Genomic DNA, 72089 nt, shown 5'->3' on the forward strand with positions numbered 1-72089 from the left:
AAGTCAGCTGTCCGATCAACAGTAAAGCTATTAACCAAAAAAATAATCACCATATTATGATTGATTTAAAGGAGTGGGAGTGCCCAAATATGATTAATTTTTGCCATATCCTACACAACTTTACCATAATGAAGAACAGACATCAAGATGTTTTGGAAAGATGGCCTTTGGCATGATCGTTGTCTACAAATAATTTCTTCAAATGGGGTGGTAGACTGTTTTTCCTTTCCTCTTATTCAATGGGTGTTAATCTCTAGTACCTGTTGTTTCAGGTTTGATCTTTAAACGGTAATCCCCAAACCTAAACATTAGCTACGAAGTCTCATCAATATTGGCCTCCACAAATGAAACAAAACTATTCACTTTTAGAAATGACAGCGTATATATTTTTCAATGTATTGAAAAAGAAAAATCTATTACAGTATATTCAACGTTCAATGTACTGGCCTTTACTTGTTTTTCTCCCTTTACACCTGTTAAATATTTGAGCTAATTTAAATAATACTTCCGTTGGTACAAAATATAACATTTTTAACAAACTGTAATGCTAGTTTTACTTTGGTTAACACCAGCACAAAAAACGTGTGACATATGTAATATATTCCATATTTCACAGAGCCATTCAGTATGTGTTGTACGTGGCTTCATTATTAAACACCCACACATATATTTTAGGCTAAAGGAGAGCAGGCTATGCTGATTTACTCCATCTTAGCAGTTTGATAGAGAGTAGATTTAGGCTAATTGATTCCCTGTTGGATAAGATTAACATGCAAATCTTCCTGAGTTATCATCACAGACTAGAGATGGAGTTCAATACAGATAGACACTAAGAAAGATGAATATCCCTCAGCATCTCAAATGCTGTAAAATGTCATTGTGGAAGGGTGGGGGAATTCACTGACACGGGAGACAGAAGATTTTATTTGGAAACACCGCTCAGGTGCCCAGATTTATTTATTTTTCTTATTAATTGTTTTATTTACTTTAGCCCGCAGAGGGCGCTGTTGTCCGTGGTCAGGATACTGCCGTCAGTAAACCAGGACCACGGGGTTACCAACACAGGTATCCAACTCCGTGCACCTTCAAGTGCTCAAAAGTTAGGGTTACCATATGGCTCCAGATTAACCGGGCGCTTTGAGACAGACCGGGATTTCAAAATTCCCCCTAAATTGAAAGTAATTCACTTATAAATGAGCTCCACCTTTGCTGAGATTAATCCTGCTGTGGTGGAATTGCTTGGGCGCAGCAAACAATTCACACTGATCAGCTGCTTCTGATCAGATCTTAATGAACGAATAGCTAATTTATCGATAGAGCAACGAGATGATGATGCGATTGTATTTGCAGAATAATATGGGCGATTGAATTTTAACAAACAGAAAAAAATAGCGACTGGCTGCAATTCATTCTTAGTATAATACAATTATTTGACGCGCATGCGGGTATTTAAGCACCATTCTTAATTGTAGCTAAGGATGGTTCATTTACACCTTCATTTATTTCAATTTAGGGGCAAGTTTGAAATCCCGTTCTGTCTCACAGCGTCCGGTTAATCTGGAGCCATATGGTAACCCTACAAAAGTAATAATTAAAACAGAAGGCGAAAGAAAAAGGGAAAATAAAACACAGTAATAAAACTACAAACAAAAGTGCTGCAGTGCTAATGCAGTCCCCCCCCCACTGCCGCTAAGCCGGTCAGCACGGGTCTCCGTCCTACACTCCGCTGTGCTTATACACTGGGGTTGGCCAGGGTTCCCCGTATAGCTATACACGTCCCCTCGGGTAGGTAATTATTTATTTTATTTTGAAAATTGTTTTTACGGAAGGCTGTCCCCTCAGTCGGGCTCGCCTGCTCCTTATTTCACGCCGGCCTCCTCTGCCAGCAACACTGTACCTCCCCCAACACGGCCACCCGAGCACATAACCAAGCCAGTTCTTATGGGCCGAGCAGTCTCCCAAGGCCCGCCCCTCAGCCACTCAGAGAGAGGGAAAGCACACACACCCTCTTCCCCACCTCTCCGTGTATATCCGTCTATTATTGTTCTGTGCAATTAAAAGATTCTTACATTGTAAGCGAATATATAGGGCATTCTACAGAATTAATGTGCTTTGAAATGTCTGATTAATACTTTAATTTACAAAGATTGTAGGCATCATTCAAGATGTTTAAGCAAATGTTTAAAGTTACAATTTATTTCAACAGTGTCAGCTTGCTCACAAATGAAAACAATGTTCATAATGTTCAAATAAAATATTTGTATTTTAGGACCTCAACACATTTGCTCTTATTTTGCAGTGATTGCTCTGTAGTTTTGATACTGTCTGAATGACTAACCAATATAAATCACTGTTTTCCAAGAAAAAGGAGAGTATAAAGAAAAATACTTTATAGAAAATGTCAGCAATCAAACCCTTTGGGAATTGTAATGACTGTGGGAAGCTAATTGAAGTATAATAACCAAAGCAGGTTTTGCTTGTTAGCAAACTGAAATAATCTGCTTTTCTGCTGCATTCCGACAACATCCAGAGGAATGGATTTGCAAGTTTCTTTCCTGTCTAAATTGGAAAGTGATCTCTCATAAGCATGATGTTAGAATTTGTTAGCTGTCCCAAAGGTCTATCAACCAGTTGACCAATCTCCGTGTGCTGGGCCCTGGCTGCTTTAATGGACAGTTGTTTATTTGCCCTCAGCAATCTTCAGTGTACCTTCACTTTAATTGGACTGCCTTGGAGCCTGAGCTAAGAACCCTATAAAAATGATATCAAACATGGAAAAAGAAAAGGCGGACACAGGGGACTGGGATGAGTCAAGGGCAATTTTACTGCCAGCAGCAAAGCTAGATTGCTGGGTTTTTTTTTTTAACCTTACTTCCATCCACATACAACACGCAATAAAACACTCACAAACACTCACAGCAAAGTTACAAACAGCAGGTGAAGATTTGAGATTATACTTCATGTACAATTTCCATATGTTACACATTTGTCACCTGTCAACACTGGTCTCTGCCAGTCTATTGTTCATGATTGCGAGGGCCCCTACTCCCCCTGAAAAGCCATTGTGTCGAGAGTTGGAGCCTGATTGCCTTGGATTACCATTGGCTGTCTCTGAAAGCTGCTTTTGCATGATGGCCAGGGACACCTTGTTAGCAGCCAAGAAGTCCTTCATTGAGATCATCTCACCAGACATCCTGCGGCCGTCTGTCTCGCTCTCGTGGATTATGTCTGTCTCAATGGAGTTATTCCGCCTGCTCCGGAAGTTACCAGGCATCACAACGTTCCTTCGAGACCTGAACACCTTTCGTCGGCACCGATGGCAGCAGCGGCAGTCTAGCTTCCTTAAAATCCAGTTCAGAATTTGCTTTATAACTATGGATATGACGTTAAATAAAGAGTAAATGCAACAGACCCCCATGAGAATGAAGACAAAATTACCCAACCTGTAGAGGCTTTGGTTCTCGTACCTCATGTGTTGGCTACTGACCAGATCCCCAAACCCAATTGTGCTAAAGGCCACAAAGCAGAAATAAAGTGAGTCAAAGTAGGTCCAGCCCTCAATGTCCGTGTACATGGCAGAGGCACAACAGGAGATGATAATGGCTGCCACACACAGGATGAGCATGACGTAATAAACAGAGGGCTTCCACCCAGCAAGGCTGTCTCCCTCTTCTGAGCTGCCGGAGTTCCTTCTGTTGTCCTGGGGCATCCCACCTTTCCACCGCCGCTGCCTCTCATAGCATAACTTGAGGATGTACGCCAAGACCGTGATCAGGCGTTCTAGGAACAGGTTAAAGAACAGAATGGTAGCTGCACATCCGATAAGGCCATAAAATATCAGGAAGCTTTTCCCTCCAATCGTTGCAGGCGTGGTCATTCCAAATCCTGAAAAGTGTAAAAGGATAAGAATGGTAAAAACTGTGTTGAAATTAACATCATTAAGACTTTTTCTCTGGTAAATAGCACAAGGATGATAAGAATGGTAAGAAGATACAATACTATACCTGAATAAGTCTTTCACAAACTTTGTTTTGTTTTATTTTATATTTATTGAAAATTCATAATACAGGTACTTAATACCATTACTGTTGGATGTAAATGAGCAGTAGTTTGTGGAGCAGATTCCCTTATAGACCTATTCATTGCCTGACAGAGACGACAAGGTATAACTCCCCATAATAAAATGGAACGAAATAAAGACTCACATAATAAAAGTCAATGTTCTCACTGTGGAACATACAAGGATGGAATAAGAAGTATTTTTTAACCTGTTTAGAAAAAGAAAAAAATAGGGAAAAAAGCTGCAGTGCTTCAGTCTCATTATATGTGGTGTCAGAAAGGAACATTAACAAGAAAGTGATGATCTGCCAAATTGATCTGGGCTCTGGGGCCCAAAAATCACCTCATGATTGCCATGCTGTTTACAATAATCACAAACCAGGATGGCTTTACATGTAATAATCCCTGGCTGGGAGACTCAATATCTGGTGTCAGTGCAGCAGTAGATTTATACATGCAGGCCCTTAATAATACCAACAGGGCACAGAACATTATTACTGGTACTTACTTTATGGAAGAAAAACAATAAAGGCACAGGTGTTTTCTGTAGGCCAAGGGTTTAAAATAGTTATGAAGAGAACATACAATAGTATAAAATTTCAATGTAGTAAAATTGAAATATGAAATATTTAATTTAGAGAAAGCAAAAATGAATACATACATACATACATAAATGTCATTCAATCCCCAGCCTCCTACACGGATAGACAAGACAATAGCATCAACAAAGGACAATGTCCATTGCAAATCTCTGGAAGCCTTGAGATACAAAACACCACCCCCTCCACCATGGTTTTTGCAGTGGCTGTAGCTAGTTTTCAACAGGGTTTCCTCGTTATTGGTAGAGGAATACATAAACTGGCCTAGAAGCACACTAGCATGATATGAATTGGCATGGGCTCCTATTCTAATTTGTTTTTATCCCCTGTTCCACCCTAGCAGGTAAATATAATACAGCCTGCAATGAATGAAGCAAACGGTCAGTACAGAATGAATGGCAATGGTTGTGAGCAAGGAAAAATCCCTTCTATGGTAACATTTGTTTTTCTTCTTCTACTTGACATATAGACTAATAAAACATAAAACCTCATTTGAAACCTGGTTTCAAGCATTACACCTTTACATTTTAAAGGAGACACCCACGCAAAAGAAACATCAAGCAGGCTCCTCTGAATAACAAAATGACACTTGAAGGAGTTGAAAGGAATATTTTCTATCCTCTGAATTTTCATAAATTACTGGTCATTCACACTCGCACTCTGATCAAGCTTGAGAAAGGTGGATTTTCTGTAATAAGGCCAGTATAAAAATGACCACTAGGTGTGCACTAGGGGTGTGCATCAGTACTTCCTTGCAAACTCATTGTCATAATTGAAATATTAGAACCGTGAGCATGCTATTTGTCTTTTTTTATACCAAAACATCTTAACATATTATTGATAATGTACATTAAGCCCAACCAAATGAATGTATTCCTTTCCATACTGATGCATGTCACGTGTCAGCAACCCTAATTCAGTCTGAAAGCACATACCAGTATCTAGTCTAAGATCCTTCTTTGAGAGTAAGAGAGTTAATTAGGCCACACAAGTTTCCATGAATGAAGGGAAATTTAATTAATGCTCTTCTATCTGATTTTATTGTACTGTACATGTTGTTGTTTCCAAGAAGCCCATCCAAAATCCTTGTGTAACTGGTTTGCATCAAAACCTGTTAATTGGAATCAATGACTCAGGCAGCTTTAATATTTCAGTCCCCTAGTTTTCTTTCTAATCTGACCATCTTCCAGTTGCAGGGCTGTTGTTATTCATTCTCTGTACTGTGTCTTTTTGAAGCTAATTACCATAAACATTATACAGCTCCACAATGTACATTGCCTACAGTGGCGCAAAACGCACAATGAATTCCCACTAGATCACTGCTGCTTTGAAGTTCCTTCTTTTCCCTTACAGATCGAGAGAACAGAAGCGGCCCCATGGGATAATCTTTTGCTGTTAAACAGCTATGCCATCCCTGAATAAATTAGATATCAATACAGTATATATAGGCAGTTATTAATAAAGTAACCAATGTATCATGCATAAGAGAGCTGGAACCTTAACTAAACTTTCCCATGGTCAATACAGCTACTTTTCCTGTGTTGAGTGTGTGGGCTGCTGTGTGTATTGACTGACTACTTTCAAACTTTACAATCCTCTGTAAGTGTCTTCTTCCCTTGTTTGCATCAACGTGTTCGCATCATCAATGCAATCTGTGACAGCGGGGAAATATCAAGCAATAGAAGAAAGCCTTTAACAACAACTCATGCTCTGTTAAGCAATAAATGCAGTGATGTTAGTAACGGAACAAAAGTGAATGCAAGCCTGGCTATGAGACCTACTGTATGAGGTACATTCAAATACAGTATGATGCATGTTGATTCGTAAAATGAAGGGATCCTTTAAATGTATTACTTTTAGGGATGGCACAGTAATCGATTACAGTGATTTTATTGATTTTTTTTGTATATCGATTATTTATTGTACTGAACATTTTTATCGATAATCACAGTTATCATTATTGTGTTTCTGTCATCTGAAACTAGCATACTCAATATAGCTGTTATTTTATGCATCTCTCTTCATGTATACAAAGCAAACCTTCCTGTGTCAGATTTGGTCATATATTTCAGCTACATGAACTGGTCAAGGGAAAATCAAAAACGTAGAGTTCATTGCAACACAAAAAACTCTTCTTAGAAATATGAGAGGTGCACAGTAGAATCTATGGTATAAGATTAATGTTAGATAGCACACAATAATCAGGCTGGAACAAAACTGATGCTAAGATTGCAGCACTGATAGAAAAGAAAAACAGGAAATTCCAGAGCAGTTCAGTGTGTATAGGAAACAAATACAAATAAAAATGAAGGAAGAATATGGAATACATTAGAACTGTCAAAGCTATTGTCCCTGTGCTGGAAAAATTAGCAAGGCATTTTCTACATTACATTGACTATTGATAGTTTACTGATTTGGTACCTAATTCTCTACTATATGGAAAGAACAAAAACAGAGACTGCATAGCTTTCAAAGCAGAGCCTTATCAATCTGCTAACCTGACCTGACCTGACCTGAGGCCCACAGCTGGTGCTCGCCTCAAACAGCGTCATCAATGTCCACTTCACACATTTACTTCCACTTTATTCTTTTAAAATAAATGGATTGCAATAAGAATAACAATAATCAGTGAACAATTTTTTTACTACCACCACTACTGAAAGCACCAGTCTTTGCAGGCAAACAAACACATGTCTGAGTGACCCTTTTGTAAGAAGTTACTGTAAACCGATCAATGCCTATGCTATATTGGAATTGGCATGTTGAAATGGAAAAGTAGGACTTGATATTTAATGTATTTGAAATCATAATCCAAAGTGAGCTGTGTGCTCAGACTTCCACAATTAAACACGTCAACCACTAAGTTAACTGGAATGCATTTAGGTGGCTGAGGTGTTTTCTTGGGGATGAATTTTCATTTCTTCAGGGTGCAAGCATGTCAAGATAAATCTGTATTCAAGCCTGCTTGCTTTGTATTCATTCCGGTTTGCTCAACACAGCAGCTTTATGGAGATGCGTTGATATCATATCATTATAAGCGATTAGAGTATTGGTGCATGAGATGAGAGGGTCTCAAGAATTGGTACAGGAAATAATGGAAAGGCTGTGAATTTTTAAGATGAAGGTCTTTTTTAAAGACACGGCTTCTGCATTTAATACAGTGCAGTGCATCCCCTTTTCTTATTCAAATTTAGCCGTGTGTTATGCAAGAACACATCATGTGGTGTAGCATTAATTCAATCTTTACATTTCTTTACCATAAAATGTAGTCGAGGACTTTATGAATTAGTCTAATCAAATCAAATAGGATAACGAACCAATAAAGTTGTAATTCATTTTGTTAGACTGATTTGTATGGTTTAATCTTGTACACATGTTAGTTTGCTTCTTCAGTGGTCAGTTGCTGATTAGTAGCCCTTACTCGTTTTACTGGTACATGTATTATTATTTCCTCTACAGCTTACCAACTTACCTATAGTTGAAACTACGGTCCCCGCAAAATAAAACGCTCCAGTAAAATCCCAGCGAGGTCGAATGTGATCCACACGGATCCCAGCAACGTTGGCTTCTTCATAATCCCGCAGGAAGTTCACTAGCTCAGCCCTTCTAAGATTGTACTTTTGCGTGAAATTGTCAAACTTTTGCGCCCACTTCTCTTTTGCCTGCTTTTCTTTCGGCTGCTCCAGAGCTGAAAAGACAGCGGCACCACAGAGGAGGTAGAGGATGATCAAGAGTGCCAGCAGAAAGAATCTCGCGTTATCCTCGTTTAATGGACCCAAACTGCAGCAGCAGCAACTTCGACTAGCCATTATACGGTTGCTTATTATGGTTCATGGATAGAGGCGCCTTCACGTTTAGCGCACAAACTGCACACAGAAACCTGTTATAATTATTTATTTTCAACCAGGGGAATAATATGCTTATGTTCTGGATTCTAAATAAAGTTAAAAACAAACAAACAAAAAAAAAAACTTGCTATTATTTATTTTCAGTTATTTCAGTTCTGAAAAAGCAAAACCAAAAACAAAACAAAATGTTATCCACTGAGATGACTACTGTCATTATGTTGCATCCTGGAAATCCCCTTTATTAAAAAAAAAATACAAATACTATCTATAGGATCTTTTTTTTTTGTTGATTTAATACCTCAATGTAGGTTTATACATCTTCCTTAATTCAGTATGATGAATTGGGTGACATCTGTACAGGAATTTCCATCCTTCTTGCTTATAACTTTCTTACATAATCATACAATCAATCCAAAACAGAATGGAGTTTAAAAACAGTTTCCAGGCAAGTTAAAAAATACACGCGCATATCCACCGATCGCTTCTCTCAAGGTTAGCCCTCGTAAACTCCACCGATCGCTTCTCTCAGGGTTAGCCCTGGTAAACTCCACCGATCGCTTCTGTCAGGGTTAGACCTGGTAAACTCCACAGATGGCTTCTCTCAGGGTTAGACCTGGTAAACTCCACCGATCGCTTCTCTCAGGGTTAGCCCTGGTAAACTCCACCGATCGCTTCTCTCAGGGTTAGCCCTGGTAAACTCCACCGATCGCTTCTCTCAGGGTTATCCCTGGTAAACTCCACCGATCGCTTCTCTCAGGGTTAGACCTGGTAAACTCCACCGATGGCTTCTCTCAGGGTTAGACCTGGTAAACTCCAACGATCGCTTCTCTCTGGGTTAGCCCTGGTAAACTCCACCGATCGCTTCTCTCAGGGTTAGACCTGGTAAACTCCAACGATCGCTTCTCTCAGGGTTAGCCCTGGTAAACTCCAACGATCGCTTCTCTCAGGGTTAGCCCTGGTAAACTCCTTATAGTTGTTGCGTAGTATGTTGCTTCATTTGCAGTGGATTTTGATTATTTTATTAATTATTCCTGAGGATAATGTTTGCTTTTTTGGTGACCTGCGCGTTTAGAATCTTTTTTACATCATTTGCGCAAATGCATTTGCAGTATTGTAATTCCGTTTATTTTTGTTTCCATATAGTGCAGTAAGTCCTTTCTTAACGATAGCCTCTTTTTATGTAGTTTTAGATTAATATGAAGCTACCAGTATAGATGAACTTCCTCTGTAGTTCCTCCGTTGTTTCGAGCGTAGTAATGTCTAACACGTCTGATTTCACCTGTCACTGGATCCACTAGGAGTGTGCTTGAGACACTCGCATTTATGGCTCTTGCTACTGTGTAAAAAGACAGCATGGAAGACCGTTGTAGGAGATGGGTGTATTCGCGTTTACAGGCAAACTGGTATTTTTTTAGTGTAAAATCAAAACATTGTTTTTTCCATATTTTAGAAAAGACATATATAGACACGAAGTACCTTGAGAAATACATTACGCTCGGGTTTGAAACCAGTAAAAACTAACATATGGCAATACAATACGATGGTACAAATGTGTTGCATTGTTCTTTTGAACTATTTTTGCCGATTAAGAATTTTGTTCTTCTTAAACTTAATTTGCATGGTTGTTTCCACTTCAGTATTTTATTGAATTGAATCCAATAGGCTATCTGTGGCTTAATAACATCGTATTTGTACAAAGACTGGATATCGGGTGTTCTACCATCATGGTTCACCAAGGCAGGACATAAGGTCGGGTTGAGATACATTTGAAAGGAAGCATTTATTAGAAGGGTCTCATTGCTGCAGTCCAGAGATTGGCTTCGGCATGTTGATAGTAACCTGCGGTTTACAAATAAAACGAGTATATCTATAAATAAACAGGCAACTTCATTGTGTGGGTATAATAGTTACACAATGTAAAATCCATTTTTATCGTATACTATATATAAATTATACTTTTTTTTATATTATACATGTTTCCCTGTCTTTAAATGTACTGCGACTAGCAGAGAAAGCATGCCTGGTATAAGCTGCCAATGGACCAAGAGGCAGGAATAAGCAATTTCCTCTCAATGTTCAGAACACTGGTGTGGCTGGTGATCAAAAAAGGGTATCAGGGTGTCATTGTATGCTAGTAAAACAAACATGAAACCGATTATAAAATGTGACAAGGAAGAAAAAAAAAAGTGAAGTGTTAATAAAGCAACCTTATTAAAAAGACTTTTATTGACACAAAAGCAAATGTGAAAGATTTAAGAAATAACTTCCATCGATTGATCTCAATGAAAGACATTATTTACAAACCACAAGAACATTAGAAAATGATTGCAAAATGACAATTTTACAAAATAACAATGTATGCTTTTTCTGTGCACGTTATTAAAAAAACAGCAACCAATAGTGAATTAGGATGTGCTGTATAGCAAGTGTATCATTACAGTATAACCCATATACCCAATATACAACATTGTGACAATTATTCATTCATTTTATTAATGTGTTTATTGATTTATTTATTTTTACAGCACCAGGAACGCAAATCACTTGAATGAACTGTTTGGTATCCCTGGATGGAAATACAAACTGTGTTGCATATGAAACAAGTGAATTATGAAGGAACCCAGATGTTTCCATGTGTATCTGGACCATAGGTGTAGGGGATATTCCAAATCCAGGGTTTATCTAAGGAGAGACAAATTAATTAAAACATTAACATCAAAACATACATCCTCATCAAAGGTAACATTACAATTTAAATTCATAAATTGCTGAAAACCCCCCCCAAAAACATACAATATAGTTATATACTGTACCCAGAAACTAGCTTTAGGTGCATTTGATATGCAGACTATGACACTTCTAATTTACTCGAATTTTGCTGAAGGTAAGATCACTGCAACACAGACAAGGGTCACACTAACCCCTGGAAGCCAGGGGACCTGTAGAATGGAACATCTAAAACTCAGAACTGTGCAGCTGCCAATTCCCAATCGCCTGCACCAAAAAGTCAACAACATTCAAGGAGCTTTAAAATCTTATTACTACTCTTTCAGGAACTGTACCAGGCAAGCTTTCATGTACTGGGAACAGAAACCCAGTGTCCATGGTAACTGGCGCTGCAAAACTCTATTAAAACAGAGAAGCAATTTGCTGAGTAGTTAAAAAAAGAGGCACAAACAAAGCAATCAGAGGAAGCTTCCAAGCAGCCTTCTCAGTAAAATAATGATTCACAATTCCAGGCTGGGAGGTGGAGGGGTATTTCTCTTTGTTTGTTTCTGTTGTTCAGGCTTTTCTATTTATTATGCCACAGAATAGTTCCTTTTTATTGGATGATCCTCATACTTAAACTGACCTAAAGTGTCCTAAACACATCTGTGTAATCAATGTCAAGCCAATGCATTTGGTCTTGGACACCAAAACGTCAGATGGCCACAATATGGCAGTCATATTAGGTCACAGGTCAAAGTAAAGAGTGCTGTTACATTTTTCCTCAAGGATTTTACATATCGCTGAAAATATGCAGTCTGCATCTCAAATGCTTTTCGTGATCAGTTAAAAACAGAGGCAGCAAGCCTACTAACTCATTTTTTGCTTAAATTGGTGGTCTGAGCTCATAGAAGTGTCTGCAATGAGCCAGCAAGTTGGAGAATACACTTTCTTTCTTTAATTTCCCAAATCCTTGTCTCACTTGACTGTTTCACGTGATAATGTAAATAGGAGGCTGAATTGGTTTTAATGAATCACATCTACAACTTAAAGACATGGCCAGATTGCATTATACTAGTTACTGAACTGAGCTTCATGCCTTGAATTGCAGAGCTTCTAGAAATAATATGTAACAAAATATCCTGAAATGATTAAAATACACAAGAATGCATGCAAAACAATACACATGCATGTAGTTGGCGTTGCTAGTGGGTAGCATTGAAATTCAGGATTAAATCTATCTAATGCATTCTTACATTATATCACAAAACAGATTTCATAAGCAAAGCAAAATAATGTCTACCTTGATGACCTGCAAATCAAGACGTTATTAATTTAATCAACAACAAAAAAACCCCAAAACAAAACAAAAATAAATACTGGAAGGTTCCGTTACACTGATATCATGTGATAAAAGTATCCAAGAGGGAAAGGGTTAATTTCTCCTCTTGAGTCTGGGACTTCGAAGTCAGTGTACTTCTACTCCAGAACCCATTTTACATAAAGTGGCATTGGAAGGCTGTCAGATTGAATTGATTCCAATCACATTCCCTGAAGAGGTGTTGAGAACTCAAGATGTCCAGGGAAGTACAGTGCATAATGTTTTCACATCACATTTCAGAAATGAATACTAATCCCAGTCACTCCCAGAAAATACCTAGGATACGGCTCTCAAATGTGCACATGGTAACTGAAGAAAAAAACGTGACAGTTATAAAACTGCTGAAAGAAATAAGCTTATTATGGGCATAAAACCCTCCTATAAGGAAATGGAAAGCATCAAATATAAATGCGATTTGAAGTACTACATGAGCCCTACATGACTATCAATGCAAACAGGCTTTGAAGTGCTATTGTGATGTCACTCTTTGAGTGGGGTTTTGCATTCTTGGTGCAGCACATCTTAATTTTAAAACAATTTGCATTATAACATTGAGGCAAAACTATAACTAGTCAAATTAGGGTTATTATTGTATTTGAATCGTATTTTTTGAATAGGGGGGTGGGGTGTCACAGCAGAACTGCTGCAAGGCCTGGCTTAAACATGGCTATACAAATTCAATACATGTGGCAGTGTTCACATCTAAAAAACATCAAGGTCTGGATAAGCAAGGGAACTATTTTTAGTCTCTACTTCATGCTGCTGTGGCTAAGGTAGCGAATGGTCGTTCAACAAAAGCCCTTTCAGATATTTTGTGACTACTATGATTTTGTAAGTCCTTTCCCCTTCCCCATACAGTCTGTCTTTCATGATCAGATCATTCCCTGGCTTTCAGAAACACACATGTTGAAATTACGAGGATTACCTTTGCCACTGTAGCGCTCAGGTGGCACATCAAACGGAACAGGAAAAGACATGGCTGAGTTCTTGCTGCCTGAAAATTGAGTTTTCTGAACTGTGAAGGTTTTCATATTCTGTGGAAAAACATGGTTTTAATCATTTGAGGGGCTGCACTTTAATATAAAGAAATAGAAAGGAACTAAGTGCCTAGCTTATCTCTAGTATATCATCTTTAATTTTAGCGACAAAAAAAATATCTTTAGCACTTCAAAAAGCACATTCAAGTCAGAATTTCCTTAGGCTTTTAAGTGGTTGCAGGGTAATTGAAGTCTATCTCTGGTTAATTTACTGTATAGGTTTAGTTTATTTGCAGGACAAACAGACACATTCACAGACCCTTGCAGTACGTTTGGAAGGAGCCTCCATATCTAAGATGTACCATTTAAATATCTTGCATACCTGCACGATAATGTAGTCATTCTGGTTGCCCATGACATGGAGGTGATTCACATTTTTTTGTCCAACTCTAGTATAACGTACCATTATCTCATTCCTTTTTCACTCAGCTCATTTTAGAATTCTACAAACACTCAGATTTTCATGAAGAAAAAAAAAAAAAGTTTTTAGCATTAGCAAGGTGAGCCTCTTGCTCTCCATAGATCACAGCAGAGTATGTTTTCCCACAATGCCTCACCAAACATGCCTCATCCACTTGCACATCTCTAGGTCAGACATGATGAGCCCATCATGTCTGGCCTAGAGACTGCTAGAAAAGAATCAGTTAGTGCCACTCATTGTAGTTCTCAATGTGAACACGTTTCCAATAAGAATCAAGATGAGGGCGTATAGAGAGGAAATTACTTTGAACCAACTTGTGTTGGATTTAACCAGATATGGCCAAATGTTGTTTTCAGACATATTTTTGTTTCCTCATTTATACTCTTATCTAGAACGACTTGCTTTCAGAGCAACAACCAGCTTTGAAATATCAGATAGACTTTACAATAAAAAAGGAACATAATGCAAGAAGTATTTTATACTTATTGCTTATCAACTCCTAAAATTTTGAGAAAAAGCAGGAGCCCTGGTATAGAAAATACTCATCATTATTTTGCAAAAACAGTTAGGGAGCCAATCTGGAGAGTTTGACTGGAGATCTGAAAGTATACAGTATTTCTGAGTGACACAATAAGATTGGGTTGGAAAAAATGTTTAACTGCAGTTCCTTAAATGTATAACCACATGGTCAATATAAACATCATGTACAATTAATTAAATATAAATCTGTCCTACCTAAAAATAAATAAATAAGAGGTATGGAATGGAATCTATACAAAGTTATATTGAGCCAGAGCCAATGTGACACTCCATCCAGACCCCAGTGACGTCCAGTTACTTGGCACAGCCAGGACACGAACCTGTGCTCCCCTGTCTGTATGACTCACCCTGCATATAAAAGTGTACTTTATATATATGACAATACAATACTGACCAACCCAATACACATTTTAACACAACTGGAATGAGTGCATGATAAAAGGAAAACTACATCAAAAAATGATCGAAGAGTGTTATTCTCAAACACCCACTACACACAATTATGCTGTGGAGTTTCTTTGATGTACAGCCTTTTTTTAAAAATCTGATATATAGAAAGCAAATGCCTTTTACTCTGCCAAAGGATATACTGTACTGTCTCATTCAGAAAACAAAACAAAACAGGGTCTACATTGTTTTGTAAGTGTGGGAGACTGTTTATCATTTTTAATAAACATCTAGCTTTTTTTATAAATGGATAATGAGGTGCTGTGGTCCATTCCCTCTGCTGTGACATGGATTATTCTTGTTTGGTTACATGCAGCACAATTATAAAATACTCGCAACATAACTCATATACAAGACAGTAATTGCCAAAATACAATTTTGCTTCAGAAAGAAAATTACATATGAAAATGAAGGTCAAAGAGCCTTTCGGGAAATTGTTTAGGGAAACTGTTATAAAAAAAAAAAAAAAAAAAATCACAATGTCCACCTCCAACAAGGTTGCTCACTTCACTGAGATTCCAAGACCTTATATAAAGTGTCAAGGAAAACATGCTGGCCCACCCCACATGAGGCGCATATAATGCACTGTACCACACCAGCTGTTGCTGATCTGCATATTACCGATGGTAGTTATAAAAGGCAGTTTGATGCCACGTCTCGAAGAGAGAGCTATCTGACTTCAAATGAGGTGTGATCGTCGGAGGCCATTGTATTAGTGGGATACAACACAGAGAACAGTGAGCTAACTAGTCATCCAAAATAACAATGTGGAATGTTATTATCAATGAAGGATAACCGGGAAAACATCTGTTGCTGCCAGACTAGGCCTACCTATGAAAATCCTTATCAGAGGGAGGCGAATACTAAACTGGATAGTCAAGCACAAATTCCGCTCTAGACATTCTGCATCATAAAGGGACTACCCTTTGGTTTTCCAGTGTTATCCACAAAATACTTAATGTGTATGGCTGGTAGCAGTCCAAAACACTGTATATAATATTACAAATGATAACATTTAACAGCAATATATATATATATATATATATATATATATATATATATATATATATATATATATATATCTTTGCAAATTAATAAGGTTTATAAAAAATTTAAATGCAAATTATAAAACATCACTTAATTGAAAAAGAAAAAACAAACAAAATTAAATGCACGTTGCAACAAAAATATAGAATAGCCCAAGCTCGTGGTACTGTTGATAGATAACTAGACCGAGGAATATGCACAGTGGACTGACTACACAGTTACTCAATACCAGAATTTCTTGAACTTAAAAGCTCCTATCATTTTTGTTTTTAATTTGCCACAGATGGTGGATACTTTTTAGTAAATCTTTACAATGCGTTATATTTTCTAAAATCTGACAAGTTCATGGAAAGATGGAAATGTTTCATATTAAAAGACAATACAGTGCTCCCCCTTTATAAGGCGGCCCTTTATAAGGAGGTTATAAGGCGGTACGGTCATGGCTCCCATTTGCCCCATAATGCCATTACACTAACACTAGTATTCTCGTTATAAGGCGGAACACAAATAGCACAGTCTCTTAACTATGGCTCCCGACTACAGCGTTATAAAGGGGGAGCACTGTATATTGTGGTTGATTTCTCCAGTTTACCTTGCCACTAATCATTTCATCAGAATATGAGTAGGCAAAAATCATTTTAAACTTCCCATACATTTCCCATACATTTCTGTAATCCCTTTTTGGAGTTGGCTCTCCCTTTCATTCAAATGGGTTGACAGGAGAATGAAGTGGTTGCTTAGCAACTTTTCAAATGGTTCTGAAACCCGCTCTGATACAAGAGGCCTAATTACAGAGTGATAGCAAGGTGTGACGTAATTTGCAACAACTGCAGTGGATCTCCCCACTTCTACAAAGTGAAATGTACAGTTTTATCTGAATTAAGAAAGAAACAAGTATCAACAGATTTGCACCAAGGCACCAGCCAGCCTAGTGCCTGTGATAAGCAGGCAAGTATAAAACAAAACAAGGAAAGTGCATCAGCAATAAATGAGTATATCTGTAGTCTGTAAAATTCACAGCAAATCCCCTGCTGGCACAGAAGATACTTACAAACGCAGAAGGCAGGAAGAGAACACCCAGTTCATATGAACGAATCATTAGCTGGGTGTTGTTTTTCTCCATAGAACCCCAGGCAGCCTTCGACAGATTTGCACTGAAAAATAAGAGTTGATACCTAGGTTTTAGTATTGGTAGGTAAAAGTTAAGTAGCATCTACCATGGGTACCTACAGACAAAAAAGTAATCTTTGTACCCCCAAAATGTATTAAAATTAGCAAAGTTGGGAATTTGTTTATTATTGCTACCTTTACCCCACCACGTTCATAGTGTTTTTTTCCCCCTAACCAATTCTGAACACTACTGTTGCCCTGCAGTATAACTGAAATAAATACCATTGTTGGTCCAGCTCTATACAGAATAGTAGAGATGTGCAGATGAATTATACCAGACCATGAGCACCCAAAGTCTGTAAAGAGATAAGAACTTGACAATCTTAGGGCTCTGACAACTTTTGAATGACCTTGTGTTTATTCACCAAAAGTAAACCATGCTCAATGAGATTATCTGTTTGGAAACATACTGTACCCCCACCTCATTAGCATGCTCTAACCAAGTACAGAACATTATCATTATTTAATATGCAAGTGGAGAGGTTGTTTAAGAACTGCTGTAAAAATAATTGCTTGGTTTCTAATGCATTAAATAAGAACCTGTCCACCCACTTCTTATTATTACTCCATTACTAAGAATACTGCCTCCACACTACTGACCTTCAGACCTGTATTTTGCAAAAGTGAAACACACCCATTTAATAATAATTCAGTTTAAAATATGAACTCAAGCATGCAATATATTAAAACTAGTATATCAGATTGTCAGCCCCAGGGAAAGTATTCTGGTGTGAATTTATCCAATCCCTAGAACTTGAAACACTGCACCCAAATTCTGCCTTCCCCTGACATGCACAAGCTTACCTCATTAGAAAAGACAGCAGCCTCAATGGCAAGCACAATTATAGCAATGCAGAGTGTGGTGGCCTGTTGCTTTGATTCCTACCAGGACCCAGAGAACTTTTTCTGATGCCTAGCTATGAATGGTAATCAGACAGATTCTGACGAAAACTACTGTACCTGTTTGGTTTTCAGTGGTTTTTGCAAGACAGTAGTGTGGAACATCAAAAACACAGCAGTATCTCAAACAGTAAAGTTCAAAAGTCACAGTGTTAGATTGAAGCAAAATAAGGTGATGTTTCCAAAAGCTGGAGTTCAGAGTTGTCCTGAGTGATTCTTACAGTACAAAGAAAAACTATAACCAAAACTAAAGCACAATGTGTGGCAATGTACATCTGACAGCTGAGCACAGCTACACTTCTGCGTCCACTGATGTTACTGCAAGATAAGTTGCTTAAGGGTAACACATTACAAGTCAAAGGAAAGGAATAGGCAAATAATATTGTCCTAAGCTTTGTGTGCACTCTATTAAATGCATGCTGACTCATTCCCTTAAACAGAGACCTAGATCATTTTATTGTTAATTTTATACACACACATTTCATGGCAAGAAGGAATTAAAAGTGTTTTTTTGCAATTTGTTTAGGATTGTTTTATTCTTGCATGTGCTGATGTGTTCTTTTATATACACTGAATACACAGCAAAGATGCTACAACAACACTATCAAAGTATAACAAAAAACTAGAGAGAAAGCAGTTAAATATACAATTCAAAACAGAACAAAGCCCACATCTCTCTTTTTGCAAATGTCCTCTTGAGAACGGAGCAGAATAGTCTTTTTGATTGCTGTATATTCTGAAACAATTGCCTATTACTCCCAGACAGAGACAAGATAGTCATCTTGTTAATGAATTTTCTGCACCTCAAGTTGGCGTTTCTAAGCAACCACTGTGGCCAAGTACTTTTTTCTTCCTGATACCTTGCTGTCAAATCACATGATTCTAGTGGATGCAGTGCATCTAATTTCCATGATTATTATTAATCTTTTTGTGTTCGGCTTGGGGTTGTCTTGCGAATGACCCCATCGCGATGCAGAAAATGAACTTTACCCGAGGCCACTCTCTGTTTATGATGTCACATAACCCCTCAATTAAATATTATGCGTAATGCACTGGAGCCCACCACTCAAAGGGATCACCATTACATCACAACACCATTTGAAGTTCAAATGCTGCCATAAATTAGTCCACCAGAGTTATGCATAGATACTTTGCTAACACTTGGTTACTTACAAGTGAACTAACTTAAGAAACTTAATACAATAATTGTTTATTAAAAATGAAATACTGTTTGCATGACTGGGTTATCAGCAAGGCAAGCTCAAAAGCTTAATGCTGGCATCAGGGTTTTTGCCTTTAAAACCCGTGCTGAAATTACCACATTTGGTGGCAGGGTGTGCCAAGTTAAAGAAAAAAAAAAACATCACAGCATGTCACCATGGAGAACGCGAAACACCTCGCGTAGTTGGTGATATAGGTCTTAAACACCCATAGAGGTAAATGTGCTACAGTAAATCCTTATCATTAACTAAAATAGGAATCCATCAACATCAGTCAATTAAAAGATATTTACCTAGTTACAACAAACCAAGCGAGTTCTTTAAAGTGTGGAGAGATCCTGGCGTAGGTCTTTATATGTGGCATGGCATGGGTTCTTCCTGTGACATCAGCTGACCATTTACTAGAAAACATAAGAGTTATACAACAAGGTAAACTGGTTACATACATCACCCAGCACAAAGACAATGGAATAGCATATGATAACAAATGTCCTTGCACAGTTTAATAAAAACCTAATCTTAAGACGTGTCAGTTGTGTTATATATAAAACTGCAAACAACTGCAAAATAGAAACGCAGCCCTTTAGGATGCGTCATAAACTGATAAATAAAGAAAGAAAGAAAGAATCACTACCAAATTAAATACGTGGCTTCACTTTTGTAATAAAGAAAAAATATATATTTTATAAAAATGCTCAGGCAATTACTGTTCTTATTTTTCACTGTACTTGAAAACCTCTACTCAGTGAGAAGGAACAGATTCGTTTAAGCAGTTCAGTTTCTAATCTTGTAATCCTGGTTAAAGACACCAGATGCATTTAAATAATCATGGTGCATCTGAAATCAAAGCCTGAATATAAAATAACAATGACATGCATATTCAATAATGGACATGGACACTAATGTGATTTAAATCAGCCTTGCAGATAACACTTACACAATTACTGATTTCTTGTGCAGATTTGAAGTGCTGTACTTTTCTCTTTTCATGTAAATAAAAGGTTTTCCAATTAATTTTAGACACATTTTCTTTACCGAAACAGGAGAAAAAGCTAGTACTTTGCAAATGCAAGACATGTGTCTCACAAATCATAAAGATAACACTATGGATGATGTTCGCAAAAGATAAATATCCCTTAGGGCCATACGGATGTAGAGGAGGCAGATGTACAGGATGTTCATAGGTCACAACTACTCCTTCAATTGTATTGAAAGGACCTTCTTTAGCAAAAGTCAATGAGTGCATCCCAATCTGGGGATGTTTGGAGTCGGGCTATTTGTCTTTCTGTCTGTCTGTATGTCACAGTTACATTTGTACATATCTGTAGAAGCGCTTATTTAATTGTGATGGAACTTGTGGTCTGAACATTCTTTAGCACAGTTATTGGCAGTATCAGAGTCATTTTGCATTTAAAGGTGTGGAAGGGGATGAATGCCCCATAATAGTAATATACAGTGGCATAATTTCATGTCAGACACTTACGCTGAGTTTCAATATCAGCAGTTGTATATATTACAGTTTCAATGTACAGCGAAACAGTTAAATCCCAAAAACACATTTGAAAAAAAAAAAATGTAATATTAATATAATGAGTGTCAGTAATGCCTTTTCTGAAGTGCTTTGCTTGCAAGCTATGCAGTTGAGACTCTTTGTAACAGACTGTTAATGCTTTGAAGAGAAGTTGCACCAAGATATAAAAAGCTTTGCATTTTGAAAGCTACATATAACTACTCTGGGCTGGCAGTTCTCATTAAGACTTCTATGCAGAGATGTTATTTGCAACCCTGTTAATAAAGCATGTCTACTGAAATGGGGCATCAGTCTGACATAGAAGAATAACAAACACACTGTTTTTTCAGTGCAAGAAAACTATGAAATGTGTCTTTTGAGGAATTATCAGCATTCTTATTTTCCAGTCCCCACTAAACCAAAAAAATAACATTACACTTCAGTTACTTAAAAATCCAAATGAAATAAAAGAAAGTTTGACAAATGGATTGTTCTTTGAAATGTAGCTGCAAATGTTATGTGTTATAACTAGTTAGCATATTTTCTCATATTTTGATAATAATGACAATATTGTGGAATATACATAACTGACACTTAATAAAGAAAACACGTCTAATAACTTCATAATAAAAATAAAAAGTGTTGATGCTACCATGTTAATTCATACATGCCTGGTTTCTTCTGGGAGTCTTTCTAGACTCGGTAACACTAAGTTACCAAGGATATGTAAAGGAAAAATAAAAAATGCAATAAAACACCTTTTTTCTGTGATTTTATTTAAGGAACATGAAGCCAAACTCAAGCAGCCGGTGCCGCTGTAGCTTGTCACAAACTTCCATCCTAACTAGTAGCTAAAAAATAAATAAATAAATAAAAAAACAGATCCCAATCAACCACTTTGTGTAATATTACATCATCAGAACAAAATAATGCCGATCAAGGACTTGCTGTTATTTGTTGTCACCTATTTTTTTTTTGTTTTACATCAAATAATCTGTTACAATATAGCATACATTTGTCTTGTTTGTTTTTTTAAACTGTATTAAATGTATAATGGTCCATTCCCCCAAAAAATCAAAGACCTTACTTACTGGAAGTATGAATGAAGCCAGAGTTGTTTCTGTGCGGTCTGTATACTGTACGGTAATGAGCCACCAGCTGTGGAGCAGTAGAAATAACATCAAATTTTAAAACAAAAAGCTTTCTCCAGACTTTTTAAAGCCATATACACCCTCTTCACAAGTATTTTAATTGATAGAAAAAATCTCTGTAACCTTGGAGTTTTGCAACTCCAAATGTACACTACAGTATATATAATACAGGGTCATTCCAACTCAAGTGGACCAAATTCTGTGGAGGTGTTTCATCCGTTTTTGGTTGATGATGCATAAACCACAAGTGAACGAAAAAATACTGCCGGGCACGTGTGCAAACCAAATAAGTGCTGTGTAACTGATGGTGAGAAAGAGTCTGAAGCACCTGCGCCCTTCTTTCTGCATGTCAGGTAATAACATTCCTCTCACTTGAAAGGTTGTTTCAAGGGCTTTCCAACACAAAGTAATGAACTAATGTAAGGCATTGACCTAAGGTTGAGTCATTTCCGTTCGTCCAACTCAGCTGGTATGAGCATATAGCTATAAATACATTTTTAATTGAACTTTTATTGCAAATATGGAAAACCAATGTATTACATGAAATATTTTATTAAATAATAATGAACACAGACATGTACATTTAATTAGGTTACCTGGATAACCTTCCAAACTTGTTCTGACATTCTCCACCGTTGGATATATCTATGTAAAATGAAAAAGCAAAAAAAACAGTAAGGTTATTTAATCCAGGGACGGAAAGATCCCGAAAGCATAGCAGTTTCACTCATACTTGGTTTTATTGCAAGTTGGATTAGCTAGGTAACAAGGTTAGGTGTGCCTTAATTTTTTTTTTCATGTGTTAAAAAAAATATTAACATTTAAGTATCAGAAAAAAAAAAACATTCCTAGCTCAATTCAAAATGTTAGATACAACAGGAAATTAGTTAGTACCCTGTTCTATAGTGGAGGCAGGTATACAAAACTCTAATTTTTGTAAGCCATACCTTTAAAAACTTGTGCCACCATCAAATTAGATGAGGGACTCTCAAGGTAGTTTGAAGTGTAAGCGTTATATTCGTATGTGCTTTCACTATATTCCTGTAGCTGGGACAATTCATCCCCAGAAGGATAACACCACCTAAGGGAGTAACTGGGTTCTTTTTTGTTGAATTGCTAATCATTTTTCAAGAATTTGCCTCTACTTAAAAGTTCATTCGGAAGGGATAAAAGCATTTAAATGTTGCACTACAGTATTTAAGACTTCAAAATACAATTTGAACTGTGCAGATGCAATAGCTCTGAATGGACATGGAATAGCATATGATAACAAAAGCCCTAAACAGTTGACAGCTATCTTAAAACCAGCTATCTTAAAATCCATTGGCAAAAAGGGCTCTTTTTTGTTTTTTATTTCTGAGCAACATCCATCAAGACAGGATGTTCATTATTCTCAAGTAAATAAAAATGTAGCACCCAGCCCATGACCCCACTGAAGCTACAAGAAAACTAATTTAGACTCAGGCTTGTTTTGACACTTCCTAGAATTACTTGAAAGAAGTGTGAAAGCAAGAAGACAGACACATGTGTCAAGGCTCAATTAATAATTTATGAAATAGCTTATGTCTTTTGTTTCTCACACAAAAAGAAGCGGTTCATATTCACAGTATTAGTAAGCCACACAGAAGGAAGACTATGAATTTGCATAAAGAAAGTTCATCAACACCTCTAAGCTTACATCCTCTGTTCAACTACTCACCAAGTGAAGTGGGATCTCGTGTTTGGGTAGAAATGTAACACCTTTTTGAAGAGTCGTGAGAGTCTGTTGAAATTCAGAAGTTAGCCACTTGGTTTTATCTGCCCCCAGTGATCCGATACTCGAATACTGACCAATAACTGGCCAGGTCTCCTCACCGGAATCTGATGATGCATGTTCGCTTAATAGCTTTTAGGAACATAAACAAATGTACAAATCTGGTTCATTGCCATTCTCATTTTATCAGACGTAAAGCATTATATACATCATATTAGTTCATTATTTATTGTCATTTAACATGTTCATTGTTCCCTCATGAAAGTGACTATGTTACAGCACTGTCGCAACAGCCAAGGCAGATGCTGAAATGATTGGAGATTTCAATTGGCTACTGAGAGGCACCTTCTAAACTTCAGCTTTTCTACAGCCTGCACTTACAGTTGTAGTGAAGTAGAGTTTTAACCTCATCCAAGGTAGTATCGAAATGTGAACAAACCAGCACTTATGTAGTAGATGTACTCCACTTAGTCCTTTAGCATCCTATGTGTTATCTAGTATGTAAGCATCAGTAGTAATATAGCTCATGTCCTACTACCTCATTTCTCCAGCAGGGGTCAGCAATATCAGCAACACAACCCGTTCTATCACCATGCCTGAACTTTCCAATAAAAGGTTGTGTTTAAAAAACGGTTTGCAAATAACAGTAAATCCAAAAAGATTAAAGAAATTGTGAATATCTGTTATAACCATTTTTTTGATAGATCATAACACTACATGATACCCACACCAGACCTTTAAACAGTTATACCTTCCTGAGTTTGAGGTGTCCCCACTTCTCTTTCTGAGCGCCTTGGTATCGCCCTGGACTTGACCCAATAAGGTAAACCCTGAAGGAAGTTAAACAGCGATGAGCCAATGTGTTAAACATCCTTTAACATATGCACTGGATATATGTGTATATAAGCCTCAGTAAAAAAACTAACAACCAATCATTTGAAGAGCAAGAAGTGCTGCAGTATGTTTTCGTTTTCAGAGTTTACCTGTGCACACCCTGCAATGGTCATTTTTATATGACCCTCATTACAGAAATTCCATCTTGTTCAGGCTTATTCTGAAAATGCGCAAAGGTAAAACATACTGACTTAAACATTCCAAATATCCATGTGTGCAAAAACAGTAAAAAACAAATAACATGCTAATCCAGAGAGTACAAAGCATTCCTTTAATAGGCCCTGTAGTAAGATTAGCGTAAATCAGGGTCTGTGAAACCAGGAACACTGTGATGACAAACACTAGTCCTCTGCAATAGGGAGTGTTACTAACATAATTATTTCTATATGAGATCTGATCATTACCTAGTTTCAGATAAATCATACTCCTTAATATGGTTTATCCACTCATTGAGGGTAGGAGAGCGATACGATACAAGGTACTCAATCAGGTCGTGTTTGAAGTTTGTACAGGATTCCCCAGCTGTGTCAGAGCTTCCTTCTGGTAACTTGGGATACAGTGGACTCAGCCATATCCTAACGAAAGAAATCAGTTTAATATATACCATTCCAGTTTTAAAGTGAATTTATCTGGGTTTAGTCCAAAGACTGGTTTAAACACCACTTCAGTCTTTTCATGACTTTTCATCTGTTAGCTGAAACGTGTTCACCTTCCTAGTTTCTGATTTAAAAAAAAAAAAAAAAAAAGATTTTATTGACAACTCCTTGTCTTTCTCTGGTATTCATCCCTGAAATGTGTCAGTTCATCAGTCGATCAGGAACTCTTTTGCATACTCATGGAACCAGACAAGGGTCTACAGCAAAACAAATAAGCGTAGAAAATCTAAATTGTACGAAATGGACAAAACAAGTAATTGCAGTGATAATAAAATTAGTACTATTGAGTGTTTAATAGTTATAGATGAAGCTCTACATGCAACTCATCAAACATAATGGTATGATTAGCATTCTCTGAATCTGTTTACGGTGCTCTGCATGAGCAACATGTTGATGTTGAATCCACCTACAGTATAATCTGCATAAGGATTTGCATGGGAAGCATGAGCCTCTCTGATCTGACCCAGACAGTAACCCTGACATGTTCCGTTTTGGTTTCAGAAAATACTTTACAATGGGGAATAGAGCTTACAGACTTTCAAAAGGTATTATATTAGAGGCAAGTCATGCTTTCCCGCTGGAGACATTCAAATCAGCTCATTCTGTAAGCTAACAGAGTTCATTCTCTCCAATCCAAAAAAACTACAAACATCTTTAAACGACTGGACGTAGCCCTGCAACACATACCGGTATAAAGTCATGCAACAATCCTGAACAGCTGTGATAGCATACACTTTGTTTTTGTTCAACAGTCTTGATGGAAAGTTTCTGATTTTATAACAAAATCTTATGCCATTTACTGCAGCAACCTGGCATCTATGACTTCTGATTTTTTCATGAGGCATTGTTTCAAAATAGAGTAGCTTATGTCAGTTATAAGCTCCATCTACAAACCTGGAGTTGTTTTAATAAAGATCACCAGCACACATAAATTTCACCGACACTACAGTTGTCCTCTCCTGCCCCCTAATGCTTCTGTATTCTTGCCTTGTATTATTTAGGCAGCAAGGGTACTTCCTCCAAAAAACCCACCGAGATTGCAGAACCTGCATTAGGATTACACTATTTATAGATATACTGTATATTTAATGGAATTACTCACCCTTGTGTTTTCTGATACCAGTCATCGTGGATGAGGTTTGATGTATGAATTACAACTCGAAAACCTTCTTCATATAATAGCAACATCATCTTCCTGCAAGACATGACAGAACAATTAGAGACAAACTACTGTACACTTCATTCTATGAAAATGTTCTAGTTTGACAAAAATTTTAATCCAATAACATGTTGATGCCTAAACTGTGTACAAGTGAATTACAAATTCTTCCAAATAAATGAAATAGAGAAGTTTCAAACATGAAAGAACGGACAGCTTCAAGTCTCACAATAGAAAGTACAGCATATACATTGAACAAATTTAATTTCTTAATTATACTGCCAATCTAACAATAGGGATTTCCATACCATTTAAATACCAGAATAAGCCATACGGATTGTTAAATCAGTATTTCTGAATCCTGACCTGTGCTGGTAACTGGTACACCAATATTCTGAATGTGCGTAACACTGTATGGTACTTTGCAGTGTAAAGAAAAAAAAAACGACACCCCCACTCCACTTCATTACTTTCTGTTAATGTTACTGTCATTGCTGCACATTACAAATACACCAAGCAACCATTAATAATCAACCGAGTAAGCATTTCTGCATCAATAAAGTTACTACTACACAGCTTTTCACATTACTTTATTAAACATATTAGTACACTGCTTTAAAAGACATTCTATATACACCTATTTATTTTGTCTTACAAAGCAATTTATAACATCTGGGGGGGGGGGGGGGGGGGACTTAGCATTAAAAACAATTAAGGTGAGTGAGTTTTTATTCTGAAGGGTCATTATGGCCTAAGTCAGTCATAGTTCAGATTTTTACTTTGACCTCCAACTGCTGCAGCTTGCAATACAGGTCTGCAGGGAGGAGCTGAAATTAACTTTATAAATATTTAAGCAAGGATATAAGTTTATTTCCATTTACTGGCTACCAATATATCATGTTGAATGACTGCTGAGTTAAACACATTCATATGTTATACTGTATTGAAAAATCAATCCACTGGTTTTATGTTTTATTGCTCACGACACTGCCGTAAGAAACAGTGCTTCAATCCTGTAATTAAACTATCTTTAGATTTTAGAAAAATCTGAGAATCCAATCAAGTTTGACAGTGTTTATAGAGAAAATTAATATGCAGGTCATGAAATTATCCTCTGGGGTATTACTGAAATACTTTATCATACAATTGTGTAAATTGTATTGTGACCCTACAAGCAAATAAGGGTAGAGAAATCTGAACTCGCTACCAATTGATAATCACTCATTTATAATGTTTGCTGGTATTCATTTTTTGATGATATAATAAAATAAATTTGGGTCTTTACTCATTAAACAACAAAAATATGAATCTGTTTTTTGCACAATTTGCTGGGACTCTTGTCATTTCTGGAACTAGATCAAGCAGATTATTATCAAGACAAAATACTTACGTATGATGAGTCCCAAATGCTATATCTAACTTTGCCTGTAAAAACAAAACAAGAAACGGCTGGTTGAGAAGTTCTAGGTGAAGTAGAGTGACATATGATACCTATCTCAGCGGTTGATTACAACACTGGAAAAGACCATGTCAACTAGATGGTGATTCAATACCACCCCCTGGTGGAGAAACAGTATGTATACAAGCACTAAAATAACGAACCCTGTGCAATTCAGCGGTAGAGTAGAAAGGTACACAAAGGAGCCACTGCCAACAGAGATAAATCTCTTCAAAGCAATTCATTCAGTAGAAAAACTAAACATAACACATAATACATGAATATATTTATTTATTAAATGTACTGTTTAGTTCTTTGAAAAGTGAACTCTATCAGACGCAGGTATAAAAGCAGTCTTACCTGACAGAGACGCACGTTTTCATAAGGATGAGCTTCCTCATGCAGTCGAACTTTTGACTCTCGTTTCTCCCCATGGACAATCAACAGAGGTTTTGACCTTAAATAGAAAAAAAAAAAAAACATTTAGTTGGAACAAATATATCTGAAACTCAGTTTAAGTAATTTCAAATCTTAGCTGTTGTTTTTTAATAACATGTCTTAAGATATACTCTAATAGAATTTTTTACTGGGATGCGACTAACTAACTTTTTGGATCCACTGAGCCAGTGATGTAAGCACAAATAAAAACATGTTTAATTAAATGTGAAACAAGAGTCCGGGGCCCTAGTTTTGAAATCTTTATAACAAAACGCATACTGTAACAACGGAAGACTTACCTGAACTCAGGTGGGTACTGTTTTACCAGCCATTTCACATCAAAGCAGTAATTAAACTAAAACAAAATAAAGTACAATTAACAAACTGTAAGCAATAATAAAGACCACAGAACTATTGTAACATTACCAGCATCTGCTTTTCCAAGAAGAATTTGCTAACTTTTCATACCTGAACAGATGCTTTGAGCGTCCCAAAGAGAGGCGATAGAATGTCTGTTTAAAACAAATTAAAAATTAATATATATATATATATATATATATATATATATATATATATAATTTATCATTGATAAAAATAAAATAAAAAAAATCCAAAAACTATTCAAGCCAACACATTTTTATTAGTTATTACCTTTAATATTCAGAGCCCCAGCGTTGTACCTGTTTGATATGCCAGTGACTTTATTCAGATAAAATCGGAAAGGTTCCCCTCTTTCCAGTAAATCCCAGGAATTTAAAGATTCATTCAGCTGCTGGGAGTCCCCCGGGCTTGGTGAACGCTTCTCCGCTTCGGATTTCCTTTTCTTGGGACTTGGACTCCGCCTCCCAGTGGCTCTTTCACCTGTATGTTCAGAGTCAGTCTCCTCATCACTGCTGGAGAGACACCAGCCAGAGTTTTCGATCTCTTTCTTTCTTTTGACAGCGGGAGTGGTCGTTCCAGAATCACTAGATGTCATAAATGGAAGACGTTTTTGTTCATTGGAAGGTGCGTTCTTTCTTTCCTCAGATCCGGAACCTAAAAACTTATTAGAAGTCTTTCCAGAAACCGATGGCTTATGATGTCCACTTTCCATGTAGGACTTGTTTTTATCCGACTTTGGAGAGTGTTCAGGTTCCTGCTTCACATTAAACAATGTTGTCTGTTTCCCATGACTTATAGCTCTGTCTTTGTCAGGGTGCTCCTCTTTTTTCACAGGCTGTAGACTCAGAGGAGCAGGGTCCTCCTCGTCACTACTTGAGACAGTCCATTTCCCATGCAGACTCTCTTGAGACATAGCTGATCTGAAAGCACAAGGGGAAATGTTGTGTACATCATGGGAGAAATTGATTTGTGGAGGTGCGTCAGGAAAGACATAGTTAGTTTTAACTTCAACTATTAACTAAAATTTAAAAAAAAAATGAAAACATATGTCAGTGATATGCACTAAGAAAAATGAGTACCAACTGTATAGACAACACCTCAAAGTGTTTGGCCTGCAGTGTTATATTGTCAGATGTTAAAGCCATGTGGCAGCGATGGATCGATGTGACCTATTACTAGGGTAAGGGTGCAGCGAAGGTGAAATCGGTTAGTTTCTTAACGTCATGGCAATATTTGCACGCACAAAAAAACACAATGTGAAAGCGCACAACTCTAGTAGAAAGGTCAAGAACATCAAAGGGTCGTGCAACCTTTTGAGACAAACAACAGAACTGCAGCGCTATAAGATTATACTTTGCGTCGGTGTAGCATGGCAGGGGATGCACTATCACATGCTACACGGGAATCTGTCATCAGGGCCATGCGATAGCTAAGGCACGTTCCATTTTTGTCTAGTCAGTATACATCTCATTTTGACTTGAGTGTAACAATGTCATATGTGCACAATATGTACAGTCAAAGCAACACTAGTATACCTGCTGTAGCGCAAAACAATCGTGTTTGATACATATGACTGAAGAGATATGTATGTTTTTACACAGTGTATTCATCATTTAGCTTGCAATCATTTGAACAGAAATAGTGTACAGTCTCTGTAAAAATTAAACTGCGAGTCTGTATCGTTTTTATATAGATAATATGCCTAACTTAAGTGCAACATTTCTTTCAACTTACCACGGTGTTCACAGCAAAAATAAATTAAAAAATCCTAGAATTAAATGACAATGAGCTCACGAGAAAATGATTCTAATAAAATTGGTTGCTACTAGTTCATAGTTCATTTGCCTAACATTGTAACGTTTACCAAACAAAAATCCTTTAAATTGTAAACAATGGAGATAAATAAAGACCAGAATCTGAAAACATGCATGCGTGAGTTGAGTGCACCAATGTTTTACTTCCCCCCGGAAAACAAATAACAGAAAAATAATATAAGACTGAAGAGATTGTCAGAGAGCAGTTCGGCGTTCTCGGTGAAACCTGAGAATTTAAAAGCAATAATGATTATAATTTTGTGTAAGTTACTTAACCGGCTGTTTGGACCAAGTAGTCGTTCTAGTAATATTTAGCGAAAAAATGACATTGGGAGAACTGACAGTAGCGCATGTATCAACTAGTTCCTCCTTATGATTGCTGAGCCTATATATCGATCTAATGTATATGCTTTGTTACATTGCAAAATACAAATACAAGACCGTTTTTAGTCATTTGTGGCACTAGCCACATTCATGTATGTGATTTATGTATTTGTCTCTTTAAAACCCCCTTTAAGACGTGATGGGTCTGTCTGACCAACCAGAGTCAACTGACGCTAAATCAACCAACCAGTAGAGTTTATAGTTTCTAGGCGACTCTTCAAAACTTTCGGTTGCATTAGTTCTTGTTTGTAAGCTGTTTTTGTAGGCCCTATTTTGTTTTTTATTTTAAAATGTATTCCTACAACAAAGATTTTAATAGGCATGATACAAAAATAACCGATGTTGTCAAAAAAAAAATCGCTATGGTGAGTACCTAAATCATTGTTTACCGTACACTTACAACAAACAAACCAAGAATTCATTTTATATTTGGGTGTTGTGTAATAAATAATACATCGTTATTTCTCAAACTAAATACAGTAAATGTATTATATTACGTGATTGTATATATTTACATCAAAATCAACACGTAAACATGTAAAATAGCATTCTTTGGAGAGGAAAAAACAATTCCACGGTCACAAGCTTTTTAATGACTTAAATATTTTTAATAAATATTGGTTTAATTAGTCTTTTCGTCAGGAATCTAAAAGGTATTTTTCTTAAAAAAATGTAAGGTATTCCAACATTGTGATGAAGATAAAAAAGGATACCTAAGCAGAGAAGACGTTAAGGTTGCTGTTGTCATGCTGTTTGGATATAAGCCTTCTAAGGTACAGTAACCATTTTATATAGTACAGATATGGAGGGATGGTTATTTTTTTCCTAACCAGACGGCCTATGGTTGTATCAAAAATGTTTATTACTGTGGTTTTTTTTTTCATCGCAGTTCCCCGGTCATCGGGTGAGACGTTGTTGTAAGTGACTCTTAAGCTGATGCATAGTTCACATATTTATTAATATTATTATTATTATTATTTTTTAAAGATTCCATTATTATGATGCTTGTTAAACTTTGCATGATTGTAGATTTTACTTTGCTTCAGGGTTCCTGTATCGCAGTTCCTGTAAGGCGACTTACAGAGACTAGGGTGTGTGAACTGCGCATCAGCTGCAGATGCACTTACAATTACATCTCACCCGAAAGACGGACCACAAGGAGGTTAAAAAACTTACGCAGGGTCACACAATGAGTCAGTGGCTAGGTGGGATTTGAACCGGGGACCTTCTGGTTACAAGCACTTTTCTTTAACCACTGGACCACACAGCCTAAGTAGAACGATATGTGGGGTCAGGTGGAGGCTTATAACACCAAAGTTGAATAGGGAGAAAAAACTAAGTACTGTATATATACCCTTTTGTGACCCCAGGGCCTGATGAAATGACAATGAGACTTTTTATACAAATGAAAGCCTTGGTTTTATACACCTTTTTAAATGTTACCATGCTCATAATTATTACATCACAACACTAATACTTACTGCCTTGAATAACCTTATCACTGATATCCTCCTATCGTTAATCTGTTCTGCAGTCATATACATTATTATTATTATTATTATTATTATTTAATGATAATAATTCCTTGTTGGAATAACATAATTACCTCTTATTAGCTTAATCTTATCACTGGTCCTGCTGAACATATTTTCTAGCACAACTGGCAGATCTAAATATCACTCTCTTGTATTTCTATTTCCCATATTCAGCCTCTTTTGTGGTTTTCCTTAGGGGAGATTAAGTAACCCTTTTGGACTAGAGTTCACATTTCCATTCTCTATTAACAAGGAAAGCAAGCACACCCGATGCAGTTACAACCTGCCTACACAGGATACGCTGTCATCGGTATTTAAAAAAAGTATTAAAAAGATATAGCACACCATAGCAAAATATGGGCACGGTTTCAAAACCAATAGTCAAACTGAACTTGAAAAATGACCTTTGTAAAATTTACAGTGGAAAATACAAAACACTTGAGGGATATCCATCACTATGACTTCTTTTTTTCATTGTAATCCAGTTGAAACTCTGTTCTAAAACTATGGAGACAAAATAATCCATGACAAAGTCAACACTACAGACATTTCCTAGTACTGAAACTTTCATAGTATTGCAACTAAATTGCAAAGAAATTGCTTGCGATGCTTATTCCTTATGCTTTCTGGTGGTATATTCAACCCACTATGCAAATACTTATTTTGCACATTCAGTTCTGTAAAGAGAAATGAGAAATATCAGCATATCCCAAATTAAACAAAGCAAAGAACCAAAAAGATCTTGAACAAAAACAACTCATCTTATACAGCATAATGAAAAACAAGAGAAACAGTCTACTATTGTCTGCATGGTTATACAGTACTAATTTATAACATAGAGACTATTGAAATGTGTCAGCCTCTACAAAACAGATATACTTATTGTATTTATCCACTGGGTGGCGCCAAGAGACCAAGACTATTTTGATTCAAAGGCGTGCAACAATAGTTTACCACCCTATTATACAGGTACTGCAGATACTCTCACACAAACCTGGAGATTATATCTCTTTTCTGTTGCAGACAGAGACAGATGTAATGATGGCTTCAATTATACAAGCAAACATACCTGGTAAGATTCCTACAAAAGACAAAATATAAGATTCATTTAATTATAAAACTTTACCTTCCAGTAAACGGTACAAAAGCACACCACTTATTTAGGGTTCTGTATTGTTTGTAGAATAACGGGTGTGTTTTTACTGAAACTAAATGGAATATATTGTATTTTGTTATGATAGTATTATAAGCAGATGATCACATTAAAACATTCATTATGAATATAATAAATAAAAATAAAAAAATTCAAGCAAAGGGTGAATTAACAAAATCTTTAGGATATTAAGTGTGGTTATAATGAGATATGTTGGGATTATTTATATCCATTACAGGTGATTTGACAAGCAAGACCTCAGTAAATAAACCCAAGTATAAAGGTATGGACAGGTATTTTAAAGAAGGATATTAAGTTGTTGAAGGTCTAGATTAGTCAGTAATTGTATCTTATTTTAAGTCATGAGAAAATTGCCTTTATGGCAACAGTGAGTGAATATACTTGGATAAATGTATCTCTCTCCATGGATGCTGGCATTTTGTTGTTGATATTAACTTGGTATTAATATTCCTTAGTTATTAAGAGAAGACTGAATCTTGGTCATGGCCTCTGACTAGTAAAACTGTTGAAGGCTATATATTGGAAGTGTACATACATGTACCTATCTCAAAATAGGGCATCAGCATAGCTTTATCAAAATCAAGTTGTAAGATGCTATTCTAAATGCTTGCAGGTCTTGATGCTGGTATTAAGCATCCCTGTAAGGAGAGTTTGTTGATCCACTGCACCTTCTACTGATAATATCTCATAAACCATTTAAGATTTAAGATGGCAAGTTCACATTTTCAGTGTTGTGGAAACTGCAGGCAAAATATAACGACATCCTTCACTTTGACCTGTGACCTAAGATGACAGCCATATTAGGGTCATTGTTTCTAACCTGGATATATCGGTGATACAGCCATTTTACTTTGTTTACAAACCATTTGAACCCATAGATTATGGTAGCACACATGCATTGTTTAGTTTTTCATAGTACTGAAGCCTGTGTCATTTGCTGTGTTTATCTTTTAACCTGTTCTCTCACTGGACTCCACCATGACTATTTTTTGCCATGTGTCAGAGCATGAGTATGATTACGTGTGCAGACAATTTTGGAATAAGTATTCCCAACATTCTCAGTATGGTTCCCAACACAGACAGAATGGAGCCGGTTTAAAAAAAAAAAAATGATATAAAATTCCTATTCCATATATAAACTGAATTTAGCCTGCATGAAAATGTAGACGGTGAACTGTGTACAATTCTAAAATAACGCCAATCCCCCCCCTTTTTTTCCCCCAAAGGTATGCCTTTGGATCACTTTGTAAGTCTCATGGGAAGAAAACTGGCAGCACAAGATAACTACGAAAAGACGAGACAGATCTTCACAGGATTTGATATCCATTGTATGTTGAGTTCACTTAAAAAAAAAAAAAATACAAATGTACATTCCAAATCAATTTCAAGGTGGTGGTATTTAATTAACAGCTTATTACTAACAGGGAATCGGATGTTCTTGTTATGTGCTTCAGCGGTATTTAATTCTATTCCTTTACTTAGCTAGCCCATTTCCTTAAGATTTGCTGTGACATTTGTTATTAATTCACATAGGCTTTGGCAAAGAGAGTTGATAGCTCTTTTAATTCCTCATTGAATGCTTCTGTATCTCTGCATACTTTATCTAAATTCTAATGATTCTGTAGATGTAAGCCTTTCTGTTACGCCATCTCCTTAGTTTATATGTACAACAAGTCTGGTTTGGTCAATATGGGCTTACTGCTTGAGCTATTTTGCATTTACAGTTTCAATCATGTATTGTGTGTGAAGAGATTTAGTCTGCATATCTGTCAACACCAAATTTGAACTGCCTTGCCTCAGTGTTCCTTGCAATATGACTAAAAAATGTCAGTTTCAGTTAAGACTATACATTCCCTTAAGCATTACATATGTGGTAAAACCAGTATTTGGTTACAAGAAATATGCCTTTTGGCATTTTTATGAAAAATAAAATAGTACAAATTCCCCTGAGAGAGCCAAGTCTTGGCAGTCCTTTTTCTAAAACAAAGGAGACTGCTGTCTACCACCTTGGAGTCAGATTTTGTCAGCTGTCGCAAAAAGGTTGAGCCTGGTCATTACTTAGTTTGGTGAATTCCAATAAAAACCCGGTGCTGCAAGATATGTTTTTTGTGGGTCAGTGATCCAGTAGGAGCTGTTGGTACCGTACTTTGGGTAAGACTCCTGTCTTCTCTGTGGATATTCAAGATCCTGTATCACTCTTTCAAAGAATAGCAGGGGTTGGCTTGTCTAAATCACGATGTACACTATAATGTATAATAAATAATAGTAATCCTCAAACAAGGGATAGAGAGATGTTAGGAGTGAAGTGCCACTGAACCCATAGGGCATTGGTTTTTGTGTACATACAAGAATTTAATTGTTTTTTACATTGACAATTTCTCTCAGCTGGTGTTTTACATGGCTACTAGGGTTTGTTTGACCGTGAGATTTATTTAAAGAATTATGATGGGTGATGCTTTGTTTTTCCAACGTTAATCAAGTTTCAGTTGCCAAAATATGACACTAAATCTTGCATTGTCTTTCTACAATATATATATTTATCATATCGGCAGCTTATATGCCTTTGTTCATGCGCCAAGATAGCTCAAACTAATGTCTCTACCTTTTTTTTTTTTTTCATTTTAATCATATTGACAGAGTGCCAAACCGCTTTTCACTGGCTCTATGGAAGATGCCATTGGCATGGGCAAAAGTTGACTATTGCTTCACATTCTTTTTAAAATAATGTAAAATTTAAATTCTCAATCCTCTCCCCCCCCGTACAAAAAATATATGTATAATTATACTGTATATGGTATTCACATCAACTGTTAAACCAAATACACCTTGGTATCTCCAGCTAGAGGTGGTTAAGAGTGTAGTGCTTCACCTTTTCTTTAGTACCAAAGCCATTATTTCTACTCAGTTGGATACTGGATTATATCTAAGGACACTAGTGAAATCCACATACCAGTACATTATCTATTGAAGTCCATGCCTTCTGGTGAATCCAGAGGAAATGGGGTGTGTCATATCAGATTGAAGGAAAGATTATATCTTCTTATAATCTTAAATTACAGTTAAGGTTCTCTGTCACTGCAATCTCTAAAATCCTGAATTGTGACTTCTTTTCTTATTGCTTTATAGAGGGTATGCTGATCGCTCAAGGTCAATCACATTACACCTGTAACCTGGGTCTAAAACCTAACTGAATCCTGAATGCACAGCAGTAAGTTATTGTTTCAATGGGGATTTATTCACAGCTTCAAAATGAATCAAATCGATTTTGTTTATTTTTAAGGTCATGGATTTTTGACTGTGGAAGACTTCAAAAAGGCATTTGCCTCTGTTGCATCCCATTTACCCGAGCGGACAGTACAGGAAGCTTTCAGGTTGGTTAAATGTTAATTACTGTATTTTACACTTAATTTCCTTTTTTATGAACAAAGGCATATTCTCTGAAAGAAAGAAAACAAAGTTACAACATATTGCAGTTGCAATTTGCCTTTCACTTCCTCTTTAAAGTAGAACCCATCATATTTACTTCAGGCTGTGGGTCAAACTTTGGAGAAATGTGCCTTACCTATTAATCCTTACATTTGTCTGACTGAGATCCTCAGTGTGACCTTTGTCATTAGTAGGCACTGATATAGCTGACTCTCTTTCCCACAACTGTTTCATGTCCTAAGTTTTTATTAATATACATTACGGTCCATGCTGTGTATCACACACACACACGTGTTAGTAAAATAATGCTTTCTGCCATACAGGTATGCAAACCACAAGCATGCTTTAGTGTTAGGTTCACAAAGACCTTCCTGTGATTAAGTCAGGTTGCTGTTATGTGCTGAACTAGTCCACCTCTGAGCTGTGTCATCTTTGATTTATTTTGAATTAATATCAAAGTACCACTGATGTCAGATTCCCAGAACTAGCTGACTGATTAGTTCTTGGCAAGAATTATAGAAAATCTAACAAATGAGTTCACTGTGTACACATTACAAGTTAACACTTGTCTTGCACCCTGCTAAAAGCCTTTCCTATACGGTAAACCGTGTCTGATGAGTTAATGTTCTCAGAATGCCAACAGTAAATATTATGCATGGAACATTTTACAAAGCAAAAATGCATGTTTTTAGAATGCTTATTTTGTTTTTGTTTTTTACCAAAGGGATCCGTTGTGGTTTTCTGAATTTCTTAGAAAAGCAAAGCAGGTTTAGTATTTCATTTAACTGCAAGCCTTTACAGAATTTCCCATAAAGGATAATCAAAAGTATAAGAAATCTGAATTTCATCAAGTGCTGTTCCTGCTGGAACAGTTAAAACACAACGGTCACATTGTGGATGCACCAGAAAAGTGGTTTGGGTGAACGGAGATGGTTACCGGTGGATGATCAGTAGAAATACTTCAATTTGAAAAAAATATTCAGACAGCAAAGTTGCATATTGGATAACATAAATGGTTCCCATAGATTTGTCCATATTTCACTGCCTATAAACTGCCTGTGTTTAGGATAGATTAATAATAAAGTGAAAAATAATCAGGATTCCTCCTGGTGGCTCAGAGGATGAATCTTGTGGTTCAAGAGTGTCCAGCTCTCTCCATGTAACCTGAAAGAATGAAGCTTGTGTGTCCTGTATTTTTTTATTTATTTATTTTTTCAAATCCTTTCTAAAAACGACACCCAAGTCCTGTCCTTTTTGTCATTATAGGGAAACAATGGACTGCCTTTTGGCTTGGTGTAATTAACAGAAAGCTGGTGTCTTTTTATTTTGTGTGTTTTAGATTTATAGACATGTGCTAAATGAATGTAGTTCATTTATCTTCCTGTTGCTATGGTTACATGGTATACAGTGCTGGTATCCTCACACCATTGTGGGCCATGCAGTAGTTTGTTCTTTTGTAATTCATGTTTCCTAAGCAACTATCTGTCATCAAATTTCCATAAATACCTGAAATATAGAATCTCATAGTCTGTGAAGCATTATAATCAAGCTCAATTGTGTTGTTCCAATTGTTAGGTTTCTTTTCAAAAGCCATTATTTAGCAATTTCTTATATGATAAATGTTATATAAAACAATATTTTTTTTTCCATGTACTGTATATCCACACGTTTTCAAGTGACCATGTATATTACCAGAAACTGACAATTCTTGCTGCACAAGATATCAGAAATGGATGATAAAGGCTCCCCAGGAGTGTGAATCCCAGTCATGCAGAGTTTTACTGGCGTGGGGCATTGCATTGTCCTTTGTGCTCCTACAGGCTAGGGAAGGACAATCTGCTGGGATTGGTTCACCTCACAAAGCCACGTCGACCCTACTGGTCAGGCACAAACCAGTCTTCCAGGGTTTAGTTGCTTGGCAACATGTGCTGCTTAGGCTCACCTGGTGTCTGGCAAGACAGCGGGAGGATGTCTGTTGATCTTCAGTCCTCCTGGGCTGGTGTGTGGTTTACAGCTGTGAGGGGACATTCAACTGGCAAATTTTGGGGAAAAGGGTGTATTTGTATTTTATTTCTTTTACTGTAACGTTGCTGCTTATTGTTGTCCATAATTACCTTTTCCGTGATTTATTGGACCTGAGCTACAGCGTCGGACGACAACGCAGCTTCCAGGCAAGCCCTCATGCACCCGGCCAGACCACAGGGGTCACTGGTGCACGGTGAGCCGAGGACACCCTGGCTGACCTAAGCCCCCCCCCATCCCCCGTGCGGTGCTCTGCCAATTGTGCGCTGCCCCCTGGGAACTCCCGTCCACGGTTGGCAATGGAATAGCCTGGACTCAAACCGGCGACGTCCAGGCTATAGTGCATATCCTGCACTCCACGCAAAGTGCCTTTACCGGATGCGCCACTCAGGAGCCCAGTGTGTGTGTTGTATATGTGTGTGTTACTTTTTTTTTTTTTTTTTTTAAGTGCATGGGGGGGAACAGAAAAATGGAGCAATTGTAGTATTTTTATATAGTCATATTGAATCTCGACACATGAAAAAACACCTTAAAGCTCACAGGTGTTGAAGGTGATGAAATTAGTCTCACTAATTAATTTCTAACCTTTAGTCTCATACTGATGCAAAAAGCACTCATGGGATATTGAACCCTTCCCATTCTACCTAAAAATATAACATTAAGTGCTGTACTCTCAGACATGGATGGATACTAAATTGGTTCAATTTACGGATGCCAGATTCTGTTTAAACCTTTAAACATTAGGATTAAACATGTTTAAACTTCACATTGGACATTTTTGTAACCAAAAGCCATCATGAGAAGCCCTCCATTGGATTGATTAATGTCACACTACATGTGTATCAACTGTGTATGTGGAAAATACTGAATGAATAAACCTTGCACTGTACACATCCTAATGTATAAACACTACAGGTGACCTCTACTGTATATTTCACGTACATATCTTTTGAAAACATTTTAATGATTCAACTCCAAATGATTGAAATCCCTAGTTAAATTAAAATAGTTACAACTTGCTAGGCTGACTTTGCAATTCCCTGCCCCCCCCCCCTCCCCACACACGCGCCATTTATGTGATTTAAATTGACCCAAGTGAGTGAAGCATGGATTAACCCAACCTGCAGCTGCCATTCACCCAATAGTTTCTCACAATTTCATAAAATAATCTGTTTCCCCGTAATCTTCCATGGAAGTTTCTTTTTTTATTAATATCAGTGCACTGGTGTTGAGTCTATGATCTAAAACTTTAACATAGCAGCTAAAGAGGGGGGATATTATCAAAGTCCCATAACCACTGTAGCCAACAATACTCTATAATTGGCTGACACTTCTCCACAAGGGAACGTTGAGTTTCGGAAATCCTCTGAAAGATCAGTAGCAAATTGCCCTTGCTAGTGCCCAGCATGAGCACATTTATTGCATATTCAAAGTTTGCCCTTTTCTTTTGCCACAATATCAAGGTAATTAAATCTCTTTTGTACTATTGTGAAAGGAAGTATCACCACCCCTGCAATTTAACTTCTTGCCTGTGGATGCTGTGAGTTCATAAATTCTGTAAAGTACTTTTTTCTTTTTTTTTTTTACCGTTGACACAATGAGCTTAATGAAAGCACAATAAAAGGAGTCCTATCTGCAATACGTCGCCCATTGAAAAGACCACTAATGGATCATTGATGTGTGGCTTTTAATACCCAAGTAACTGATGAGTGAGCCTCAACCTATCTTCATTTTTTTATGTAATAAATTGTGTAATATTTGACAGTTGTTGAAAAATGTACAAGGGTACCTTTCCATCTCTAATGAAAGTCAAAAATGGGTTCTATTTTAGATTGTAGCTGAGAATGATTTTGCTTAAAGCTTTACTTCAGCATTTAAATATACCACGGTGGTTTAGGGAATTGCCATTCAATTACAAAACTGTCACAACCATAAAGCCTTTCACTTTTTAATAGAGAGTGCATTTGTGTATTTACAGTCTTCGTGCATGACATATACTGCATTTAACTTTCTAGCTGAGAGACTTGTTCTGTCTAAATAAATTTAGATTTTGTTTGTAATAAAATATGACAAATACCAGGTGATTTGTCCTACACTCTGTCCTACCTTCCCATAGATATCGGTCAGAGGGGTCTATTTTACTGTGACAGATCTTTATATCTACCTCAAAATATATAAACTGATTTTCCAAAAGCTGTAGCCAGATTTTAAGCATTGCACATGCATTTCTTCTGTTCCATTCTGTCCATTTTAGGAAGAATCGCCTTTAATTAATGTTTTCACTATGCATTCACAATGTATTTTAGTGGGTAGAAAGCAGAACAAATCTAAAACCTTTAGATTAGCTCGCATAAATGAATATGGGGGATCTACAGTACCATATTCTTCTTGTATACTTTAATGATAAAAAAATACATTCACTATAAATCTTATTTTCTTGGGAAACTTATGTTTCTAATGAAATTATCGGTGTAAGTGAGGCAGATACCTACTTGCAGAAGGTGGAGGGTGAGGTTTACTCTAATAGAGAGATTACAAAATAGTACTTTAGGTGGTCTTTTGGATTTGGGTGAAGTACACTGTTTGCTAAGAAATCAAAAATACCAAAAAAAAAGTGTACATTTTAATTATCATTTTTTATGACGGAGCATTGACGGGTGTTGTTTCTATGAGGCACATGATCATTTTTATCCATCTCTTATGAGAGAGCGTCCCCAAACATTTTTACAAGGAACCAGCTTATAGAAAATGTAATGCACATAACTGTTTGTAAAATGATATAGTATTTCTGAGATTTTCCTTAATTTCTTGGTTTTAGTTGGGTACAAGATTTGTTTTTATTTTTTCTTAATGTAAAAAGTGTGTGCAGTTTATCACATACTGTAAAATCCTGTTTATAGTACTTAAGTGTCATTTGTTTTTCTTTTTTGGAACTCCCTGAAGTGACCATGGTCCCAATTGTTTACTGTTCTGTAATGTTAAGCAGTGACTAATTTATTACACTCAAAAAGTGATTCTCTAACTTTCTGTATCTATACCGGTTTCATTTGAATACTAGTTTTTCAAATCGCAAGTCCCTTAACCTGGGATTTAATTAACTTAAATGAAGGGGCACACACCCCAATAAGAGAATGCAAGAACTTTGAAGAAATGGTACCATCTGTCTCTCCTGATCTCTTAAAGCTTATATATACTGTACAGTAGCTCCAATATGTTCTTCCATAACATAAACTATAAACCTTATGGGGAGAGGTCTCAAAGGTGCAAACACATGAGAAACATGCCAAATAAATAATACTTGATGTGCGAACCCCCCCAGCCAAAACCACACCCTTGGCATTCAGTAAGATGTATATTACTGCATATGACAATAATCCCATCAGATGGCTGTTCCATGACCAGCTCCATATTCCCTTCTTGCATATCATAACATTGACACATGTGTTTTATGACAAGCTCTATATCGAAGCTTACTGAAATGTTTGTTTTTAGACATAAGTTCAAAACATGATTTTAATAAAAATAGAGAACTGTGCTGTAAGGACTTTGATAGAATAAACAGACTTGACAGGTGTATTCTTATGACCAAGCTAAAAATATAAAATCTGCATTAAGCGTTCTTATAAATACTGAAACCTATCTGTTCTGTGTTATGTTGTGTTGTGTTACACATTTCTCTAAATTGGCCAGGCAAGCAGTTATTTCTATATTGGGAGTTAGCAGTAAAACAGTCCATTACCATTACATTCAAACTTGCAAAGGTCATTGTCGCCTTTATTAGAGCCGTGTGCAGTGAAAAGGAATACATTTGTGGCTATATGAATTGGAGTTCCACACTGAGAATCGTATTCAGGAATTCACTGCAGGCCTTCACAAATGTAACAGTGAGATGGTTTTACATTTTTGGCATTATTATTTTTCGTCTGTCTTCACTGTCAACAGAATTTTGGATACAAACAGAAAACCTAATTGGTTCCGGAGATTATAAGGAAGCAAGTATATATCATTGCTATTACGATAGGGATAAAGCTTTTTCTTGTTTGTGAAGGAAAGTAACAGAGTACATTCATTTAAAATGTTGCCAGGCTTGTAAATGAATCATTTCTCCTGCACGTTAACTGTTTACTGTAGTTGTCATGGAAATGGACCATTCATTTAATTAAAATTGTAATTTATTACCTTTTGGGTTTCAATGTATATTAACATATATCCATCTCTCCCTATTAAAGTACATAGATTGAAAGAGCTGTTTAGATGAGTAGGTAGAGAGGCATAGATTCAATATTTGCATTTCAAAATTATGTATTCTCCTCTTTGCTGGTTTATGAGTTAATAAATTAGTGTTTGCTAGTCAGTTATATGGATAAACAAGTATTATTATGCCAAACAAAATAAATGTGTTGGTGGAGGGGGGTCCCAATAGAATTAATTAGTCTTAAAAAATAGCACTGTTCATACTTTTACTTTGAAGTTTTTACATAATTATTGCCAGATTTATTCTAAAACATATTTTGATAATGAAAGAAAAAAAAAAAATCTAGTAACTAATATGGCTTCTTTGAAGAAATCAATAAATGTATGATCTTTCTTTTTTAAAATAGAAAAAAGTCAAAGAGGAAGTATCTTACAGACAGGAAAACAGGCCCATTGCATATTTTAGTTATTTTAAAAGCCCAGGCTGTATGTTTGTTTTTTCTGTATGCACCTGGACCTAAAGGGTAAGTTAATTGTGCACGGTTAGATAGTGTACCATAGAAGTGGAGGCGGTCCTATGTACAGTTTGTACGTCACTCTTCATATTTGTCCAGCTATCTGGAGAACAGCATAGCGAATTGTCATGAGACTTGGTATTAACATTATTTAACAACAGTTATTGTTGACCTGTTTACTTTAAACCTGATGTTTTCTTTTGTTCCTTTAAATGCTGTTAACTTTAAAGAAGGATACACCTTTGCCAATCAATAATATTGTTTCTGATTCATGTTTTTTTTCTGTTAAATTAATTGAGAAGCAAGAAGTTTTTCCATGTGCCTGAAAGATAGAATAATTGACACACTTTTTTGTTTCAATGTTTTTCAACAGTCCTGTTTGAATCCAGTGACCACTGGTTTATATGCACAATATTTAGAAATTTAATGTAAAAGAAAAACAAAACATAAAATATTAATTAAACTTTTTTCTCATTGTATACTGTGGGAAGAGGGATATGATTTTTTGTTTCTATCCTAGCATGTGCTGACCGTGATTTACACTTGCAGTCGCTTTCACATATGCTTCCATTCTTACCTGCTTGTGCCGGGTCTGGGGTTTCGTGTCTAGTAATTGTTGGTAGCTGCATACAGATCTTTGCCTAGCCATGTTATATAATCTTCAGTTTTGAACAATACCAGTAAAAACGTTTTACATTGTAAGAAGAGAAGACAGTTAAAATAGTAAATGTGAATTTATTGATAAGAAACGTAAGTTACAAATTACAGGTGGAACCCTAGTTAGACAAGCTAATAAAGATGTGATACTGTATCACTTATTTAATTTCAAAAGTCATAAACTATGTTCGTTGTTGTTTTGGGGGAAATCCTCACAAATGTTAGCGTAAAACTGAAGGACCAACAGCACTATGGAATACAGCCTGTTGTTTTGAGAATAGTATTGAAACTTGTTTTCAGTACTGTATTCAGTTTATAGTTAAGTTTTATAGTTTTTCCTTTTTTTAACGTTTTAAAAAATTGTGAAAGCAATGAACTGATATGTATGTGCATACGAATAAAAACAGTGCTTCACGTGTTTGAATCAGTTTTACATTTAATATACTTGTATATAATGCTTCAGTACCGCTGTCAGATATGCTTTGCAGAGTGACATTGCATACAGTGTAAAACTCAGGTTTGGGTCTATCAGAAAAAAATACTTATTTTTAAATAAACCTTGAGAATGCTATATATGTATGTATATTGATGTTTCTGTAAACATCTGAACACTCATTAATATGAACCATTGCTGTTCCCCAGCTGTTCGGATGAACAGGCTTCTACTGTATGTTACTCTTAGTTAATTTTGAACTGCTGTTGAAATACAGTGCATTCTGGCACATTTTGTAGTGGGACTTGAGCACTGGTACCAATACATATACACCAACGTTAGTACACCACACACAACATAAACATAAAATACACACAAGGGCGGGTCACACTGCCACATGGAAATGTTATGATCTTTTTTTAAATGGCTTCAACAGTTCAAATGTGAACATGAATCATCTGTTCCAGGTTGTAGGTTGCTTCCCTATAAGGACAGGCAAGGCTGTGATTTGCCTGTTGGCTCGGTAACAATCACAACATACTGTAACAGAGAAAAGGATGCAGGCTGCAGTAGGTGTTTTAAGAATTTGTTAACAAGCCCAGCAGACAGTCTGGAGTCTAATGGGTTAAACATAATATCCTGTATGTTTAGGTTCAATGATATGCAAAAACATAAATTTAGATTGCAAAAAAGTAACGACTCCTGGAGATTGTAGAGTGCATGAAGGTAAGCTCAGCATTTGTGCAACCTACATACAGATGTTCCTATTTCCTGTAAATGTAAAATTTCAAACCTTTCACTAAGACTTACATAAAGCGAATAATGTTTTTATGTAGAAACAGTCTTGTGGTTTGTTTTTTCACTTTTGGATGACTAGCAACTGCCCATTTGTTGCTAAGCAAGTAACTAAAATTTCTATGTGTAAAAATGAGTTCCTCATCAAAATAAATTAGAAGGTTGCTAAAAAAATTGCAAAGTTTTCTGAATTGATTGGCTAGAAGAGAATTGTTCAAGAAGACAGACAGTTGTCCAGTCCACAAGAACAACTAGTTGAAGAGATTGATTTTTAAGGGAAAGGCTCTAAAGAATATGTTTGGTGGACTAGAGGGACCCTATGATAAATGAGAGCCTGCAAAACAGACATAGACAACCATTAGTGACAGAAATCCTACAGGATGACCAACATGGGTAGAACATACAGTATGTCAGTGATGGATGACGAGCTAAGACACCTGAACATAGCTATTTGGAAAGTAAACAAGCAAACAAAATGTACCAGTGGTAAAATAGAGGAATTCAGCATCTGTCATGGTGGCACTGACTATGCTTATGCACATTGTCAAAAAATGACCTCACCCCTGTTAATATCAAATTATAACAATCTCTAAAATGGAACAATTCCCAGGCCCGTTACTAAACATGAAAATAATGGTGCACTTTTTTAAATACATTTTTTTATTTATATACTACTTATCTATCGTAAAACTCTTTTGCTTCTATAATTAGGAAAACAACGCATTAAACCCCATAATGAATCAATTTAGGAAAGCCATGGAAAGTGTAAGCTGCTCTGCAGTGATAACAAGCATCCCAACAGAGATATCCTCAGCTTGCAGAGCACTTGTTTTGTGGTGAACAGGCCATGTGAGTGCTTGTTGTTTATTTGATTTATGTAAGAAATATTTTTTTTTGAGAAATATCACTAGAAGTGTGTATACTCTTCACATCCTGGCTATGGCGCTGTATAAACTGTATAAAATACATCTGTATTGATTTAAATAAGCTTGTGGCTATAGTTTACTAATTGTCACTTGCTTCAATGTTCACATGTGGTGGCCTAACTAGTTGAATCCTTTTCCGTGTTTTCCAAGTCTACATAAAATAATAAAAAAACAATCTCTTTGATCAATTGATTAATGACTCAGTAACTGTGAAACATAGTTGCTGTGTATCTAGATTGTTTGTCCAATTATGTGTCACAAATGCATGAAGGGACCCATGGGATATTAAAAGGTACTATATCTATGTTGTTGTTGCAGTGATTAATATTATTTTCCTATTAAGGCTGTCCCCATTTGACTGCTTGTACCTCCCCAAACATGCCTAGAACACCTACAGGTTTTCCTGGAATAAGTGCCAGTAAGCTGTGCAATTGGCACACACCCTTGGACTACCATGTGCAGGTTCCCCAAAGGAGACCACTGAATTAGCATTGAGAAGAGTGATTTATTCTGTCATTTGGAAATTGCAGTCCAGACCACTTATATTTATCTAAACTATTGGATTTAAACATGTATGCCAAGATCAGTAACGGGGGGTAATAAAGATACAGTAATGCCCCTATATCTAAACTCCAAATGAAAATTAAAGGCAGTCCTAACAGAAATATAGGCGAGCCAGGAGAGTAAGGTTTCTGTGTAAGCAATCCCCAGACTAACCTTCTTCAGCAAGGTAAACATACGCAAGATTGTAGTTTTGCAACTGGAGTGTTTTTTTGGGCACCTGTTTTAAGCGTGTTTAATCTTGCAGGACATTGCTACATTTCAATGACAAGCTTATTGTTCACGATTCATACAAAACGAGGTGCAACACCATAATAATGGATCATAGATCAAATTGCCATTCTTTATTATTTAAAAAAGTTAAAAACAGAGCAACGTTTCAGCCTTCATCAAGCTGTGACAAGCTTATGGAAACTTACATTTCTACAGTGTAAGGGATGGCTTTCATTTGTTGTTTTTCCTTCTTTATTATGTCTCCATTTTATTGTAATTTCGCTGATTTTGCCAAGACTTAAATTCTCATAGCTGTAAGGGTCAATGCACATCACTCTGTTGCATTAAGTAATCATGCAGAGTGACAGACTGATAGGTATGTCTTTGAGCATTAGAATCTGCTTGCACTTTAGATGCCAACTCTTTTCAGTTAGCAAATGTCTTTCATTTCTATTTACTTAATGTGTATCATGAGAACTCGACTAGCTGGATCATATCCCCATAATTAAGCGCTAACCTTAAGTATGTTGGCTTATGATCATTAATGTTCTAAAAAGATAAATGTCTTTATAAAAGAAATTGCTCAAATCGCACATGCTTCTGCTATAGATGAAATTCCCACTGTCCCATCTGTCTTGCTGACACAACATTGGTTGCCGTCATTGTTTTTTACAGCTTTCTGCTCCCCCTCCTGTGTCATTTTATACTTAAGCAGATGGACGCACAGTATAATGGGTTCCCATTCTCTGTCCTGTCGATGAGAATGAATGACATAGCTCTCCATGAAGAGATTTGGCAGATGAATTCTCAAAGGACCTGTTGTCTGTTACAGTGCCCAGCACAGTGACCTGCAACCCTTCCTAAATTCTCTTATATTTTGAAAGTGGTTTAGGATTGTTTATGGAAAGACGGTATTACATTTCATAAAAAGAACCAACTGTTGTTTTTTTCAAGCTAAAATGTTTGCTGAATACCGACAATTGGAATTCTATAACTGGAAACATTAAGTGCTTGAGAAATCAAAAGCTCTTCTAGGTTCTTAGAGGATTAAATGATTACCATCTCTCATTGCTTCTGATCTTATAATCAAGTTCAAAACGGCACACGATGCATCTACTGAAGTGATTATGTGTTTGTCACTGATGCAGCGTAGTGTAATCTGAACTTGGGCTTTGCAAAATGTAGAAGCAACTTTTACATCTGCTTTAATAAATAACAAGAACACTTTGCACTTCAACATCTAATGAAATTTCAGTTACTGTATTTCTGGCTATTTGTTTTATATAAATTATGCAGACTTCCTCTGGATTGAAGCAGTGGTGCTTCAAAGGGTTAGAACCATGTGGACTCGCACTAAAACAATCATCCTAAACTGGAGCTGTGCTGTTAAATATTTTTATTTCATCAATTTTTTGGGGGTGAGAAAAGCTCATTATGCTTTACTGATCGTCACACAATCATGTTTAAGAACAGTAGCTAACATCCTTACTTGGCATATTAAAGCTAGATATTCAGTAAGTGGGGGAAAAAAAGCAGAAAAAGCTGTTTGCTTTGCATCATTTTAGTTTCTTACCATGTAAATTTGCCATATGCATAAAACACACTGATTTATACAGATTTATTATAATTAATTTAGCTGCAGCGCATACCTAAAAGTGATTCAAAGACATGCATATTCTTATGACATGCGTTCTGATAGGCAGTTGCAAGTCATATGTTGCTCTGTCCACTGGAGCACAGGAAATCTGTTGTTTTTGCAACGATGTGTTTCCCATCTTTGTCATACAGGAAATAAGTGTGAAGTCTGCAATGGCTGAAAATGCTTCAGATCCTTTCACTTCCTATTCGGAGTACCTCCCAACTGCACAGCGTGTAATAACGCTTAGCGGAAGCCAGCCTTCTGAAGTCTCCATTCACATACAACCTTTTAAAAATGTAATATAAATATAACTTATACATGTATTCTATTCATCTATAACTTAAAACAATGAGGTAAAACTATAGTAAGTCAAGCAATGTGGCTGACTGGTAGTTTACAAGTTTGAATTTTTACCTCAAAATATGTAATCTCAACCTTTTAAACTTTGAAGCTGTACTATATATATGGACATGGTACCGTATTTTGAACTGTGAACTAAAATGGGTTATTTATTTATTTTGGCTGTCTCATATTTTGGAAGAAATATATAATATTGACTAGTACATATAGGAATTTAAGTAAGACCATGACAAATTGTATATTTCTAGATTAATGTTTTATTGTTTAATTGAAATATTTCTGTCTTTACTGAAACGGTTTGTTCCACTTCAGCCTCCCTCTTGCCTGCAAGGCATTCTGGGGCGATTTCACTCTGTGAATCTGTCCAATTAGCATCCTAATGAATGACTTCCTGAAGTTGGTTTGTCTGTGCCTGTAGACAGACAAGAGTAAACATCAAGATGTTCTGTGTTACAATCCACGAAGTTTGATAAATACAATGTAATTAAAAATGACAGTGCTCATTCAGTTTTGTATGTCAAAATAATGGCATCTGTTTTTCTGATCATTTGAAAATACACACATTTTAAAATGAATCTTTTGCAATTGTTCTAGATACATAGATCTCTCACCATACACACTCCTCATGATATGTTAGATTGCCATTATTGTCAGTTTACAGGTTTTGAATGCACAGATTGCATTACCTAGAACAAAAAATCATTGTAATTGGCGACGCTATAAAGAAATATGCAAATGCTTTAATCAGTTGAGAGAGGATTATCAGGGTTTATCATGTGTTAAGCTGTGTAGACATTACAATGGCATTAATACACTAGTATGAAAACAAGACTAGGTGATTGAAAAGAGGGCAGCATTTAAAAGGACCACAAAGAGCTGTACAGCTCAAGGAAGATGATTGCAGTAAAAACACTGTCCAAATGTGACTGGTCAAAACTGTTTTATTTGGAATAGTATTCTCTGGGATTTTTTTATGGCATTTTTAGCTTCTCCAATATAATGTCAGATACCATTACACATTGAGCTATGTTCTCTTCGATTTAAAGTAATGGAGCTGAACAACAGACTAGCTTGTAGTGTGGCAGCCTTTCACAAATGCTGTGTATTTTCTAGTTGTTTGTTGACACCTAATAATACTAGCTGTGAGACTAATCTTTTAACATGTTATGTAGTTCAATTACATGGGCATGGTTATACCTCCTTCCACAGAGTTTGTGTCTGGGTATCAGATTTCTGTCTTCAGCCTCCCTCCACTCAGTCTCCTTCTCCACTCAGTCATTGGGGCTAGTATTGTATTCAACTGGGGGATGTGATCAAAAGCATTAAGAGCTGTTGCCAGTTTATCCTTTACTGTGGACTCACAGCATCTCAAAATAGCTTGTCTGGAATGATAAATGAATGACTTCGGTTCAAAGGTAGTTTTTTTTTTTTTAAATAAAAAAAAATCATTCTGAGTCAAGTAGCCCAAGGAGGGTTGCATGATTCTTGCATCAATTAATTATTTGTTGTTGAAAAACCCTTTTAAATGATACTAATATTATCTGCCTAGGTCATCCGAGCATGGAAAAAATTAGGTCAAAAACAAATGTTTTAATCATGCGAGTTCCATAAATCTTCTTTAGCATGTTGTGACAGGGTACTGTGCCCAACTACAAACTATACATTTTAAATCACCTGGGCTACATAACCCAAACTTAAAATACGCACAGGGGCAGGTGTACCCCGTCACACATGTATGCAAGACCTACAGTACCTGGGACCCTTTTATCCATCCCCGTATTGTATCATGTATCATAAACCACAAAAGGGGAAGGCACTTCCCAAGAATTAGGGCCTCTTAAGTTGGAATGACTTATTTGCTCAAAATCACTACATTGATTTATTTTACTGTGAATCTTAGAGAGATAAGTACAGGTGAATGGATTTACTTCATATTTTGGTCATATTTGTACTGAATATCCCAGCACAGGGTTAATACACTGTTATGTGTAATGGGGGATGCGTTTTGTTTTTGTACACAAAAACACCGATATCTAGTTAAATTATACAAGGGTTTTGTAAAAACAACAAAAAGAAAATGCTGAATACATTAGCTGAATTAATTTTTTACTTCCTTCATCAGCTTCAATTTAATTTTAAATGACAGTATGTTACGTTGGCAATAATGTTTCAACACTGTAGAAAGGATTAAAAGAAGGTTCGGTGCTTTCAAAGAACATATTTGAAAGATAAATCTTCTTCAATCACACTAAACAGATGCCACAAGCTGAGACAACTCCTAGCTAACGTTTCAAAAACAAAGGCAATGTAAATTAACTCTACAACAATTCACCAATTAAATTATTTTAATTAGCTGCTCTACTCAGTTCTTGTCTGTGGCACGTTATCATTGAAGTGCTATATTAAATTACATACTGAAGCACTCAAAAACACAAAAACAAACAAAATAATTCTTGCAAATATACTGTTGTTCAGCACTAAACCTAATTTTAAACAATTAAAATCACTCAACCTTCAATTTTTTGCCCTCCAGTAGAAACCTCTGGAGTATGTACTGCATTTATAATAGGAATAAGTGGTTTGTACTGTATTGTAAGACAACAAATAGACCTCTTGCCTTTTGGACAAGAGTGAAAAAAGGTCAATTTATTTTCAAAAGCTACTGACTAAGGTATCTGGCAGATATGGAGCCGGTTGGCTATTTTTATTTATTGTTTTTACCTCTGAAAGGAGATTTTATTAAGATATTGGGGGGTATACTCAATTAATCTGAATGGTGACGGATCTAAGCCAATTGGATATAGATTGAATATAGGAGGCTGTGTGGATAATGGCGTCTGCTAAATAAACAAATAATAATAATACAGGCTCTACAGAAAATAACTTGGTACAAAATCAGTTCTGAGGTAACATTAAGAACATTTCTGAAATGTTTGTTTACTTGACTTGCTTTCAAGTTCTACCACCGAATTTATGATTGAGTGGTTGACTTTTATACAAAACATTTTTCTCAGTGTACTGTTCATCACTGAAGCAGATGATATACCTTTTGCATTTAGCTTTTTTTTGTGTCTGGCTTCATATTTGAACACCACTCCTGCAGGACACTGAAATAGGTTCAGCCATTGCTAACTAAACCACTCTGGAACCCTGCTGGGATCCCATCAACAAAAAGGCTGGTCCAAGCACTCAGAAACACTGGCTGGTTAATCAGCAGAGAAGGCACCTTGTTGGAAAAGCTGTCATCCTTACATCTTCAATTGGCAGATCATTTCATCCCCAGCAGGATCTCTTTGCGTGAAATGTAATTTGTCCTCTCTCTCTCTGTTCAATTGGTGTGACAGCTTCAGCTCTAATGTAATGGAAGTTCAAAATGCATTGTGAAACTACTGGAGAGAAGGTGTGAAACTAGCCAAAAAATGACAGTAAGATTTTCATGTTAAACTTTTCCCCTACTGATAGAAATTTACACTTCATATACCCTGTGAAATAATATGCCAGCTTTAAGCTGTGTTCGTCATTTACACCCAAGGTGCTGTCAGTTGCCTTGATAGTGATAGCCTGGTGGGGTGCTCGTAACCAGGATTCTAATTGTGTTCTATAGGGCTGCAAGGAAGGGAAATGAAAATACTTTTTTTTAAGGGTTCTGCTATATGTATAAAGTAAAACAATATTCCTGAACCTTCCATTATGGCAAGTTTAATATGTCCTTTGATAGTCCTTCCATGAAAAATTCCAATCTTTATTAGCTGTGTGGGAATGTTGCCTCCCTCCCCAAAGGAGTGTCGGAGCCACACAGAGAATGCAGTTTCATGTTAAGGGGTAACAAAAATTATTTACAAATAAACAAAACAAAAACTGGTTCTTGAAATGAAAAATGGGTACTGCCCCTTTAAATACAGGCGACTGTTTTACAAAATATATTTACAGGTTCCAGGGAGAAGAGCTTGTATCTACAACAATATCAAAGTCTAGTCGGTGAACGAGTGCAGGATCCGTGTTGCCCACAGGTATTTGTTCTGCGATCTGAAGCAATGTATACCTGCTCAGGCTGCAGGAAATAAAGAAACAAAAGTTTATTTTGTTAGGACATACGTGGTTGCGCTGTCCCGGACCCAGGAACACTGCCGCAACCGGTGGAGAGGCTGCCCCTTCTGTACACCTGGATTCAGCGATTATCCCATTCCCTGGGATTGAAACCAGGTGTACCTTGTTCCTCTCCCCCAGTCTCCTAACAGCCCGACTCCTACGGAATATTAACCCCGTAGTTGCCAGAGCTTGCTGGATGGACAGCTTCCTCCTGTTCCCTCTGCTGGTGGAAGGTGAACTTTTCAGTGCAGGCATTCCACATACCCTGCCATAGCGACATTCCAGCATGAGCATGTTATTAGAAATATTTAACCTGTATTTAGTTTATGAAAGCAATGTTTAAAAAAAAATAGATGCAGTAATAAACAGCTGCTTTATAGTCTAATACAATAACTGGTTTGTCTGTCTTCTGAGACTCCTTCAGAAGTGCCTTCTTCAATACCTCTTGAAGATGAGGGCCTTTCTGTATAACAGCAACTCATTTTAACTAAATTGAGTGAATTGCAAGTAATGTCATTAATAAGTCTTTTGATAAAATATATGGTATTTACCAAGTAGCATCGTTATTATATAAATGTCATGTCATAGTTCACACAACACATCCAAAATGTGACTGCTACTTAATGAAGATTTGTGTTTTTTCTTTTATGTAGCAGCTTGCTTCATTCTCCCTTGACTAACTTGGTAAAGCAGGTGATGTCTATATGAATCTTACAATGACTTATCTTTGCCATCAAAGTGCAAGCAGCGTTCTATCTGATCTAGTTGCAGCCTATTCCACCAGAGGCTTGGCAGCATCTGTGGCCTATTTGGCTTGCATACTCCCTGAGGAGAGGTGTGGAACTGCTGTGGAACAGCTTAGTTTTGAATGCAGTCTTCCAGGATGTTCAATAATAGGCAGCCTCTTTTCCCTCTTGGCAACACTCTTTCCCTTCAGTCGTTGGTTAATGTACAATTTCCTTCTTTCCCTAGTGGTGCTCCTGGAACTCTCTAAGCTGTGTGTGTGTGTGTGTGTTAAAGTGTGAGTGCATATACATAAGAAGTTCCACAAAAAATATATATATTGTAACAGACATTTTCCAACAGTGTGGTTGGCCTTTGATTTCAGATTTCTTCCGTTTTGTCTGGCCATCAATTAAACAGTCTTCTGATTGATCTTCCTATAGTACATATCTTTTTTGGAAGCCAAGATGTTTTGTTTGTACAGGGTGTCCAGGGTAAAAGGTGAATTTTTTCCAAAAAATGTGATAAAAAAATAGGGTTGAGAACAGTTTGGCAAGCATTAGTAACAAAAGTATAGGCCTACCTGGCAGAACAGTGAAATTTAGCACCAATGTACCATAGGAACGAGATACCAAGAGTTTCCATGATGGTTTAAAACCAGGCTAGGTGAAAGTGACTGAAAGGAACTTGTATATTTATTCAGTATATATACTGGTAGAGCAAAGAGCAATGAGTTTGAATGAGCTCAACCTAGTTTTAAGTGGCACTATGTAAATAAATAAAATAACCAGCCTCAAAGAACTGGCACTGAGTTGTCATCTGCAGGATCTTTCTTGTACTGTCACTGCACATGTTTCTTTAAATCTGAATTTCTGGTGCTAGACTAGCAATCACACTATGTAAGTTGTACTGTAGGATGTTTACAGCCTAATACATACATTCTGATGACTCTGCCCATTGCTGATAAGTTGATTAGTTAAAATATTCACTAATTACAGCTGCCACACTAGTAATGAGAAGAACATCCTGAAGCCATGCAGAATCGTTCTGATTATGATGGTACTCCAGCTACGGCAGTGTGGTAATTAGAAGATCTGCATGCATCAACACACCTTCATTGGAGTTCATCTTCTAAGAAAATCTAAATAATAAATTATTGTGAGCTAATAACTACTCCATGCCACTAAATTCTTCAAGATGTTTTATACCTACCATTGTTGGTAATTCTATTTCCCACAATGCTTATCCTAAAATAATAAAACAATCGTCTCATTTAAGATTTTTAATGGGGACTACGTTGATTGGTGTGAAAGCACTGGTGGTGTTTCTGCAGATTCCCCTTTTCTTGCTATGGGAAACTGACATTAGAGTGTAATTAGTGCTACAAAAGACATTTATTTGAATTGAAATCGGTGAGATGGAACAAGGGAGCATGATTTTCCACTTGCTGAATGCCTAATGTTGTTTTAATTCTCCTCGCTGTTGCCACCAAATTTCACCCACATCTGCTGTTTCCTCAGTTGATCGGCCTGAGCACTGTGTAATAAAGACTATATTGAACGTGAGATACTGTAGATAAGCACAGGACTGTTGAGATTAAGTCCCCCCAGTATTTTCTGTCCCGTTTTCCCCCTAAATACTAAATATATGATAATATGTAAAAGATAACACCGTGTAACAATTATTATTATTTTTTTTTTGGTTCCTGGGTAGTAAGTGTTATTTCCTAATTGCTTATGCCTCAAAAGTATAGAAAATGGCTATTATTCCCCACAAACTTTGCTTTTGTGACCAGCACAGTGATATTTTGAAATTTACCTATTTTCCAGAACATTCCAGATAGATTCAGTGCTGAGTAAACTTTAAGCCCACCAGTTCAGTTTAGTTCCAGCTGCCTAAGTGGATACATATCTGCATTTTTCTGAGATGGCATCAAGAGGCTGCAATGGTGGCATTCCTGATGGGTCTCCAAGGCGGTTTTACCAAGTTTCCCTGCTATCTTTGCCTTTGGGACAGCAGGGACACCAAGGCGCACTACCATAGGCGGGACTGGCCACAGCGGACCGAGTTCTCTGTGGGGAGGAACAACGTCAAGTGGGAGCCACTGGTGGACCCTCAGAAGATGCTGATGCCACCACTGCACATCAAATTGGGCCTTATGAAACAATTTGTCAGAGCTCTAGATAAGGAGTCGGCAGCCTTCAAGTACCTTCAAGACTTCTTCCCTAAGCTGTGAGGCAAAAGTCAAAGCCGGTGTCTTCGTCGGACCACAGATAAAGAAGATCCTGGAGTGCAATGAATTCCCCAAGAAGCTCACTAGTAAGGAGAAAGTGGCTTGGAACAGCTTTGTCGCAGTGGTTCGGGGCTTCCTGGGCAATCACAAGGCCGAAAACTATGTGGAGCTGGTTGAGACTCTGGTGAAGAACTACGGCACATTGGGCTGTAGGATGTCCCTCAAAGTCCATATCCTTGATGCTCATCTTGATAAATTCAAGGAGAACATGGGAGCGTACTCGGAGGAGTAAGGCGAGCGCTTCCACCAGGATATACTGGACTTTGAACGCCGCTACCAAGGACAGTATAACGAGAACATAATGGGAGACTACATTTGGGGGCTGATTCGTGAAAGTGATTTACAGTATGATCGTAAATCTCGAAAAACTACTCACTTCTAAATCTTTTGTAGTCATTTTTGTATTACTTTAGTATAAATACATGTTAATTTGGATTCATATGTTGTTTTTTTCTGACTTTATGTGAACGAAAAGACACAAATTCGCCCGTTTTCTCATTGGAAATAGGTACATTTCAAAATATCACTGTCTGGTCACAAAAGCAAAGTTTGTGGGGAATAATAGCCATTTTCTATACTTTTGAGGCATAAGCAATTAGGAAATAACACTTACTACCCAGGAACAAAAATTGTGTTACATAGTGTAATCCTATGAACTTGTGTCATTTTAAATTTTCCATTGGTTTGATATATATTTGAAGACAATACTTTAGTTTACATACCAGTAAATTGGCAAGAGGGTACATTCTCCTAAAATGTATGGATTTTTCTTGATGTATGTTATTAATTAGGAGAAACAATTCCCCTGATTGATTAAACAAATAAACAAACATACAAAAACCCAAAACAATATAAATTCTTATCATTAAGCAAAGTATATATGGACCTTGTGCTGCCAGAAGACCGTAAGACTACAGATGTGAGTACGATTATATAAACAAACCAGGTGTACCACACCAGCCATCCTGAGGCCAATGCCAGGTGTCTGAAGGTGTGTGCTTTTATACAGCTCTTAATTACTTGCTTCTGCAATGGTTTGCATCTTGTAAGAGGAGGTGCAAAGTTTTTGGAGGGTCAGCAATTGTCCAAGTGCAAGGCAAAATCATTTCATCTCATTATAATAGCATTTAAATGGATTAATGATGGCAAAGTGCAAATTTGATAGCTGGTGCAGAATGCCAGGTGAAAACCATTCTTTACATGCACCACATTTTTAGTGTCTGCTAAAGTCCAACTTTATGGCCGCTAAACATGTTTTGCACGTATCCTTACATCAGCCTCTTTAGTGAGTTATGATTCCACTCATCTTCAATTGAAAAAGTGCTGGTAGTGAAGTTAATTATTTTCATATGGAAACTGGGAAAGCTGAGGGAATGACTCGGCACAGGCAGTTGAGCTTGTGATGGAGGCTTGTTTCCAAGTACTCTTGGGTCCTCTAGTTATACAAGTGCTGGTCTTTTCTTTTTTTTAAGGTCCTGATTTTTCTGACTTGGTGGCAAGTTACTATGCTATGCTTTGAAAAATGTCATGAAAGCTGGTGAAACCTGATAAATGTGAGCCCTGTGGTCAGTAACATTTTCAGAACACTAGTATCACTAATAAAATGGGATTTATTTTTTAAAAGCTTAATTTGTAGTGCATTTAACTTATTTAATAATTCGAACAATTGCATACATTTGGCTTCAAGTGCATTTGTACTACACTTCTCTGAAATGGGAGACAGGCGAAATGTAAAAAATCTATATGGTGGTTGCCTATTAGTTACCAGTTTGAGAAATGTTGAGGTGTAAACTTTCTTCAGTAATGTCATGTTTGGAATGGTATTAAAAAGTATATTAAGTTATGTTGGTCAAATAATTTTTTTCGTTTTAGTGATTTATTTACAATAATCAAAAAGGTTGTGACAAATTGTAATAAACCAAAAGGAGGCGCATATCTGTGTGATACCAAAACTGTGTTTTTATTCTTTCTGTGTTTTGTATTAACTGTTAATTTTTTATCTTAAACAATTTAATTTCAGGATTAAATGCAGGGTGACTGAAGGGACACACGTTTTGAATCCCGATTGGCAGGCATTCCATAAGAAAAGCTGGAGTAGACTGTCAAGAAACTAATTTGAAGCAGCTTTTCATCAATTGAAAACATTTTAAACTTTCAAAAGGCCCTGAAGAATATATATATATATAATGCTTTATTAAATCTTCACCTAACCTATCCAATAATTGTATTGACAATGTGTGGTGGTGGTTGTTATTGGTTTAATACAGGCTTTTTATTTTTTCTAATTTTCATCAACAGGGAAGTTGATCGGGATTCAGATGGCCATGTCAGCTTCAAGGATTTCGAGTTTGTCATCAATTATGGGCAAGATGATGTATAGCCCCTGGATGCTGCTGTTTCACAAAACGACTGCATTCAATTGGGTTTACTTCCACAACAAATCTGATTTGTGGATTCACCCTTTCCTTTGTGGAATTGACCATGGTAAAACGACTGTGTCTTCATAAAGGATAACAAAATTGCATGTGTGCTGCACTCTATTCAATTGAGCTTTTTGTACAGAGGTTGTGCAATAGTAATCTAATCTGCTGAGGGTAAATTATCCTACAGTATTTTAAAACCTCCAGTCATACTATATATTCATTCAGGATTGATGTTACTTTGCACTGAATATAGATTTTTTCCTTATTCATAATATACACAATTAAATAATTCACAAGGTCAAGTTCTTTTTTGTTCTTGGTCAGATTGCTTTTGTTCTTGGTCAGATTGAAACATTACTGGTCTTTTTTGCTTTCACAAAAGTATTGAAGTTATATATAAAAAAATGACATGGCCGATACATACTTTGTGATCTTCCGTGGCTGGTAATCGGAACATAGCCGAGACAGTCAATTTGAAAGGTGGGTGGACTACATGTCAGATTTTTTATATGAAACCTGGTGTCAGATTTCATCCAACACTGTTTAAAAGGTAAGCATTTAGCCAATTTCATATGTGAGTGCTTCAGAACCAGAGTAGCCTAGATTATATCATTTTGAGAAAATACAAACCAAAGTTTCAAGGCTTTCATTATTGTTTAAAAAAAAAAAAAAAAAATCAACTGTCAACAAGTTTAGTAGATAGTAGGTGAAGGATGAAATAAAATTGTGTGAACATTGTATTGCAGACAGTCCTTGGCAGCATGCCTAGATTCCCTATTCTAAATGTAATATTGGCCACTTTGGTTCTGAACCACTTATTTTAGGTGCATTCTAGTGTCAGGCTAACTGTAAATGATTACTGACACTGTGCACAATCAGAGTGCATTGTCATACTGATGTATTAGAATAGAGTATTCAGGATTTTTTTTTTTTTGATTTTTTTTTTAAAGCTACAGACTTACCTAAATGCATTTTGTGTAAGCAACATGAATGCCAAAAAGTGCAATATTAATTTGATGTTTGGTTTATCTCCTGGAGATTAGCACACATGACATTTTTAATTGGCCATTGCTTGTTAAAGCCTGGTCTTCATCTTCATGGATTGCTGGAATGAATCAGCTGCTGGCTCTCAAAGACTGCGCCATGTTCGTGTGCAGTGGCAAATGTATTGTATGTAAACAGAGATCGGCATAATAAGAGGAACAGTTATATTTTTCAATGATACTGTCTGCCATAGGTATAATTTAGATGGGGGGCATGTCCCCCTCACTTTTTCAATGATGGGAAAGTGCCCCCCTCACATTGCAATACTAAAATTTGATTTCACTATAATTTATTGGTATAGAAGTCAATGGAAAGAAAAATAGGATCAGATCCGGGATCACTGGAGCTGGATCATGAGATGGTGTTTTACTACGAGGATCTGGATCAGGCTCCACTGATCCGTAATGTTACACCTTAACTAAGGAAACTGACCAATGAGAAGTGAACATACGTGGCGCATAGTTTAAAGATCCCAACTGACAAATTTGTATACAGCCTGAGATCACAGTAATGTTGGGGAAAAATGGCAAAAGCGGATGGACAAAGATAGAGGCGGAAGCACTGTGATGATGTAAATGGTTTAAGTTTGTAATTCACCATAGCTCATGTTATAATTTACTAATGTTATCACACTGAAGTTTCTGTCTACTTACAGTTTAACTTTTCATTTTAAATTGAAACAGTAAACTTAAAACAGCAAAATGACCTTTGTGCCTTGTGCAAATAAATATAGACATCAACAAAAACTAAATCCATTACCAATAACATTTTACACAATCATTATACCGAATTAATTGCGATATATTACTGATTCTAAATTATTTTGCGTGTTTAAATACATCGCACAGACTCTTGCATCTCTATTTATCAATAGTCCAAAAACTCACTCTTGGTCACATTGTTCTAAAGATATTTAAACTAATAAAGAATTACCGTAACGAACATTATCGTATTCATCATAGTAAAGTTGAGTTCTTGCCTGTAAACAGGAACATGTTTAAAGTTTCAAACTCATTGTCTGGATATTTTATTATTATTTGTTTATTTAGCAGACGCCTTTATCCAAGGCAACTTACAGAGACTAGGGCGTGTGAACAATACATCAGCTGCAGAGTCACTTACAACTACGTCTCACCCGAAAGACAGAGCACAAGCAGGTTAAGTGACTTGCTCAGGGTCACATAATGAGTCCGTGGCTGAGGTGGGGTTTGAACCGGGGACCTCCTGGTTACAAGCCCTTTTCTTTAACTACCTCTTTAATTAATTACACAACTGTATGTATCCTAAGTATTTCAATTGTGGGGAACCTCAATGTTTCTAGAAATATATTTCAAAGGCAATTCTCATCCCTCTCATTTAATCTGCATTGTGCCACACTTGCTCTAGTGCTTGCAGCGTTAAGCAGGGGCCGGTGTTGCACTAAAGGGATCTGATCCTGGATCCAGGCTCCGATCTGGGTGGAGCTTCAGTGCTCTTCCAAGACTAAAGCCATGGCGTCGTAATTCCATGACAGAAGCGACTGAATAATATAGCTATTTGCCACACTCATCACTCATGACAACATTGTGCCAACAATTTATTGTTTTGAATGATTGCCGCAGGAATGTCTTTGGATCTTATAATTAGACATACAAGGGATGCAATGCTTTGTTATACTTGTTTGTAACATATTTTATTATTTCAGATAGGATAATCTTCATGCGTGCCCCAGCTACAGAAAGTGTCCTTCCCCACTTTTGAAACCAAAGTTATGCCACTGCTGTCTGCACCACACTCAAGTTAAGTGACGTTCACAGTACTCTGTGCCGGCTGAAACTGCCTGACCCTTTATGGAAATTAGCAAGGAAACTTCTAAGCATGAAATATCATTAATCAAGGATGACAGATACAAATGAGGAGCCTTGCTCCCTGCTCTACCTACTTGCAGATACAAAGTGTAGAGTTACACAGGAAAGAAGGGAAACCTAGTGTTCTGTGGGTGCAGAAAGCCTTCATTTCTGCAAATACACTAGATTCAATTTAGGTCTCCCTGTAAAATAAAGTACAAAGTGCTCCAATAAAATATCAATTTGAATGTGTGACAGTTAAATGAACCTTGTATTGATGCTGTAGATACAGTGACTGAATCCTGGTGTGATTAATATAACACCGTCAGATTTGCATTTTACTACTCATTTTGACCAATCAATTTAGTGTACCAAAACTGCACAGGTGTCATAATCTCAGAAAAGAACATTAGTGTCAATGTTTGCATTGTTTTGAATATCAGTACTGCCCTGAGATAAGATGGAGATGTAGTGAGATTCAAGACATTTAACCACTGGAAGAGAGGAGCGAGAGCTAATGAGAAGGCACGGGGCACAGAACACCCTACAGTCATTCAAGCCCTTGCTTCCAATATGTTTTGTGGAACATGGGGATTAACCTAAACAAAAAAATGTAAGCGGTACTATAAATTATTTACACTAGTCAAAAGGTTCCAGTATCATTAGTATATAGCACAGGTTGTATTAAACCAATTCTCCGGGAAGGTGAAGAAACTTCAATATCTATAACTTTATGCATAATCTAATATTAATTTTGTATAAACTAATTTGTTACTTTAAAGCCTTACTCTATCATCCATTTTACTCTTCAATCACACTTCATAGCTTTCAATCTTTTTTTAATTATGACCAGTACATTTTCTGGCAATGAACATAAGGCAAGAGGTAGTGGGGTTTAGTTAAACGCACATTAACGAGGCAGAGAGAGATGTTGTATAAAATGTTGGTTAGTATTGTTTATATTGGACTTCATGTAGGAGAAAAGAAAGAAAGAAACTAAGGACAGGAGGCCTACTTGGGAAAATGTAGCACATAAATAAATTATTGGGGCATTGCTGAAATTTCATGCATACAGTAGCATATGGGAAACAATACATACCCACGTGCACTTCAGGGTCCTATGGCATGCATTTCTTTTTGTATTGTATACCTATGGTGGAGGTCTGGTGGCGTCTACTACTGAATAAATAATAAATTGCAATTTTCCCATCACCTACTATAAAAGCCTCACTTTAGATTCCCAGTAAGTCATGAGAATTCAGGATACTCTTTACATTATTCTTTCAGTTACCTGACATCACAGACCAGTACTGAACTGACAAATTATGAAAGGGAATTGTACATTGAAGAATATTGCTGTGCAATTCATGCCTGTTATTCCCTGTAGTAAGTTTGTGTAGTTTTTTTTGAAAATACACCAGTTGACTTGAGTGCCTTATTCACAAGCCTGCTGTCATTGAAGAATTCAAACTGTTATAAAATGTGAGGCAGTGTAAGAAATATATCGATTTTGGGAGACTGAGCCTGTTACACATGATTTATAGATATTTTTTCTCATCCGCTTTCGCTTAAGCCAAGTTTAGCCACACAAGATCCCTAACATTATTGAAAAGAATGCAGAGCCACCGGTTCTGATTTACTAAGATGTGAGCCCTGGCACAAAGCAAGTACAAGTCAGAGCTGAAGCTGTTTTCCATGCTTTGACCTCCCAGCTGTGGCTCTGACAGTTCTCTTTCCAATAATGATTTGCTCTAAAATGTAAAAAAAAAAAAAAATACATGTATTTCAAATCGATACCTATTAAAATACTGAAATACTAAAGCATTTGGTTTTACTGTCAGCTTTCTGGTGCCTGTTGATTAATCAGGCCTACAGAGTTGTTTTATTTTCCCTAAAACCACCAGAATCATTCAGTTAACCATGGCCCTGCTGGTCTGGTCCATTCATTAAATTGAAACTAAACCTGCTCCTAAAGTAAATAAACATATAATTATATGTATTAAATTAATTTACTGTAATAGCCCTTCAGAACCCTACCCCAATTTTTAAAATGTTCACCAAATTTAAAGGTCATCATTTGGGACTACAGTTATGATTAAAATGCTGTCAGTTAAACATAAAAGCGATGATTTTTTCTGATTTTGGGTGCTAGAAGGTCAACCGTTTCAAGGTTATTAGACCACAACATATGTGCAATTAAAAATAATTGAATCATCAGATTTTCTGATGTGATTAACATAGAAAGTGTTCAAGGTTTGAATACTGTTTATATGTAAGGTCACTCTGGAATACATGTTTGTGGCTTCTGCTAAATTCTGTCCTTAAAAGTATATCTGATCCATTATACTATAGTTACTACTGCTTTTTCTATCTGTGCAGGTGGTGTACTTTTACAGTACATTAATGTTTTCACAACATGGAATATCTCGCAGCAGTAAATTATTTAAACCAAATTCCCATAAGATAGGATTTGCTAATAGAGTAAGCTGCCCCTTCTCCTGTTGCTCTGGGTTGCTTTGTGTTTTTTTTTTTTTTTTTTACAGCCAAAGGCTCACTCAACAGACGTTAATTAAAAGCACATACAGATTAGAAAGTGTTGAAATCCATAATGCAGGGTGCTCAGCTCAATTAGCCACAGTAAATAGTGTTATCAACAATTAAAGGTATAGTTATACGCTGTTTCCGTTTGGATTGGTTGCTACAGTATTAAAAGGTAACTCAGCCCAGGGTCTATGACCTTGAAGTATCATTCATTAATAGTGAAGCAATTTCCCTATTTCTAGCCCAGAGTGCATTTTCCCATCCATTAATACTGATTAATGGGCAGTTGTTACTTACTTTAACAAAACAGAAATACTAGTGAGTACTACCCTATCCACACTACCTAAATAATGCATGCTCAACATGCATTGAAACCATGTGATTGTCATTTACTTCCTGAGTTTCCTTAGACATTTTTACAGACGTACATATAAAGAGACCTACTAGACAGTACATGCACTGATGAATGTTTCACAACCTTGAGCCCGGTAGTTAGATCTGTCACCATTAAGATCAATTGTTAAGACTGTATGGTATTTAAAAATGTCTAATACTGCTCAATAAACTTAAACGTATTAATCCAGTATGCTGGTTTGTGGAGCTTGGGAAGGGGAAATTTGTTGCACTTCATTATATTGGAGCCATTACACACTGGTCTTCCTAATAGGATGGTGAATGCTGATGATTGAGCTGAAGCTGATAAGTACAGGAGTGCACATTGAAGCAACCCTCCTTCATTAACTTTGAGGGAATGATACTGTGTGACAATTGAAGAAGACTAATAGCTAAGCCATAAATGAATTGTAAAATGGTTAAACATACATGTATTATATATTCAAATGCATGCCAACTGAGTTACTGTTCCAATACATATCCTCTGGTCATTTTTACTTGTTAGCTGATTGTAAATCCCAACACCTTCTGGAATCCAGTGTTAGGTATAGTCAGATAAGCTTAAATGGTTTTTAAATTTCAAATTCCTGTGTTGATATAGTGTATACTATCATATGTGTAGTGTTAGGGTTTGATTATTTTCAACCAAACTCACTGGAACCAAAAATAAAAAATCCAATTTAATAGTCAGCATAATGCATAGTTTCAACTAGTTACCAAATATTACCTTGTTATTGGAATATGTTTTTGAAATATCTGTTTCTTGTTTTCAGCATGTAAACCTCCTATCTTCTCACAGCACTGACAACTAAGTCTATTTTCATTATTATATTCTCCATGACATACCAAAAACATACTATATTTGTTGGGATGTATTCTACTTTCTGGATCATTTTTTTTTTCTTTCAGTGATAACCTCTTTCTTTTGTTCTTGTTTTACTGACGTTGATGTGTTGATTCATGTAGTCATATGGAAAGGTGGCTGGTACAGTATTGCAAAGTGAAGCCTTTTATAAATCCTTTGTGAGTAACACCAGTCCTGGGTTCTTAATGCTTCAAGTCAAGACACTGTCAAGTACTTCAATGCTGTCCTGGAGGAACACTATGAAATATGTTTAACCCTTGGTTGACTGCAGTACATTGAGTAGCAAATATCCAGTTTGCCTGATAGAGGTGTAAAGATTATTCTCTTTTCTCCTCAAGATCTTTAGGCCTACTGAATTTGATTGACGGCAACTGAGATTTCTTATGGCCACCAGATGGCACTGTATTCTATGCAGAAATAACATCAACGTGGCACTTATATAGTCCTGCAGGGGAAAAAAAAGTACTCAAATCATAATTTAAAAAATCATAACATTGAAAGCAGCAATCAAGATATGAATAACTGCCTGCGTACAGTGCATCTGCTTACTGGTTAAAACCGGCTGTAAGTCTGAATAAAGGCAAGAAGGACTTCCAGAAGCTAGGGGAAGATGCCTATTCACCCTTAGTATTTTCATTTGTACGCAAGATGTAGCCAAGGACATTCAAAACCTTACTGTGGGAGTTTCAAGTCATGTGTAATATTCATATCTTAAAACCTGAATCATACCTAAAACATTTTACCCATGGGACTCAGTTAAGACAACAAGCAAGTTTAGTGCACTCGATACCTTCCCCAGAAATGATGGGCAGCTTTGGAATACAACTGTAATATTTTAGAATGCCTCTTTTTGCTTTATAGTTGGTCTCATAGGCAACAGTGAGTCATCCTCCTTGCCTGCCAATGTGTGCAGGCTGAAATGCTGCACCTAGCAAATGGAAGTTATCAACATCACAACACAAATTGTGAAAACAAAAATGCATTGAGTTTTTAATAATTATACAGGCGTATGACATTTACATGGAGTTTACGAGCACAGAGTACCGTCAGTGTTAAAGCTACCATAACTTTGTATAGGCACGTAGGTAGGCCGCCAAAATGACGACAATGTCAGAGTCGGTCAAGCTCCTCCGTGATTGGACGCTAACTAAAACGTCACAGGGTGCTGTTCGTCTCCTTTGCTGATCCTCCCCCCACTGCAAGAAAAATACAAGGGTTACAGATTACAAAACAGTACTCACAAAACGTTATCAACCTTGAACAAGCCTGTCTGAAATCATCACAACATCTCTGTCACCAATGTAATCCCAAGCGTGCAGTCTATTATATTATGTTTGAATAAATGTTTTCTCTCCTGAAGTGGGACAGAGAGAGGGAGGGAGGGGGAGAGTGGAGCGAGTATGGTTGCTATAGAGACGGATCCGGTGGCGTTGTTGAACCATTTTACACAGATCCCAGGGGGCTGAAGCTCCCTGTAAGTTTTCAACATTTTCAATCTAATTGTACCACACTGCCTCACGCATTATCACTGTCATGACATGGGTTAAAAGGTGGTGAGTATTTTAAAAGACTGCGCTATTTATATAGTCGAATGGTTTATTTTATTTTGTCATTAAACATGGCCTTGAGAAATATTATTAATTAGTTAACCACTTCTGCAACCTCTCTGTATGTAGCGGATATCTGTGTGGTTAGAACAAAGTTACAAAGGAAGCATGCAAATGAAATGTATATGGCACATTTAGGCTATCGTATGTTATCTATACGGTACAGTACTAACACGTTTTATTTTACGATACAACGCCACTTTTCTATCAAAAAAAAAATATATAAAGAATACTGTTTAGTTGAGCGGCTGTTTTTTCTCCACATATATTTCACTTTTCTGCGTTACTGCATTAAATACAGACGTGGTTAGCCCTGTGGCTTTTCCGACAAATGAAGTTGCTTAGTTGTCAATATGCATTGCAAGTTGTATTGGAACTAGTAGTTCTGCTTGTAATGTTTTCGGAAATATTCTAGAAATATAACCCATAAAGTACTTTTTTATTAGATTACTACTGCCATTGAACAGCGAAGCACTGCTGTAACTAAGTAAGATTTGATCTTTACCTAGCGCGCTACCTAACAAGTAAAATATATCTTAGTAGTGGGGATGCTTTAAATGCTGCAAATACATTGAAAGAATGTGGTATAGTCTAATATACCATAGGCCGTATATTAATTTTGTTTTTTGTATTGTTTTGTATTGTGCAACAGCTGAAGTCCATATTTTTGATGAGAAATATAATCGCTGCCACGTCTGCCATGACATAAGCTAATTGGGGGTAAGTATAAAATAATGTTTTGGTGTAAACATTTTCTGCTGCTCTCAAGTCCAATCCCTGGGCAGCATTGTGCCAAGAACTAGCTTTGGCCAGACTTTCTATTTTGAGTACAAATTTATTTGGTTTCCAGTAAACGAAAGAGAGAGAGAGAGAGAGAGAGAGAGTGAGTGGGTGTTTTTTTAGTGGAAATAAAATTACATTTAAGATGTCACAGAAAAACTAAAAAATATATTAGAATTTGCACTGGGGTATTCCACTGTGACGTCTGTCTTTCAGGGTGTCCACTAATGGATTGGAAGTCTACTCTCAATGGAGAAACAAGATGCATCACATTTGTCCCCCTAATCCCAACAATCTGTGCATTTAAAGAAAAATGATCTGGAGGTGCTACTTTTGATATGTTAGGATTAGTTAGTAACAACCAAAACCTTTTTTTCCTTAAGAATTGTCACCAGTCATTTAAAAATTGCTAGGCCAAACACAAAAATTGTAACAGTCTGTTTTACCTTTATGCACACATTTTTCGTTTCAAAGATAAATAAAAACATAAAAAAACACATTAATACTTCTATTAACTATTCCTTGGATTTTATGTCAACAAAAGGATGTGTGAAATAACCTTTGGGTGTAGAAAGTAAATATTTTATGGTAAAGAAAAATAGAGGACCAGAAAAGTGTGTATTTATCAGTTTGCTGCAAAGAACCCAGGAGGTACAGCTAATTCCTAAGAACGAAAATGATATATCATATTTACCAAGTGGCTGGGAATGTGACAGGTACTAAGGGACCTGTCTTCCTTTGATACTAGATAGATACTGTGATCTTACAATGTAATAGAGCAAGTTTACACTTACCAGTCAAAACATTCATCTTAATATTGTTGTAGATAGAAATGCTGTTGCCAGGTTTGTTAAATATTTACTATTGCCTGTGTCTTTGACAACAAATTATTTAGTGAATATCTTTTATCGACTAGTCTAGGACCGAGAACCTCCAATAACTGTCCCTATTGGAACACATTCTGTAGCTGTTCACAGTTTAAAAAAAAAAAAAAAAAAAAAGTGCACTTTGGTCATGTGTGTGTCTACCTGTGCGAGTCTAGTACGCTCCCAGTGGTGAATTCCTCTATAACGCTTATGTTGTCAGTGTTGTCCTGCATGTAGGAAATCACGAGGGTCTCATTGACTGGTGATATCAGATTTGAAAGACCTTTACCAACCACCTATTTTCTCAGAGCTTCAAGTGACATAGCGAAGGGCTTTATTGACGGAAAACAGACAAAGTACTCATAGGTTGGTCACAAAGGGACTAGCTTACGTAGGATCTACCTGTTAAAAAATGTAGTATTTCTTAGATCCTATTATTTCTTGGATTTATATATCAACTGACAGCTATTTAAATTTAGGTTTTACACCTTGGTATCTCTTTTGTGACATTCTGTTTGAAATCATACACAATACACTGTCTGTTAACGTCCAATACACAGTGTTTGAAAATTCAATATGAATATGAAAAAGCATGATATTTTAGTGGCCTGACTTGCAAATGGTGGTGAGGTATACAGTTTCAACAATATTTGACAATAATGCTTCAATGATGTTTACAGTTGCTACACCCTTTGAAATGATTATGCATTTCTAAAAGGTTCAAGAAACTTGTACTGTAATATACTAACGTCTACTAAAGTTAAAGATTTAAATATGTGAGAAACCATAAAGGAGCAACAGAAATGTAGACGGATCAAAATGATTATTATTTGAACTGCATTGAAATTGCACATATTCTTCTTTTCAATACAGTGATATCTTGGTAGAAAACATTTGTCTTCACAGTTCCTAATTCTGAAATGCAAATCTGTCTGTCAGTAAGATAATACTGCTACATTGAAACACCCACAACATATCCACAGACAAATAATTGTTAAATGATCTGACTGAGTCAATTAAACTAGAAAGAGTGGCTCATCTATTAAACAACAATACAAATGAGTTTCGTTTGAAATGGAACCCAGTGATTGACTTGTTGAAGGATTGAGAAATGCTGTTCTGTGAGATAATTACTCCTTCCCTCCTGAGGGATCGGGTTCCTTTTTCTGCTTTTAAGGGCAGATTGTGAAGGTCATGTTTTTAATTCTTTTTTTCAAAGCTACTTATTTCTTAAAGGTGTTGGATTTAACATTCATCATTGTGTTATATCCTTTTATGACTGTTATATATTCTTTAACTTAACCATAAACTAAAATGTTTGTAATGCTGTATGTAAATATGTGTACTTTTCTATAGCTTATATTGTACATGCATTCTAAATCACAATTAGGGTCCAGAGGTTTTCAGTAAAATGTAAGTACATCTAAGCTAAAAAAATAAATAAAAATATTTAAGGTAGAAACTACAGTGTTTTGATGTGGCTATCGACACATAACACAACTTCTTTTTGAAATACAGTAATGCCTGTTGATATTCTCTGTGGGAAAGAACGGAAGAATTGAAGACATTATTTTAACTAACATTAGAGAAACTAGGACCCAGCAGAAACTGTCTTTCTGTGTGCCTCTCTCAATTCCAGAGCACAGCAAAAGCTCAGTCAGAGTGGAGACAGAGCTAAATATATGTTGTATCTACTGTGGTCACAGACAGAAATATTGAATAAAACCAGAATGGAAGGATTAACCAGTGGAATTTAAAATTGGAGCTAAAACAGAAACTCATGCAGAGGAGGCTATCTGAAGAAGATCAGGATTAAAAGGTTACTGCTGTATATGATTGTTGATTCCTGGTTTCTAATTTGGCTCTACTGGAGTCATCACTGAACACAGGGTGGTTATGAATGCTCTTCCAAATAAATTACATGAAGGACATGTATGGCTTTGTATTTTTTATTTTAACAGATTTTTGGAATGGGTGGCTTCTTGATTAGAAAATTGTGAGCAACCTGTTCAATTTGATATAGGTTTATATGGATTTTTTTTTTATCACAAAAAAAAATAATTTAAGTTTTGCACTTAACTTTTTCCTCAAAAGAATTCCAAAAGTGATTTTTAATCCAATGTTGATGCTGATCTGTGGCTTTGGCTTTTTGTATTGGTAAAAGTTTAAAATGCAGTAGTACAGAAGTACATGTGAGTATGCTGTGGGTTGTAAACGGATCAGAATGTGTGAATGTAATAGTAGTTCTATTCATAATGAACCATTTGACCCTTGCTCTAGTGGAACTGGAGCTGTGAAATAAAAATGTTAATGTTTATATTGAAGATAGCCATGTGCTTTTCTACTGGATTAGGTGGAGAATGCAGGAAATAAAGGGTCATTCGTTTTATCACAAGGAGAAAATAGTACTGTGAGCCACAGTTAAGGAAATTGAATTGTTTTTTGTTTGGATAATTCAAGTGGGAATTTAGTAGGCGGTGTGGAATCCTGTGTTGTTAATCAGGAGCAGTTATCAGATAATGTATATTTTAGATCCTTCACAGTAACTGCAGGGTTTGCTTCTGTGCAGCGTTTGGTAACAGTTGTGTGGATTGTTACCATTTTAGCTATACATTTAATCCTACAGGAATGAGCCCCTTCTGAACCCCTGTAGAGACTGTCAGACATGAACTCTCTCTATTGTATTAAAACAAAGCTGTTGTTTGCATTGTAGAATTATTTTAAATGGACTCATAAAAGCCTGATGAATATGATATAAGCTGTAAATAAAATGATGTTATTGTGATTCTGCTTTCAAAATAAAAATTAAGTGATAGCACATTTAAATAACGCTTTTGATATACAACTGATAGAAAGTTTTATGTCCGTTAAAGCAGATAGGTATGATATTGTGGTTATCAAAGGTGTTACAGTACAATATTTGTTGTATAGGTAACGTTCCATTCCCCATGTTTATGCCTTTGATTCAATCTGCTCACATAGCCAGCTGCATGGTTGCCATTCAAGGCAATTGTTTTGCCATCTCTTTGCGTCTTGATTTTATTTAATTGCTAAGGTTTACTAAGCTGGTGCTTTTTGTGATACTGTTGTACATTATTATGTTGAATGATTATCTAATACTGTAGTTGTGTGTTTGATTCCCCTTGCTTTAGAAAGACGTATTTCTTGTGTAGTTCATACTTTTTTTTTTTTTATCTGTTCCAATGTTTTGACTGCTCTTAAAACAAAACAAAATA

General features: G+C 36.5%; 4 protein-coding genes across 9 annotated transcripts in view; 2 read left to right on the forward strand and 2 right to left on the reverse strand.

Moving 5' to 3' along the window:
• Positions 1-2801: 2801 nt before the first annotated feature.
• Positions 2802-9179, reverse strand: LOC117422242 (potassium channel subfamily K member 13-like). Its single transcript, XM_034036998.3, has 2 exons — positions 8131-9179; positions 2802-3885 (listed from the first exon to the last, which is right to left on the reverse strand). Exons 1-2 carry the CDS (start codon positions 8465-8467, stop codon positions 2990-2992), a joined length of 1233 nt encoding a protein of 410 aa, XP_033892889.3. The 5' UTR covers positions 8468-9179; the 3' UTR covers positions 2802-2989.
• Positions 9180-10722: 1543 nt separating this feature from the next.
• LOC131697607 (tyrosyl-DNA phosphodiesterase 1-like) lies at positions 10723-31036 on the reverse strand. 2 transcript variants are annotated; one of them, XM_058987738.1, is made up of 16 exons: positions 30490-31036; positions 29026-29675; positions 28843-28886; positions 28674-28729; positions 28297-28393; positions 27889-27923; positions 26442-26534; positions 25088-25258; positions 24541-24619; positions 23736-23921; positions 22633-22681; positions 21977-22043; positions 19669-19776; positions 17137-17239; positions 13519-13627; positions 10724-11188 (listed from the first exon to the last, which is right to left on the reverse strand). In XM_058987738.1, the coding sequence occupies exons 2-16, from the start codon at positions 29666-29668 to the stop codon at positions 11115-11117; spliced, it is 1914 nt and encodes a 637-aa protein (XP_058843721.1). In that variant the 5' UTR covers positions 29669-29675; positions 30490-31036; the 3' UTR covers positions 10724-11114. The 2 variants fall into 2 exon arrangements, with proteins under 2 accessions (XP_058843719.1, XP_058843721.1); XM_058987736.1 differs by lacking the exon at positions 13519-13627 and having other exon boundaries at positions 10723-11188.
• An 84-nt stretch (positions 31037-31120) lies between these two features.
• Positions 31121-59233, forward strand: LOC117422662 (EF-hand calcium-binding domain-containing protein 11). Of its 3 annotated transcripts, none has more exons than XM_058987741.1 (7): positions 31121-31318; positions 31631-31726; positions 33512-33560; positions 33880-33924; positions 34889-34990; positions 36943-37033; positions 58807-59233. In XM_058987741.1, exons 1-7 carry the CDS (start codon positions 31244-31246, stop codon positions 58886-58888), a joined length of 540 nt encoding a protein of 179 aa, XP_058843724.1. In that variant the 5' UTR covers positions 31121-31243; the 3' UTR covers positions 58889-59233. The 3 variants fall into 3 exon arrangements, with proteins under 3 accessions (XP_058843724.1, XP_058843723.1, XP_058843725.1); XM_058987740.1 differs by lacking the exon at positions 58807-59233 and adding an exon at positions 58529-58637; XM_058987742.1 differs by lacking the exons at positions 33880-33924; positions 58807-59233 and adding an exon at positions 58529-58637.
• Positions 59234-66708: 7475 nt separating this feature from the next.
• LOC117422650 (forkhead box protein N3-like) overlaps positions 66709-72089 on the forward strand; it is a 68585-nt gene continuing 63204 nt past the window's right edge. For 2 of the 3 annotated variants that reach the window (XM_034037881.3, XM_034037886.3), the window contains exon 1: positions 70500-70672. The gene's annotated coding sequence lies outside the window, so the exon portion shown is untranslated. Of the gene's footprint in view, positions 67154-67859; positions 67928-70499; positions 70673-72089 lie in introns of those variants that run through there. The other variant, XM_034037883.3, reaches the window with a different exon arrangement.

This window comes from Acipenser ruthenus, chromosome 15 (genome assembly GCF_902713425.1).
Source record: "Acipenser ruthenus chromosome 15, fAciRut3.2 maternal haplotype, whole genome shotgun sequence".
Taxonomy (NCBI): Eukaryota; Metazoa; Chordata; class Actinopteri; order Acipenseriformes; family Acipenseridae; genus Acipenser; species Acipenser ruthenus.

Excerpts from the sequence above, each read along its gene's own strand:
- LOC117422242 (XM_034036998.3), bottom strand. The coding sequence starts at position 8,467 with ATGGCTAGTCGAAGTTGCTGCTGCTGCAGTTTGGGTCCATTAAACGAG. Across the intron at positions 3,886-8,130 it reads GACCGTAGTTTCAACTATAG|GATTTGGAATGACCACGCCT; the intron begins GTAAGTTGGTAA and ends TACACTTTTCAG.
- LOC131697607 (XM_058987736.1), bottom strand. The coding sequence starts at position 29,668 with ATGTCTCAAGAGAGTCTGCATGGGAAATGGACTGTCTCAAGTAGTGAC. Across the intron at positions 27,924-28,296 it reads AAAACGTGCGTCTCTGTCAG|GCAAAGTTAGATATAGCATT; the intron begins GTAAGACTGCTT and ends TTGTTTTTACAG. Across the intron at positions 11,189-17,136 it reads TCTTCCTGCCTTCTGCGTTT|ATAAACCCTGGATTTGGAAT; the intron begins GTAAGTATCTTC and ends GTCTCTCCTTAG.
- LOC117422662 (XM_058987740.1), top strand. The coding sequence starts at position 31,244 with ATGTATTCCTACAACAAAGATTTTAATAGGCATGATACAAAAATAACC. Across the intron at positions 31,319-31,630 it reads TCAAAAAAAAAATCGCTATG|GTATTCCAACATTGTGATGA; the intron begins GTGAGTACCTAA and ends AAAAAATGTAAG. Across the intron at positions 33,925-34,888 it reads AAATAAACCCAAGTATAAAG|GTATGCCTTTGGATCACTTT; the intron begins GTATGGACAGGT and ends TTTCCCCCAAAG.